The sequence below is a fragment of the Phascolarctos cinereus genome, unplaced genomic scaffold (genome assembly GCF_003287225.1).
Source record: "Phascolarctos cinereus isolate Bilbo 61053 unplaced genomic scaffold, phaCin_HiC Scaffold_726;HRSCAF=1367, whole genome shotgun sequence".
NCBI classification, from domain to species: Eukaryota; Metazoa; Chordata; class Mammalia; order Diprotodontia; family Phascolarctidae; genus Phascolarctos; species Phascolarctos cinereus.
In genome coordinates this window covers 419094837-419166925 of record NW_027556098.1, presented here as the reverse complement: position 1 = coordinate 419166925, position 72089 = coordinate 419094837, and the positions used below count along the sequence as shown (strand labels likewise).

Sequence of the window (72089 nt, the reverse complement as noted above, 5' to 3'; positions counted from 1 at the left end):
TGGCTTACATTCTTATAAATTTAACTTAGTTCTCTATGTTTTTGAGAAATGTGGCCTTTGTCAGAAACCTGTCATGAATTTTTTTCACACTTAGGATTATTGTGTGTTACCCTGCATCCTATTTTCCCATTTGTTTTTCTTTCTCTTTGCACTCACTATGTCAGTGAATTTTGAAAACTCAATACATGACTGGTAATGTATTGGAAAAGATCAGTTTACATCCCATCCAAAAGATAAGTAATGCCATGGAATGTTTTAATTGTCATAAAAAGTGCTCATTTAACCATTCCCCAATTGATAAATGGTCAAAGGATATGAACAGGCAGTTCTCAGATGAAGAAATTAAAGCCATCTATAGTCATATGAAAAAGTGCTCTAAATCATTATTGATTAGAGAAATGTACATTAAAACAACTCTGAGGTACCACATCACACCTATCAGATGGGCCAACATGACAAAACAGGAAAATGATAAATGTTGGAGAAGATGTGGGAAAATTGGAACACTAATACATTGTTGGTGGAGTTGTGAAATGATCCAACTATTTTGGAGAACAATTTGGAACTATGCCCAAAGGGCTACAAAAATGTGCAGACCCTTTGATCCAGCAATAGCACTTCTAGGGCTATATCCCAAAGAGATCAAACAAATGGGAAAAGGACCCACATGTACAAAACTATTCATAGCAGCTCTTTTTGTGGTGGCAAAGAATTGGAAATTGAGAGGATGCCCATCAACTGGGGAATGGCTGAGCAAGTTGTGGTATATGAATGTAATGGAATACTATTGTGCTATAAGAAATGATGAACAGGCTGACTTCAGAAAAACCTGGGAAGACTTATATGGTCTGATGCTGAGTGAAGTGAGCAGAACCAAGAAGACTTTGTATGCAATAGCAGCCACGTTATGCAATGACTAAGAATGTTAAACTGAACCCTCCTCAGCATTACAAGGATCTAAGACATCTCCAGAGGCCTCGGAATGGAAAATGCTGTCCACATCCAAAGAAAGAACTATGGAAGTCGAATCGCTCTCACTTAATTTTACCTTCAGTTGAGTTTTGTTTCATCTTTCTGATGGTTCCTCCTATTGGTTTTAGTTTTTACTTACAACTTCACTAATGTGAAAATATGTTTAATGGGCATGTAAATGTAAAGCCTATGTCAGATTGTGTGCCATCTTGGGGAGGGTGGAGGTGAGGAAGGGGGAGAAAAATTTTCATCTCAAAAGCATATGGAAAAAAAAAAGAAAAGTGAAAAAAAAAGAAAAAAATTAAAAAAAATAAAGAATAGAATAACTTAACTTGCCCATAATCCCAGAGCTACAGAGGGCTAAAGGCGGGCATTCTTGACTCTAGATCCAGTATTCTGTCCATTAAACCATGCCACACATCTCTAGAAATTTCAGGTTACATACATGCATTTAAATATCTTGCATGAAGGGTCTATTTTCAAATCAACAACTCTAAAAATTGTTAAGTTGCAAAGAAGGTGCTGATCTGCCTTGGTAGAGGAAGTTTCCTGTTCTCTAAGTTACAGATCCAGTCTATATCCCCATCCCCATGTCCTGTATGTGACACAGAGTTGGCGTATAATAAAGGCTTGATTTGGTGCAAAAAAAAAATGGACTTCATTTATTTTATGAGGAGTTGGAGCATGTCAAGCTTCTCATAATTAGTAATAAACTTATCTCTGCTTGACTACTTTTTAAAAAAAGTGCTCATTTTACATGCCACAAAAGATATGCATAAGACTCTGCAAGCTAGGCTTCAGCAATATGTAAACCAAAAATTACTAGAAGAGCAGGCTGATTTTCAAAGAGACAGAAGAACTTGAGAGCAAATTACTAACATTCAGTGGATTGCAGAGAAAGCAAACGACTTCCAGAAAAACACCCACTTCAGCTTTTTTTTCTTTCTTTAAGGCAATTGGGGTTAAGTGACTTGCCCAGGGTCACACAGCAAGTACGTGCCAAGTGTTTGGTCTGAGGCTGGATTTGAACTCAGGTCCTCCTGACTTCAGAGCCAGTGATCTATCCACTGTGCCACCTAGCTGCCCCTTCTGCTTTCTTTTCTACAGTAAACTCTTTGACTGTGGATCACAACAAAATGTAGCATCAGTGTAATAGATTTGGTACATAATAATAAATGGCCATAGTAATCTGGTCTTGGATAAACACAAAGATCCAAGTTTGTGAGAAAACTCATTTTTGACCAAAATTAGTGGAAAACACTACAAAGCATTCTGCAGAAACAAGGTACAGATGAACATTGCACACTGTATCCCAAGATAAGGTCAAAATGAGTATGAAATTTAGACTTAAGCAAATTAGATAAGCATGGAAATTTTTCCCTATTGGATGAATGGATAAGGGAAGAATTTATGACCAGACAAGGGTTGGAGAGCAATATAGTTAAAAAATGGAAAATTTTGATTACATGAAATTAAAAAATATTTTACACAAACCAAACCAATACAGCCAATATCAGACAGAACAGAAGAAAATGGGGAAAATTTTACATTATTTCTCAAAAGAGATCCTCACTTCTTGAATATATAAAAAACTAAATAAATTTTAGAAGAATACAAATCATTCCCCAGGTGACAAATATTCAAAGGATAGGAACAAGCAGTTTTCATGAGGAGAAATCAAAACAATAAATAATCATACAAAAAGGCTGTAAATCATTATTGATTAAAAAATGCAAATAAAAGAACTGAGGTACTATTTCACACCTCAGGTTAGGACATATGACAGAAAAGAAAAATAACAAATGTTTCAGAAGATGTGGAAAAATTGATGCAGTAATATACTATTGGAGTTGTGTATGGATCCAACCATTTTGGAAAGCGAATTAAAATAATGCCCAAAGGGTAACAAAATTGTGCATTTGATACCCCAATACCACTACTAGGTCTGTATCCCAAAGAGATCAAATAAAAAAGAAAATGACCTTTAAGTACAAAAATAATTAGAGCAGCTCTTTTTGTAGGGTCAAAGATATGGAAGTTAAGAGGATGCCTATCAATTTGGGAATGACTGAACAAACTGTAGTAGATGAATGTGATAGAATACTATTGAGCCATAAGAAATGATGAGCAGAATAGTTTCAGACAAATCTTTTGAAAGTTATATGAACTGATTCAAAGTGAAGTATATAGAACCAGGAGAACATTTTATACAGTAACAGCAACATTGTACCACGGCAACTGTGAATAACTTAGCTGTATTCCAATCAATACATTGATCCCAGACAATGTCCAAGGATTTAGGATGAAAATCGCTATCCAAATCTATGGAAATAATTGATGGAATCTGAATGCTGATTGAAGCACCTTTTTTCACTTTCTTTTTCTTGCTTTTTTTTCTATCAAAAAGGCAATTAAAGAAAATTTAAAAAGACACTAGCAATGAACATACAAAATATATAAGAATAAACTGGAGTTGGTTTAATTTTCCTAGAAGGTTAAAAATGTTAGAGGGATCTAGGAAAACAGGCACCTTATTGTATTGTTGATGGAACGATGAATTGGTCAAGCCATTCTGGAAAGCCATTTGAACTGACGTCTGGAATGTTGAATTAATGAATGATAGTGAGTAGAGAGAGTTAATGTACATTCAAGGCTTGAAGGCAGATTGTAGATGACTTTGGAGGCAACAATATGATCCTATACTTTAACCCATAAGCACTGAGGAGCTACAGAGAGGAATAAAGTAAAGAACCAAATATTAATATTAAAAATGTTGTGTTGGCATGTCATAGGGAAGAGGGAGGGGGACAAAAATGCTTCTGCTTCTTTGTCTGATGTTGCCTCCATTTCCTCTCAGTCCTTGAAAGATGCAGATCAGAAATGCACTTTTTAGCCTTCTGCTAGCATAATATTGTCATACCAGTATCCACCTCACTGAGTGGAGTTCTCATTTGCTCACCTTGGCCTTGCTGTGGAAATAGGATTTGGGGAACAACTGGATGGGTAGGTGACTGCTGTAAAACCGGGGTCCATTTTGTTCTTTTTTGGAAAGCAACAGCTGGCCTTGGTCTGTTTCTATCCATGGGGACCGATTCCAAATAGGGATGGATTGGACCCAGGTGTTGTCTCCTTTACTGCGGATCAGGCTGACTATCTCTATAACCCAATGGGTTCCTAATGGAGAGAACAGAAAAGATAAAGTATATTAATACAGGTTCTTTTGCATGTGATATCTAAGTGTAGAGCCAGTTTTCCATGGGAGACAGAGAAGAGAGGGGAAGTAGGGAAGAAGAGAGAAATACAATGAATTTGAGTGTCCTCCTGAAGAGAGAACTCGATACTCTGTGAGAGAAGAAGGTTCTTATCTTCCTAATATTGTTATTAGAAAGCCTGTTTGGCAAACTGAAAGCAAGAACAAAGTGGTCTTTCACCTGCCAGAGTCACATATTCAAAACCACAATGGAGAACACCCCAAAACTTATCCAAATTGATGACAGCTATTCACTGCAGATAATTCAGATGGAATTGGACAACTCTGCCAGAAGCAACCTAAACAACATTCCCAATGATTACACAATCTGAGGCCAGAATGTAAAGAACATAAGAGCACTGGCTGTCCTTCCTTTGTTATTGTATATTAAAGGTAGGAGACTCTAAAGGGAAAAATTAATTTGCAAAATGAATCGTTCAGTAGAAGAATAAAATTTGACTCTCTGCATCACAGCCTATATTATAAGGTTAACACACAACTAGTCTCATGAATCTGATTAAAAAGACTTTATGATAAAGAGGATGAGAAGAGGAAAAAAAAGATGTCTTCTATGTACCCCTGAAGCTAAATTCTATAGGAGTAGCATCAGAGAAGCATAGCAGCTGAGAAAGCCATAAATCCAGAGGATACAAAACCCAAGAGAGGAGACATCAGTAAAGTACTTTGGTCAACAAGCAGAAGGGACTAGAGGAACGCAATATGAGAGTTCAAAATGGACCTAGCTGATGTCTTTAACACCTTTTGGGAGGAAATCCAAAACATACTATGGCTTTATATGAGTCTACCTTATTTAAGGGAAACAGCATAGCTAAATCTGAGGATGAACTAGTATCGCATATTAGGAAGGTATACACATATTAAGACATGCAGGAACCAAAGGTGGGACAGGCAGAAGTATAATGGAGGGAATTTGGGAGAAGGCCCAAAGAAGGAGAAACAAAAGCAATTTGTCACTAAAGTCTATACTTTACAGACCCCTGGAAAGAGAGAAGAAATAGATGAGAATGTTGAGAAATAGATCCTGAGACTGGGACAAGTGGGGAATATAGTACTGATGGGGGATTTCAGACATTCAGATATGTTTTGGTTCCTTGCCTCACAAGAGCAGAGTAGTTAACAATTTATGAAACTGCCTTTTGGTCATCTCATCCTTCAAAAGTTGGAAGAAGCAAGAGAGGGAAATTCTCTTCTAGATCCAATTCTCCCTAATGGGGAGGAACTAGTTGCTTTGCTAGAAATGATGGGAGGAGGGAGGTGACTATTCGAGGGTACAGAGATGTTTTTTCTCTATAAGAAAAGGAAATCTGGGCACAGTTGGACAATCCCCTACATTTGGCAGAGCAGATTTCACAGTATTCAGAGGCAAAAGACATAAGATTAAGCCCATGAAGTAAACTGCTTCAAAGGAAATAAGCACAAGAAGGGTGGAAGGTACTCAAGAATTTAATTGTGAAAAAGAAAAGGGGAACAATCCCAACAAAGAGGAAAATGGGATTTTTTGACAAGGTAGGTGTAGTGTCACATGGAATTCACCAATTACTTTAAATTTGTTCTTTTTAAAAGCCATTTTTAAATTCATGATCATTCGCTTTTTTTCCCTCAGACCTCCCCTAACCCCTTCTTTAAAAAAAAAAACAACTACTTTATAACATGTACACAAAATCAGATTAAACAAATTCCCCTAGAGTTCTTGCCCCCAAATGAATATCTTGTTCTTCATCCTGAGTCCATCATCTTTGACAGGAGGTGGGTAGCCAAGTTTATATTTGGTTCTCATGGATCATGGTTAGTTACCGCATTCAATATCTGTTAAGTCTTTCAAAATTGATTAATCTTACTGTGTTTTAATATTGTATAAGGTATTCTCCTGGTTCTGATCACTTCAATCTGTATCAAGTCACACAAGTTTTCCCAAGTTTCACTGAAATTGTCCTGCCTAGTACAGCACCTGGAATGTGGCTGGTTCTTCATGAATGCTTGTTAAATTGAGTGTCATTCTGCTCTCTCTACACTTATTTACTTCTTTCTTAAAATTGATCACTTGGGGAAAAAATTGATCACTTAGGAGAAATAGTCTCCGAAATCCCTTCCAACTCTAACATTCTGCAACCTTGATTAACATTGCAGTGCAGCTATTATGAGTTTTTCTCCGAAAACACCTCCGCGTGGACCCATTCTTGTTTCTTACCTGACTTGGGGTAGGTTACAACAACGACATCAGTATCCTTCACCACAAACTCGTCCCGAGAAACTTTGAGGTTCTTCATAGTAAAACACTTTGGGAACAAGATCCCTTCAAACTTTGTGTATTCTGATGACATGTCTTTGTAGGATCAGGTTTGAAGTTTCTGAACTTTCTTCTTTGTAGTCTCACCTGAATTCTACCTGCTCAGTCTTCTGTCCTCAACTCCTTGTCAAGGGTGGTTCAATCTCTGACAGTACTTGTCTTCATCCAATCTGTACTGGGAGAAAGCATAATGTTTTATAGCAACAGATGCTGGTGATGCAACATTGATATTGTAAGAGGAACAAAAGAACCATGAACTCTGAATTCCTGGGAAATTTCCCAAGACAGGGTTAGAAAAGTTATGCAAATGATTCACAGCAATGTTTCAAGTTCCAAGGACTCCTTCATTTTCTATAGAGATACCTTCATCTTCCAAAATATAGAGAAACCAATAAGTGGACACACTCTCCTGTATTTAATTCTCTCTTAGAGGAATTGCGTGCTAGGGAGGAAATAATGAAATAGAGAGGAGAAATGACCACTTCTGCCTAAAGTAAGGAGATGGAGTCTGGGCTTAGTCCTATATTTAGTCAACAGTTGAGGTCAGTAGATTTTAAGGGGTTCAGAAGAAAGATGGATGGCTCAAAAAGGGAAAAACAGCAGAAGAGGGAGGGGGTTTGCTTAAGAACAAAATTGTGAAGCTCTTCCATGAGAGACAGAATCTTACTTATCATTTTCCCATGGGATGTGGTGGGGGGAGGCAAAGGAAGCCATATTCCACTCTGAACCTAATTGAATGGCTATCCTGTCTTATGCTGCATTTGGCTGTGTATATCAATAAGGCATTCCACATCCATCTCGTTTACCTGCATTCCTCCTGAAATTTTCTTGGAGGTACTAGATTCTTATAAATTAGAACTGACCAAATAGAATTCAATTACTCCACAAGTCAGCAAAAGCTATCAAAATGAAATCAAAAGATTTTGAAATAAAAGGAAATGTAAAAAATCTGATTTAAAAAGAAATTGACCTGTAACAGATCAAGAAGAAAGAATTTGCCATCTATAGTCATATGAAAAAGTGCTCTAAATCATTATTGATTAGAGAAATGCAAATCAAAACAACTCTGAGGTACCACATCACACCTATCAGATGGGCCAACATGACAAAACAGGAAAATGATAAATGTTGGAGAAAATGTGTGAAAATTGGAACACTAATGCATTGTTGGTGGAGTTGTGAAATGATCCAACTATTTTGGAGAACAATTTGGAACTATGCCCAAAGGGCTACAAAAATGTGCATACCCTTTGATCCAGCAATAGCACTTCTAGGGCTATATCCCAAAGAGATCAAACAAATGGGAAAAGGACCCACATGTACAAAACTATTCATAGCAGCTCTTTTTGTGGTGGCAAAGAATTGGAAATTGAGAGGATGCCCATCAACTGGGGAATGGCTGAGCAAGTTGTGGTATATGAATGTAATGGAATACTATTGTGCTATAAGAAATGATGAACAGGCTGACTTCAGAAAAACCTGGAAAGACTTATATGGTCTGATGCTGAGTGAAGTGAGCAGAACCAAGAGGACTTTGTACACAATAACAGCCACATTATGGAATGACTAAGATTGTTAAACCGAACCCTTCTCAGCATTACAAGAATCTAAGACATCTCCAGAGGCCTCGGGATGGAAAATACTATCCTCATCCAAAGAAAGAACTATGGAAGTGGAATCGCTCTCACTTATTTTTACCTTTAGTTGAGTTTTGTTTCATCTTTCTGGTGGTTCCTCCTGTTGGTTTTAATTTTTACTTACAACTTCACTAATGTGAAAATATATTTAATGGCTATGTAAATGTAAACCCTATATCAGATTGTGTGCCGTCTTGGGAAGGGTGGAGGGGAGGAAGGGGGAAAAAATTTTCAGCTCAAAAACATGGGGAAGTAATTGTTGATAAATCAAAATAAATTAATAAAATTAAAAAAAAAAGAAGAAAGAATTTGAGAATCATTGGACTCCTTGAAATTCATGATTTTCATTTCCAAGACTGAGTACTGTTTTTGATGGAATCATAAGTTGAAACTGCTGAGAAATATTAAGGAAAGAGAGCAACATGAGGATTATAGTGTACTGATGATCTTTTGAATGGAACATCAAAAGAAAAAGTCTCAGGAATGTGAAGGTCAAAACATAAAGCTCCCATAATATGAGAAAAAGTATTACAAAAATAGAGAAAGGAGTTCAAGAATCATGATACTAAAATCAAGATTTCAAAAGACCTGGTAGCTTCTATCATAAGTGAGTGAAGATCATGGAATACAATGTTTTAAAAGGCCAAGTGTAGAGGTTTACAACCAAAGATGATTTACTATGCCAAGCTGAGCATAATTGTAAAAACATGACCACAATGAAATTCTTAAGACACAAAAAGAAAAACTTCACATGAGAGGCAGAAGGGGTAGTTCTCTTTCTATTCTGTGTACATTTATCTAAATCCTTCTATTCTTTATTTTTTATGGCCATATCACCTACCATTTCATTCATAGTTTAAATTCTGTTCAGCTCTTCCCCAATTGAATGGCATCAATATGTTTTCTACCAACTTGGACTTTTAAGAAGGCATGTTTTGACTTTATAAATCAGACCAGATACTTAAGGAAGTAAAAGAGAGTAAATCTTTATTAAATACCCACTATGTACTAGGTAGAATATTAAACATTTTATAAATATTTTCTCACTTGAGCCAAATGACAATCCTGTGAGGTAGTTGCTGTTATTTCTGCATTTTAGAGGTGATGCAACCGAGGAAAAGAGAGGTTCAATGACCTTCCTTTACACAGCTAATAAGTATCTGAGGCTAAATTTGAACTCATCTTCCTCAGTCTATGCCCAGGTTTTTAATCACTGTGCCACCTACCTAGCTGAGGTAAGTGAGGACCTGGGATCTGCTGCTCTCTGAATCCATTCATCATCCCTGCGACTTCCCTGACTAAAATAATCCTCCCTGTAGCAGAGGGGAGGGGAACTTAGATCTGGGGAAAGGACATCAAGGTACCTCATATCTCATCAGGGCCAAGATGCTTTGATAACTTGGGACTTGGAGTCCTTAAAGAAAATAGGACTTTGGGGCCCAGAACTCTTTTTCTCAGACATTGTGTGCTGACTTTACCCCAAAGTGTGGAAGTGAGTAGAGTGAGGGGACCCTCCTGACTACCTCTTGAGTATTCACAGCATGGAGAAAGACTGCCTCAGTAGTCATGGGATCTACCTCCAGCAGGGGATCAAGTCCTTGGGAGATCTCGGTTGGAACCCTGGCTCAGAGGTAAAGCTAGTTAGGAATTACATGCCCTGTTTTTTAAAGCAAGCAGTGGGAAACAGAGATTCACAGTTTCGTAATCAATCCTCTATGTTCCACACTGTGTGTGGTGATGCTCATTTTTATCGTTCTTGAGAATAAAAACTACTTCGTGGAAAGTAAACTTCTATCATCAAAATTTGTTTTTTGCAAAGAGTATATATAATATAACAATAATGAAACTGCCATATCTGTTGAGGTCTGTTATTGAACTTCCTTCAGTTCTTCCATTTTTACATACATAATTAAGGCTCTTTTCTTTCTTGTCTTCTGTTTTCTGTGCATCCTTCTCATCACTTACTGACATCCCCATCCCAATAAAAGCCCAACCTGTTAGTAGACTCAGCCAAAAACAATTAGCCAACAACACGTGGGCTGTGACTGTCAATTTAAGTCTCCTGAACCTCTAGCCAATCTTCTCTCTGCCAAGAGGTGGGCAGCATTTCCCCACCCCATTAGTCACCATCCAAGTGAGCTGAGAAGATCTTTGGTTTTATTCCCCTTCAAATAATTATTGTCGTTATTACACATATTGTACTCTTGGTTTTGCTCACTTCACTCTGTATCTCTTCTGACTTTTCTATTTCTCTTTCCATTTTTCACTTTTTTTCATTATTGTTTTGGATTTGAAGAAGGCCTATTTGCAATTAAGAAGACATGCACTAATATGCATTGTAAAGAAATATAAAATGGAATTCAATTATTAACTTGTTTTACCATGGATATGGAAGCATGGAAGAATGTTAATTACTGAATGCAATCAAACACTATGCCACACAGACTTTTCCCTATATCTTTTGTCAGCTATGTTGGCAGGGGTGAAATGCTGGGCCTGCAGTCAGAAAGACCTGAGTTCAAATTCAGCCTCAGATACCAGTAGCATAAGCCTGGGAAAATATTTACCCTCTCTGCCTCAGTTTCCTCAACTATACAATAGGTGTCATAATACCATTTACTACTCATGATTCATGAGAATCAAAGGACATACTATTAGTAAAGCACTTAGCACAGTGCCTGGCACATAGTAGGGTCTATTTTCATCACTTATTCCCTTCCCTCCCAATTTTGGTACAAGCACTGGGGAAAGTATTTGAAATGGATGAGGTAACACTCTTCCAATCACTTAAATGCTTCCTAGGATTTAGAAATAGGGATTTTGTTAATGTGGTTTTAAAAATTTTAATATTTTATTTTATCCAGTTATATGTAAAAACAATTTTAACATTCTTTTTTCATAATTTGAGTTCCAAATTTTCTACCTCCCTCAGTGCCCCTCCCCATGAAGAAGGTAATTTGACATAGGTTATACTTGTGTAGTCATGCAAAACAAATGTTGTATAGGTAAAAAACAGACAAAAAACCCATGAACATAAAAAAGAAAAGAAAAACTAACTTTTTGGAAAAAAAGGGGTGGAGAGGGTATTGGGCACCATCTGTTAGAAGCTAAGACTTTCAAGCAGAGTAGCATGGAGGCCTCAACACAGTAAAAAGAGAGATAATGAGAGCCTTGAGAGAAATCCACATAGGAGCTTTATCTGGGAGGTCTACCTTGTAAATACTGTAAGAAGTAGAGATTGTATAGTCGGCCTACTAGCTTTTATTATACATTATACGTTATATGTAACAAGCACAGTGCTAAGTCCTGGAGATACAAACAGTGGCAAAAAAGAAAGTGTTCATTCTCAAGAATATCACCACAAAATGAATGTAGAGCACCAAAATTAAGGAGGTAAAGGCATCTTGAGAGGACCTCAAAGAAGACTCCAGGGGCTATGATTTGGTCTGAGTAAAGTGTAAACAACTCCAGGTCATCTCCACTGATCAACAGTAGGCTGGGGGAAAGGGGGCAGACAAGGTCACAGGAAATTTCACCTTGGCTTTCACCTCATTTCTGGCCTCAAAGGATTCACATCAGGAACTTTCGTCTTGCAGCTTCAGGACCTTTCACTCCAAACTTTTGTCTCACAGGTTTTCATCTAATGAACAGCAGATAATTGACTTGGAGAAGATGGAAGGAACTCCACCACTACCTGCTGTTTCCAGAAGCTGAGCCTAGTGGTACTTACCAGAAGGGATCCTAGGATGTGGCTATGAAGAAGGAAGAGTGAGCACACACCTGGTGAGTTAAGTACCCCTGGGAACAAGAACATTTTGGGAATCTGATGGTTCAGGCCCTAAATGTGGCTTAGGAGAGGAGGACTCCCTGAGACTGAGCCCCTAGACAGAATTAGGAAAACAACAGTTAAGGAGGACCTGAGGCCTATGGCAATATTGCCCACCATTCGGGACAGAAACTTCATTATAAAAATACTAAGCTGCCAAAAATAAAATAAGTCAAATTAAAAATAAAAATGAGTAAGCAAAGGAAAATGAACCCAACCATAGATGGCTACTTTGATGTCAAAGAAGATTTGGGTTCATATTCAGAGGAAAAGAGTGAAATAAATAAAGCCACTCATACATCAAAGAGTAATGTCAAATGGTCAGAAGCTCAAATAACTCTTAGAAAAACTTGAATAGGAATTAAAATTTAAACAGACAATGAGAAAAAAATAGGAAAAAATAAAAGTAATTCCAGAAAAGTATGAAAAGAAAGCCAATTAATTGGAAAAAGAGATACAAAATCTTTAGGAAGAAAATAACCCCTTGAAAACTAGAATGGGGCAAGTAAAATCAAATGATGTTGAGATAAAGAAATAATAAAACTAGAAAAAATAGAAGAAAATCTGAAAAATCTCATTAGAAAAACAATGGATCTGGAGAACAAATCAAGGAGAGACAATATAAGAATTCTTGGACTTCTTGAAAGTTATGATGAAAAAAAGCAATCTGGAAACAATATTGCAAGAAATGATTAAGGAAAATTGCCATAAAATTCTAAAACAAGAGACTAAAGTAGAAATAGAAAAAATCTACTATTCAATACCTGAAAGAGATCCCAGGAAGAAAACTTATAGAAATGTCATAGCCAAGGTTCAAAATTGAAGGCTAAGGAGAAAATATTGCAAAGAAGAAGAAAAAGAAACCTTACATATCGTGTGGAAACAAGATTACACAATACCTTGCACCTTTTACACTAGAAGATTGTAGGTCTTGAAAGCTTATATTTCAAAGGACAAAGGAACTGAGATTGCATCCAAATATAACTTACCTAGAAAAGTTCAGTATAACCCTGGATAACATGGGGGGTACATTTGATGAACTGAAAGATTTTCAGGTATTTACATGAAAAAGATCAGAACTCATTGGAAAATTCAGTATAAAAGATCAAGAAGAAATATAAGGAAATCATTGAAGACTAATTAAAAGGCCAATTACTAAGGTTGAATGGTTTGCCTATGATATATGAAAATGTTATCAGTATTCTTAAAACTGTCATCATTGCTAAGGTAGTTTGAAAGCATGGTAGTGGCTGATTTGTGTATGATGGGGTGATTCTAAAAGACAAAACTGGGTAGGAAAAGGTAAAAAGGAGCTTTTTTCTCATAAAAAGGGGGCATGAAAGAAAGAAGTAATAGAAAAGTGGATGGAGGTGGAGGGATGGTAATGTTGGAAACTTACTCTCATCTGGGTTGAAGAGGAAATAAAATATACATCTGGAGTAGTTTAGAAGACTTGAAATTCTACAGAGGCAGAAAAAACTAGGGGAATAGGGTGGAGAGGGACTTTTATAAGGGTGTATAGATTAAGATTAGGAGGTTGGGGGAGAAAAGAAGGGAGAGACTTTTAGAGGGGTGGGTAAAATAAGGAATAAGAAGATAAGGGGAAGAAGGTAAGTTTACAGGGATAGGGTAAAAAGAGAAGCTAGGAAGGACAATGAGTAAAAATAAAATGGAGGCATATTCACAAATAGTAACTATGACTTTGAATGTGAATGGGATGAACTCACCTGTAAAATGGAAACAGCAGTAAGGATTAAAAGTCAGAATCCAACAATACATTGTTTATAAGAAACATGTTTAAGAATGAGAGATACACATACAGTTTAAATGGATGGTTGGAGTAGAATTTATTATACTGTAGGTGATGTAAAAAGGCAGGGGTAGCAATTATCATCACAGACAAAGGTATGGCTAAAATAGATTTAATTAAAAGAGATAAATAGGGTAACTACATCCTGATGATAGGTAAGAGTCAGACACAACTGAAAGGACTGAACAACATTTGGACTAGTGTCTGAAATGTTTCCTATGGAGATTTTCTTTCAGACATAGAGGAATGGCTCTCAAGTAAAACTTTTATCAAATTTAATACATTCATCTGCTATCTCTTCACTGGATTTTCATAAGGATTTTTTATTTCTGCAATGACTCTCTCAGTTGCTTTACTTCTTCTCTAAACTGCTGCCACAATCCTAAAATTCTTTCAAATTGGTGTCCAAGGAAATGATTAATTTGAGAGTAGACTCCTCAGTTTGAGGACTGGTTTCCACACCTAAATGAAAGAAAAATGTAGAAACCCTCCCCTACTCCTCCCATGATTTCTTTGGAGACCCAAGAGGCAGATGATCTGATAAGAACCAGAACTTCAATTTCATAAATGCCTATAAAAAACGCCTAGGTCTCCCACTGCATCCAGGGCCATCTCCAGTCATCCTGACCTATGTCTTGCCACTGGACTGAGATGACTCTGGAGAAGACAGTGAGGGTGATGACTTTGCACATCCCTACCTCATTTAAATCCAGTTCATTTGCAAGCAAAGACACCACCTTTCTGATGACATTGGCTCTCTTCCAGAATGAACAGCAACCATTGACAAAGAAGCAGTATCAATTACGAATGTATATGCAAATATGATATCATCTAAATTTTCCAAAAAAAAGTTAAAGGGGCAGGTAGACAGTGCAGTGAATAGAGCTACGAACCTGATGTCAGGAGAACCTGAGTTCAAATCCAGCCTCAGACCAAACACTTGACACTATGTGACCATGGGCAAGTCACTTAACCAGAATCGCCCCCCTCAAAAAAAGTTAAATGAATTCCATGTAGAGATAGATAGTAGTACTGTAGTACTATAATAGTAGGGGGCTTTAGTCTTCCCCTCTCAGAACTACATAAATCTAACCAAAAAATAAGTGTGAAGCAGTTAAGGAAGTGAATAGAATTTCAGATAAGCTAGATGTGATATAAATCTGGAGAGAATTGAATGTAAATAGAAAGGAATTGAATGTAAATAGAAAGGAATACATCTTTTTTCTCAGCAGTGCATGGTACATTTGCAAAGATCTACCATATGTTAGTATGTGAAATACTATAGTTAAAAGGAAAAGCAGAAATATTAAAATAATCATTTTCAGATTATAATGCAATAAAATTATATTATTAAGGGGCCAAGTAAACATAGATTTAAAACTAGTTGGAGGGGCAGCAAGGTGGCACAGTGGATAGAGGACCCACCCTGAAGTCAGGAGTACCTGAGTTCAAATCCAGCCTCTGACCAAACACTTGACACTTACTAGCTGTGTGACCCTATGCAAGTCACTTAATCCCAATTGCCTAAAGAAAAAAAAAGCTAAATGGAGATTAAACAACCTAACCTTCAAAAGTGAATGGGTTAAAGAACAAATCAGAGAAACAATCAATGATTTCATTAAAGAGGATGACAATAATGAGACACCATATCAAAACATACGAAATACAGGAAAAGCAGTGGTTAGAGGAAAAAGTATATCGCTAAATACTTACATCAGTAAAACAGAGAAAGAGCAGACTAATGAATTGGGTATGAAATTAAAAAAAAAAACAAACTAGAAAATGAACAAATAGAAAATACCCAACCAAACACTAAAGTTGAAATTCTAAAAATCAAAGGTTAGGTTTTCAAAATGAGAGTACAAAAACCATGGAATTAATGAATAAAACTAGGGGTTGTTGTATGCAAAACTCTATATAAAATAGAGCTACAATTGGTTAATTTTATTGTAAAAAGAGAGAATGAAACTTAATCAATAACATCAAAAACATAAAGGGTAAATGTACCACTAAAAATACACCACTAAAAAAAATACACCACTGAAGATAAAATTAAAGTAATTACAAGGTGTTATTTTGACTAATTATATGCCAACACATTTAACAATTTAAGTGAAATGGGAAAATAGTTTTAAAAAATTGCCTTGTTTAGCAAAAGAGAAACTTGACTATCTAAACAGGTCTATTTAAGAAAAAAGAAATTTAATAGGCCATAAATTAGATTCTGAAGAGAAAGTTACCAGAACTACATGGATTTACAAGTGAACTCTACCAAACATTTAAAGACCCACTAATTACAATATTAAATAAGTTAGTTGAAATAATAAATAAAGAAAAGATTCTGCCAGAATCCTTTTATGATAAAAAAATATGACTCTGATACCTGACACCTAAAAACAGAAAAAGAAAATTGTGGACCAATTTCATTAATGAATGTAGATGCAAAAATCCTAAAGAAAATACTAGTCAAAATTACAACAATATATCACAAAGTTTATACATTATTATCAAGTGGGATTTATACCAGATGTGCAGGGATGGTTTAACTAAGGAAAACTATTAACATAATTGATAACATCAAAATAAAAGTAAAAATGTGATATATCAATAGCTGCGGAAAAAGCTTTTGATAAAGTTCAATACTCATTTTTATAAAAACACTCGAAAATGTTTATATGAATGGATTCTTCCTTAAATTGATAAAAGTATTTCTCTAAAACCATCAGCAAGCATTACTCATAATGGGGTAAGCTAGAAGCCTTCCCAGTCAGATCAGATGTGAAACAAGGATACCCACTGTCACCAATATTATTCACTACTGTATTGGAAATCCTAGCAATAGCAATAAGAGAAGAAAAAGAAACAAAAGGAATCTGAATAGGGAACGAGGCCATAAAACTATCTGATTTTGCAGGTGATATAATGATATACTTGGAAAATCCCAAAGACTCAAAAGTTAGTTAAAACAGTGAATAATTTTAGCAAAGTAGCAGGATATAAAGTAAATCCACAAAAATCTTCAGCATTCTATATGTTACAAACAAAACTCTGCAAGAAGAGTTAGTAAAAATACCCAATTGATAATAACTCGAAACAGTAAAAATCCTCAGAAGTACACCTGCCAAAGCAAACCCAGTATCTATATAAACAAAATGATGAAAAAACTTTTCATGCAAATAGAATCAGATTTAAATAATTGGAGAAATACAAATTGTTCAAAGGCAGTCAGGGTCAGTATAATGAAAAATGATAATTTTTACACAAACTTACATATATTCAATGATATGCCAAATAAATTACCATTTTTTTGTTAATTAGAAAAATAATAACAAAATACATGTGGACAAATAATAAGTCAAGAATGTGAAAGGAAACAATAAAAAATGTAAAGGAAAGGGTTTAGCATTACAAGATCTTAAACTATATTATAAAGCAGTACTTCTCAAACATTATCTATTACTAGCTGAGAAATAGAAAGGAATAAACAAGAAATACAATTTATAGCAGAAAATAAATGTAATAACCTTGTGTTTGACAAGTGTAAAGACTTAAGATTTTGGTGTAAGAAATCATCATTTGGCAAAAATTGTTGGGAAAATTTTAAAACAATATGGCAGAAACTGGGTATTGACCAATATCTTACACTGTTTTTGAAGATAAGTTCAAAATGGATAATGGCCTATACATAGAGATTTTACAAAAAAAATTAGAAAATTGTAGAACATATTACTTATCAGACTTATGGATAGGTGAACAATTTATGAATAAACAAGAGATAGAGTGCAAATTTAGGTGTAAAATGGATAATTTTGATTACATTGCATTAAAACAGTTTTTTTTCCAGATAAAATCAATGTAGCCAACATCTGAAGGAAAGCAGAATGTTGGGAAAAATTTTCATAGACAGTTTATCAGATATGGGTCTCATATCTCAAATATATAAAGAACTTTGCCAAATTTACAAGAATACAAGTCATTCCCCAATTAATAAATTGTCAAAGGACATGAACAGGAAATTTTCTAAAGATGAAATCAAAATTTATAGTCATATGAAAGAATGCTCAGAATCATTATTGATTAGATAAATGCAAATTAAAACAATCTTGAGATATCATTTTACACTACCAGATGACCAAAGGGGATAGTGACAAAAGTTGGCAGGGATGTGGAAAAACTGGGACACTAATGCATTGTTAGTGGAAATTTGAACTGATTCTACCATTGTGGAGAGCTACCTGGAATTGTGCCCAATTAAACTACCCATACCCTTTGGCCCAACAATACCACTACTTGATCTCTTTCTAAAGATAATTAGAGAAAAAGGAAAAGAACCAAATGCTGTTTTTAAAAAATTTTATTAATTTATTTTGTTTTATCAACAATCACTTCCATATGCTTTTGAGTTGAAAATTTTTCTCCCCCTTCCTCACCTCCACCCTCCCCAAGACGGCACACAATTTGATATAGGATTTACATTTACATGCCCATTAAACATATTTTCACATTAGTGAAGTTGAAAGTAAAAATTAAAACCAATGGGAGGAACCATCAGAAAGATGAAACAAAACTCAACAGAAGGTAAAAATAAGTGAGAGCGATTCGACTTCCATAGTTATTTCTGTGGATGTGGACAGCATTTTCCATCCCGAGGCCTCTGGAGCTGTCTTAGATCCTCTTGCTGAGAAGGGTTCAATTTAACAATATTAGTCATTGAATAACATTGCTGTTATTGCGCACAAAGTCTTCTTGGTTCTGCTCACTTCACTCAGCATCAGACCATATAAGTCTTTCCAGGTTTTCCTGAAGTCAGCCTGTTCATCATTTCTTATAGCACAATAGTATTCCATTACATTCATATACCACAACTTGCTCAGCCATTCCCCAATTGATGGGCATCCTCTCAATTTCCAATTCTTTGCCACCACAAAAAGAGCTGCTATGAATAGTTTTGTACATGTGGGTCCTTTTCCCATTTGTTTGATCTCTTTGGGATATAGCCCTAGAAGTGCTATTGCTGGATCAAAGGGTATGCACATTTTTGTAGCCCTTTGGGCATAGTTCCAAATTGTTCTCCAAAATGGTTGGATCATTTCACAACTCCACCAACAATGTATTAGTGTTCCAATTTTCCCACATCTCTCCAACATTTATCATTTTCCTGTTTTGTCATGTTGGCCAATCTGATAGGTGTGATGTGGTACCTCAGAGTTGTTTTGATTTGCATTTCTCTAATCAATAATTTAGAGCATTTTTTCATATGACTATAGATGGCTTTAATTTCTTCATCTGAGAACTGTCTGTTCATATCCTTTGACCATTTATCAATTGGGGAATGGCTTGTGTTCTTATAAATTTGTCTTAATTCTCTATATATTTTAGAAATGAGGCCTTTATCAGAGAGACTGGTTGTAAAAATTCTTTCCCAATTTTCTACCTTCCTTCTAATCTTAGTTGCATTGGCTTTGTTTGTGCAAAAACTTTTCAATTTAATGTAATCAAAATTATCCAGTTTGCTTTTTGTAATGTTCTCTATCTCCTGTTTGGTCATGAATTCTTCTGTTCTCCATAGATCTGATAGGTAAACTATTCCTTGTTCTCCCAGTTTACTTATGGTATCAGCCTTTATATCTAAGTCCTGAACCCATTTTGACTTTATTTTGGTATATGGTGTGAGATTTGGGTCTATGCCTAGTTTCTGCCATACTCTTTTCCAGTTTTCCCAGCAGTTTTTTTTCAAAGAGTGGGTTCTTATCCAGAAGCTGGGGTCTTTGGGTTTATCAAATAATAGATTACTATAGTCATTGACTACTGTGTCTTGCATATTTAACCTATTCCACTGATCCACCTCCCTATTTCTTAGCCAGTACCAAGCAGTTTTGATGATTGCTGCTTTATAATACAATTTAAGATCTGGAATTGCTAGGCCACCTTCCCCTGCATTTCTTTTCATTAGTTCCTTTGATATTCTGGGCCTTTTGTTTTTCCAAATGAATCTTGTTATTATTTTTTCTAACTCTATAAAATAATTTTTGGTAGTTTGATTGGTATGGCACTGAATAAGTAAATTAGGTAGGATTGTCATTTTTATTATATTAGCTCGGCCTACCCATGAGCAACTGATGTTTTTCCAATTATTTAGATCTGATTTTATTTGTGTGAAAAGTGTTTTGTAATTGTGTTCATAGAGTTCCTGGGTTTGTTTTGGGAGGTAGACTCCTAAATATTTTATAATGTCTACAGTAAGTTTAAATGGGATTTCTCTTTCTATCTCTTGCTGTTGGGCTTTGTTGGTAATATATAGAAATGCTGATGATTTATGTGGGTTTATTTTATAGCCTGCAACTTTGCTAAAGTTGTTTATTATTTCAAGTAGTTTTTTACTTGATTCTCTAGCATTCTCTAAGTATATCATCATGTCATCTGCAAAGAGTGATAGCTTTGTTTCTTCTTTGCCTATTCTAATGCCTTCAATTTCTTTTTCTTCTCTTATTGCTAAAGCTAAGGTTTCCAGTACAATATTGAATAACAGTGGTGATAATGGACATCCTTGTTTCACCCCGATCTTATTGGAAATGCTTCTAGCCTGTCCCCATTACATATAATGCTTGCTGAAGGTTTTAGATAATGCTATTTATTATTTTAAGGAAGACTCCATTTATACCTATGCTTTCTAGTGTTTTTAATAGGAATGGGTGTTGTATTTTATCAAAAGCTTTTTCTGCATCTATTGAGATGATCATGTGGTTTCTGTTGGTTTTGGTGTTGATATGCTCAATGATGCTGATAGTTTTCCTAATATTGAACCAACCCTGCATTCCTGGTATAAATCCTACCTGGTCATAGTGTATTATTCTTGTGATAAGTTGCTGCAATGTACTTGCTAGTATTTTGTTTAAAATTTTTGCATCTATATTCATTAGAGAAATTGGTCTATAATTTTCTTTCTCTATTTTGACTCTTCCTGGTTTAGGTATCAACACCATATTTGTATCATAAAAAGAATTTGGTAAGACTCCTTCTTCACCTATTTTCCCAAATAGTCTATATAGTATTGGAATTAATTGTTCTTTAAATGTTTGATAGAATTTGCATGTAAATCCATCTGGCCCCGGAGATTTTTTCCTAGGGAGTTCATCAATGGCTTGTTCAATTTCTTTTTCTGAGATGGGGTTATTTAAGTATTTTACTTCCTCTTGGTTAATCTGGGCAATTTATATTTTTGTAAATATGTATCCATTTCACTAAGATTGTCAAATTTGTTGGCATATAGTTGGGCAAAATAATTCCTAATTATTGTTTTAATTTCCTCTTCCTTGGTGGTAGCTTCACCTTTTCATTCTTGATACTAGTAATTTGGTTTTCTTCTTTCTTTTTTTAATTAAATTAACCAAAGGTTTATCTATTTATTGGTTTTTTCATAAAACAGCTCTTAGTTTTATTTATTTATTTTTTATTTATTTATTTATTTTATTTGTTTTTTTTTTATTTATATTCAATAGTTTTCTTAATTTCAATTTTTAATTTTTCCTTTGGTTTTCAATATTTCTAATTTGGTGTTTAGTTGAGGATTTTTAATTGTTCTTTTTCTAGTTTTTTTAGTTGTATGCCCAATTCATTAATCTCTCTTTTTCTATTTTATTTATGTAAGCATTTAGAGATATAAAACTTCCCCTAAGAACTGCTTTCGCTGCATCCATATAGTTTTGGTATGTTGTCTCATTATTGTCATTCTCTTGAATGAAATTATTGATTGTTTCTATGATTTGTTGTTTGACCCAATCATTTTTTAGGATTAGATTATTTAGTTTCCAATTATTTTTTAGTCTATCTTTCCATGGCCCTTTATTACATATAATTTTTATTGTCATGATCTGAAAAGGATGCATTTAATATTTCTGCCTTTCTGCATTGGATTGTGAGGTTTTTATGCCCTAGTACATGGTCAATTTTTGTGTATGTGCCATGTACTGCCGAGAAAAAAGTATATTCCTTTCTATCCCCATTCAGTTTTCTCCAGAGGTCTATCATACCTAACTTTTCTAATGTTCTATTCACCTCCTTAACTTCTTTCTTGTTTATTTTGTGGTTAGACTTATCTAGTGCAGAGAGGGGGAGGTTCAGGTCCCCCACTAGTATAGTTTTGCTGTCTATTTCTTCCTGTAACTCCCTGAACTTCTCCTGTAAGAATTTGGATGCTATACCATTTGGTGCATATATGTTTAGTAATGATATTACTTCATTGTCTATGGTGCCTTTTAGCAGGATGTAGTTTCCTTCCTTATCTCTTTTGATTAGATCTATTTTTGCTTTTGCTTTGTCTGAGATCAGGATTGCTACCCCTGCTTTTTTACTTCAGCTGACGCATATATTCTGCTATTTACCTTTACCCTGTATGTGTCACTCTTTTTCAAATGTGTTTCCTGTAAACAACATATTGTAGGATTATGGTTTTTAATCCATTTTGCAATCATTTCCATTCTACGGGAGAGTTCATCCCATTCACATTCACAGTTATGATTACTATCTGTGTCTTTTTCTCCATCCTTTCCCCCATTTATGCTTTTCTTTCTCCTTTTTCCTTTCCCCCTTCACTAGTGTTTTGCTTTTGACCACCTCCTTCAGTCCCTCCCCCTTTTATTATCCCTTTCCCTTTTCTTCCCCTTTAGTCTTACTGCTTCTTCCCTCCCTTCTTTCCCCCTCCTTTTCTTTCCCCCTCCCTTTTCTTTCCCCTTTTCCCTCCTACTGCCTATAGGGCAAGTTAGATTTCTATACCTAACTGATTATATTATGCCCTTCTTGAGCCTAATCTGATGAGAATAAGGTTGAAATAATGCTCCCCCCTTCTTTCCTCTGCTGTAATAGGATTTTGTGTCTTTTCCTGTAATGTAATTTACCCTTGTCTGCCTCTTCCTTTCTCAGCACATTTTCTAAGACCACATTGATCCATTTATTTGGATCTATTTAACCCACTTGATTAGATTTTTTTATTTATCATTACATAAAAGTCAACTAATATCCACCCTCTTTATGTATACTCCTTTAACAGGTGTAATAACAATACAGTTCTCAAGGGTTGCAAGTCTCATATTCCCTTGTAGGGGTTTAAACAGCCCCCCCCATTAACAACATATTGTATCTTTCTGTCCCATTTACCTTAAGTCCTTCTTGAGTCCTGTACTTGAAGATCAAATTTTTGTTGAGCTCTGGTCTTTTTATCAGGAAAGTCTCCTATTTCATTGAATATCCACCACCTCCCTTGAAAAATGATGCTCATTTCTGCTGGGTAATTGATCCTTGGCTGCATTCCCACCTCCTTTGCCTTACGGAATATCATGTTCCATGCCCTGCGTCTTTTAATGTAGAAGCTGCAAGGTCCTGTGTAATCCTGACTGTGGTTCCATGATATTTAAATTTTCTTTCTGGCTGCTTGCAGCACCTTCTCTTTCATCTGGTAATTTTGGAATTTTGCTATTATATTCCTTGGCATTGTCAATTTGTGATCTCTTTCAGGTGGTGATCAGTGGATTCTTTCTATGGTTATTTTCCCTTCTTATTCTAGGACTTCTGGGCAGTTTTCCTTCATGATTTCCTGAAAGATACTGTCCAGGCTCTTTTTTTCATCACAATTTTCAGGTATTCCAATAATTTTTAAATTGTCTCTCGTGAGTCGATTTTCCAGGTCGTTGTTTTACTGATGAGGTATTTTACATTTTCATCATTTTTTTCATTTTTTGTTTCTGTTTGACTGATTCTTGCTCTCTCATAGAGACATTAGTTTCTACTTGTCCAATTCTAGTTTTTAACAGATTGTTTTCTCCTGTTAGTTTTTGTACTTCCTTCTTCAATTGGCCAATTGTGTTTTTTAGGGACTTGTTTTCTTCAGTGTATTTTTTTTCCAATTGGCCAATTGTATTTTTGAAGGACTCTTCTACCTCTCTCATTTGACTATTAAAATCCTTCTTGAGCTCTTCTAAGAAGGCTTTTTGGGCTTCAGACCAGTTCATATTCCCTTTTGTTGTTGCAGATGTGGGTTTGTTGACAATGTTGTCCTCTTCAGAATTTCTGTCTTGATCTTCACTCTTCTCATAATATGAATCTATGGTACGTTTCTTTTTACTCATGGTGTTTCTTTATTCCCTGGCCTTTAAAGAGATTGAGCTCTCCTGCTGGGGAACAGAGGGTGGGAGCCTAGGTCTTGGTCACTGGCTTTGTGTGCTGGGGCCTCTTATGCTGGCAATTGGAGGCTGTAGGTTTCTGGCAGCTTACCTCGTGTTGGGCTGGAATCAGCAAGGCTGGAACTTTCAGGCAATTCTAGGTTGCCTGCTTTTCCTTTCCTTTAGCTTTCTTCAGCTCCTTTTAGATGGGTGCTGCAGGGTGTTTATCTGCCTGGGGCCCCCTGCAGTGTTGTCTCCCTTTCTGCTAATGCACTGGAAGATTCCTTTGTGGTAGAGTGCCGAGGCACCTGGTGGTTTTCTGAGCTGGTTTCCACCGGTTTCCCCCACCCTCACTGAGGCACTTGGAGGTCCAGGTGTTGGTGTTTGCCTGCTCTACCACCTGGGCTTCAGGATTTCTTCACAATTGGAGGCTGCAGGGCTCAGACAGCTCACCTGGTGTTGGGTTGGAATCAGCAAGGCCGGGGCTTTAGGAAGCCTTTAGGTTGTTTTCTTCACCTCCTTTCAGATGAATGCAGGGTACTTATCTGCCTGGGGCCCCTTGTAGTTCTGCCTCCCTTATTTTTGCTGAGGCACTGGGAGACCCATTTGCTGGGCTGCTGCAGTGTTGCTCCCTGTCTTTCTTCTAGTTCAGGTGTTCCAGGGTTTTTTTTCTGGGGTGAAATTTTCTGGGTTTTCAGAGGTTAATAGGGGAGAATGAGAGCAACTACCTTTTCACTTCGCCATCTTGGCTTCCAGAAGCGGAACTCCGGAAATGCCTTTTAATTCCATAGCTTAAAAATAAAATTATTTTTTAAGGTTTAAAAAATAATTAATCAAAGTAATTAAAAACCTTCCATTTTTTAAAATTGAGGAGCATCCATTCTTTTTCTTCCTGAACCCTTCCTTAATTCCCACTGAAAAAAAAAAGTAGTATAAAAAACCCCTTATAAATACATATATAATCACATGAAACAAATTCCTACACAGTTTGTGCTTCCAAACGAATATTTCATTTATCATCGTGAGTCTGTTTTCTCTGACAGAAGATGGATAGCCAAATTTATAATTTGTTCTCTGGGCTCATGGTTAGTGACTGAATTCAAAATTGTTTTTAAGTCTTTCAAAGTTGTTTGATTTCACAGTGTTTAAATATTGCATAACTTATTCTCCTCATTTGGCTTACTTCACTCTGTTTCAGATCATACAAGTCTTCCTAAGTTTTGCTGAAATTGTCCTACCTAGTACAGTACCTGGAATATGTCCAGTGCTTCATGAATGTTTGTTAAATTGAATGTCTTCTCTGTTCCCTCTCCTTTCACTTACTGCCACCTTAAAATGGGTGACTTGGGGGAAAAACTGACCAATTAGGTTATATGGTTTCCAAGACCTCTTCCAACTCTGACATTCTGTCAATAAGATTGATGGTGCAGGGCAGCCATTGGGGGCATATTTGTACATATAGGATTTGTAGATGTAGGAAATGAGCCTATGAAGAAGTGATTAAAAAATAATACAAAGGGGATAATCTGTTGGAGGAGAAGCAATGGAAAGGGATTCCTTTGACAAGGAGACATGTTAGCCTTGTTAAGGAGTAATGGCACTTCATCATGTGAGAAAAAGGTGAAGGAGGAGATAGTGACAAAAATCATCAGAGTGATAGGAGATAAATAAGAGGGGGAAAGAGGGAGGTCACAGTGAATGGTTTTAATTGTTTCTGTAAAATATGAGGCAAGATTCTCAGCTGAGAGAGTGAGGGAAGGGGAAGCTAAGGGAGCTGGAGGAAGGATGAAACATTTTCAAAGAGTCTCTGTGGAGAGTGGAACAAAAGATTTGACAGCTTTTACATAACATGAGAGGGGATCATGGAATACAATATTCCAAAAGACAAATAAAAAGGCTTTCAACCAAGAATCATTTCCTCTACTGAAGTGAGTAAAATTCTCCAAAAAATGGATCTTTAATGAAATAAAGAACTTTCATGCACTTCTGATGAAAAGACCAAAGCTAGGTAAGACCTTTGAAATAAATATACAGGAGAACAGAGAAACATAGGAAAGTACATTCATTTGAACATTTGAAAGGAGATGTTTGAAGATGTAGGGAGAAGTGTCTCCCCAGAACCATAACAATATCAAAGGGTATACAGAATTAAGCGTGATAAACGAGCAGCTAAATGGTGCAGTGGATAGAGTGCTGGCCCGGAATCAGGAAGATTCTTTTTTTCTGAGTTTAAATCTGGCCACAGACACTTATGAGCTGTGTGACCCTGGGCAAGTCATTCAACCCTGTTTGCTTCAGTTTCTTCATTCTTCTCTTACCTGGGCCTTCTATTTCATTTCTGCTCAACCATTCAGTTCATATTATAGGCATTACATAAGGGTATTCACGTTTTTGCCTCATCTCCTCCTATTGTCCTTGGATTTCCTAAGAGGAAAATACAAAACATATTCCGCAACATTTGTTGCTCCGAGTGTAGTAACTTTTGGCTTTTTGGGCTTATGAAATTTTCTGAACACAAGGGCAAACACTAATATTTGTTGAATTACATTACTATTTGATTATGTAAGAAGTTCATGGACACCTTCTAAAAGTTAACAGCTGCATGATGTTGTAGGAAGGGCACAGGATTTGTACTAGAGGATCTGGATTCAAACATTAGCTCTGCTTCTGGCTACATGTACCACCTTATGTAAATCACTTCTACTCTCTTTGGTCTCCTTTTCTCCCTCTCAAAAAAAAAGGGGTTGTATTAGATGAGTTGAAAGGTCTCTTGCAGTGACGATTCTTATGACCATGTGATACATTGAAATGTTGGGTGCAATAACCCCATAATTTTCATTACAAGGTCAGAGCTGACAGTCTATAGAAAGTAAGCATTAGCAAATCATACAGAGAGAGATAGAGAAACGGAGAGGTGGGAAAGCTATCAAAAGATGGAAAAAGGTCAAAATAAAGAAAGGTTGATCATCTTCCAAATAGAACAAAAATTAAAAAATAAAAGTAAAAGGAATATCAAAGTCAAAATATGGAGTTCCCATATTGTAAGAAAAAGACTGCCAATGTCCAGAAGGAAGTTCATGTACCAAAGAACAACAGCCAGGATCACAAAAGAGCTGGCAGCTTCTATAAGAAGAAGGGGAGATCATGAGATACCATATTCCAAAATATCTAGGTTTTGAATCAAGAGTAATGTACTCAGATGATTCTGGGAAGATGGAGGAGTAGGTCAGAAAATTTCAAGGTCTCAAGATATTCCTCCACAAAAGAGAGAACATAACACCTCTGGGTGAACATAGAGCAATGAAAATAATTAAGAGTAAGGGCAGAATAGGGATCTTCCCTGGACAATCAAAGATCTGAAGAAAAATCCCAGGATGAGATTTCCTTCCAGTGAAAGGTTAACTCCTCCAGGCTAGAGTCCTCTTCAGCAATGCAGCAAGCCTTGGAGCTAGCTGGCTTGGGAAGTCCACCTCAGCCCCAGTCACAGGAACTTTTATCCCTTGGACAGTGAGGGGAGTTGGGCTTCTGACCTGGGGAAGATCATGGAACCTCTCCTGACAAGGAACCCAGCTGTGATATGGAGAGTGGCCCAGGGGAGAAGGAACCAGCACATGCCCGGTGAGTGCAGTAGCAGTGGAGCAGGGATGCCACTGGAGGTGGACACTTACAAGAACCTGGAGGTCTTTGTGTGAGTTCAACAACAACAAAAACACAAGCCCCAAAACCATGTTGCTTGAAGTCAACATTTCTCTACCACCTGTGTTTTTTTGGAGAGAGGAAATTGGGATGAGAGATGTGAGAGATCTCAACACACTAAAACAATGGACCAAATAAATTAAGAGTCAATAGGTGTAATACTGATGATGATGATGATGATGATAAGTCTTTTCTTGTGTTAAAACAAACCAAACTGTTCAAGTACCAGATGGAAGAGATATGACCATAAAATACTACCTGGGAAATGGCCAAGAGGGTTTTAGTGAAATGCAGCTCAGTGTTGTATTTCTGATAGTACCTCCCCCACTACCAACCTCACGCCTGCCATTTTGATATTCTTAGGCTGCAGGAATAGAAGTAAGGTGTTTAGTACTGGGAGATTATAGTAACTCTGCTTCCAGTGTGAACCACATTTCTGCACATCACATTTTAGGAAAGGCACTGATCATATTGGAGTCCCTCCACATGAAGACTAACCAGTTGGTGAAGAACCTAGAAATCATGCCATATGAAGACCAATGGAAACAACTCAGAATTTTTAGCCAGATCAGAAAAAAAACTTAGGAGGACAGGATACCTGTGGAATAGGACTTAGGCTTGTAATGCTTGGCTTCAGAGAACAGAACTAAAACTACTGGCTAGAAGTTACAGTCAGATTTTGGATGGAAAGAAGGAAAATTTTTATGGATCTGCACTGTCCAAAAGAGAATTTGTCATTGGGCAAGGCCGATGACTTTAACTTCTCTGTTTTCTAGTTCCCTTGTCTGTTGAAAAGAGAGGAGAGACAGAGACAGAGAGACACAGAGAGACAGAGAGAGGAGAGAAAGAAGAAAAACAGGAAGAGAGAGGTGTAAGGGGTAGATTAGAGCCAAATGATCGCTAAGGGTATTTTGAGCTCTAAATCCTGTGATCCTAAGTGAAAGGAATATGCTTCATCAAAGCATCAGAAGGTACTTTCTTCATTTCTTGAGGTCTTCATAGACCCTAGAGAGCCACTTGTTGTGGCCCTCTGGTTCATTCTGGAGACAGATCCCTTCAATTCTAAGATTCTTTTATTTTACAATGCAATGTAGACAGGAAGCAGGCAGGTGGTTAAGTCAATATTAAGAAAATGGAATTTAGAAAAATAAAAAGAAATAAATACACAGGTGAACAGAGAAACATGGAAAAGTACATTCATTTGAACATTTGAAAGGAGATGTTGGAAGATGTAGGAAGGAGAAAGAAGTGTCTCTCCAGAACCTTAACAATGTCAAAGGGCATAGACAGTTAAGTGAAAGACATGGGCAGCTAAGTGGTGCAGTGGATAGAGTGCTGGCCTGGAATCAGGAAGATTCATTGGTTCTATCTGACCACAGACACTTATGAGCTGTGTTACCCTGGGCAAACCATTTAGCCCTCTTTGCTTCAGTTTCCTCATGTGTAAAATGAACTGGAGGAAAAAGTGGCAAGCCATTTCCATATCATTGGGAAGAAAACCCCAAAAAGGGGTCACAAAGAGTCAGACACAAGTGAAAGATGACTGAACTGAAAACCATGTATCAGGCACAGTTCTAAGTGAATCCAAAGAAAAGCATAAGACAGTAGTTGCACACAAGGGGCTCACAGTCTAATGGAGGTAAAAAAAACCCCATAAATTACCAGTTCTACATGTTTAGATGTGAAACTTTCAGTAACTAACTCAAGGAATATTTCTCTAACAATAGCACCTGTCCCAAAGTGGAACAAGAAACATCATTCAGAAAAGTCTTGATTCACGATATGCAGTTAGCTTGGCTCACCTTTAAAATGAGACTGGAAGACAGGAAAGTTTCAATCTTTTGATCTTCTCTTCTACCTTAGGGTCCTTAGGGCCTCCCAGAACCTTTCTTATCATTCTGTGACCTCTCTTTTCTACGTAGCCCTTTCCAGGTTTTCCTGAAAACATCCTGCTCATCATTTCTTATAACACAATAATATTCCATCACAATACTATACTACAACTTTATCAGCCATTGATTGGCATCCCGACAATTTCCAATTCTTTGCCACCACAAAAAGAACTGCTCTAGATATTTTTGTACATCTGGGTTCTTTTCCCATTTGTATGATCTTTTTGGTATATAGACCTAGAACTGGTATTGCTGGGTCAAAGAGTATGCACCGTTTTATAACCCCTTGGGCACAGTTCCAAACCGTTCTCCAGAATGGTTGGATCAGTTCACAACTCCAACAAGAATGCATAAGTGTTCCAATTTTCACACACTTTCTCTAGCATTTATCATTTTCCTGTTTTTTCGTGTTAGCCAATCTTATAGGTGTGATGTGGTACCTCAGAGTTGTTTTGATTTGCATTTCTCTAATCAATAGTGATTTAGAGCATTTTTTCATATGACTTCAAATAACTTTAATTTCTTCATTTGAAAACTGCATGTTCCTATCCTTTGGCCATTTATCAGTTGGGGAACGACTTGTATTCTTATGAATTTGACTCAATTCTCCCCATATTTTAGAAATGAGACCTTTATCAGGGACACTGGTTGTAAAAATTCTTTTCCAGCTTTCTGCTTCCCTTCTAATCTTGGTTGCATTGGCTTTGTCTGTGCAAAACCTTTTTATTTTAATGTAATGGAAATTATCCACTTTTCATTTCACAGTGTTCTCAGTCTCTTATTTGGTGATAAATTCTTCCCTTCTCCATAGATCTGACATGTAAACTATGACTTCCTTTCCTAATCTAATTATGATGTCACCTTTTACATCTAAATCAGGTACCCATTTTGACCTTATCTTCATATACAGTGTGAGATGTTGGTTTATACCTAGTTTCTGCCATACCATTACCCAGTTTTGCCAGAAGATTTAGTCAAATAGTGTAAACCAGTACCAGATAATTCTGATGATTACCTCTGTATAATAGAGTTTGAGATCTAGTAGGGTTAGACTATCTTCTTTCCAATTTGTGTTCATTGATTCACTTGATATCATTGAGCTTTTGCTCTTCCAGATGAATAATGTTTTTTTCTAACTCTATAAAATAATTTTTGTAGTTTAATTGTAATGGCATTGACTAAACTCATTAATTTTGGTAGAATAGTCATTTCAATATATTTGCTTGGTTTACTTCTGAGCAATTAATATTTTTTCTGATTGTATACATCTGACTTTATTTGTATGAAAAGTATTTTATGGTTGTGTTCCTATAGTTCCTGGGTTTGCATGGGCAGGTACACTCCCAAGTATTTTATACTGTCTACAATTATTTTGAATGGAATTTCTCTTTCTGTCTCATGTTGCTTGACTTATCTGGTAATATATAGAAATGCTGATGATTTGTATGGGTTTAATGAAAAAAATTGAATGGAAAGAGAGCATTTGAAAAAAATTTAAAAAAGAAATGAGAGTCATGGGAGAAAGAGAATTAATAACATTACACAAAAGATACAAAACCTTGCCCAAGCAACAAATTCCCTAAAACAGAGAATGGATCAAGTAGAAGACAATGACTCCATCAGGCAACAAGAAATATTGAAACAAAATCAAAAGGCTGAAAAAAGAACAAAATAGGAAGTATTTCAAAGAAATAATAGTTATAGAATAGGGAGAAAAAACCTCAAGAATCATTTTACTATCTGAATGTCAGGACCAAAAAAATGAACCTAGACACATCATTTCAAGAAATATTAAAAGAAAATAGCACAAAGCCCTTACAAGCAGAGAGCAAAGTGCAATTGTAAAGAATCCAGCCATCACCTTCTGAAACAAATCCCTAAATGGAAAGACCCAGAAACATCAGAGCCAAAACCCATAGCTTCCAGGTGCAAGAAAACATACTGCAAGAAACAAAATTAATTTCATCTGCAAATGAGCCAGCATCAGATCACACCTGATTTGGCAGCCACCACTATACAAGTGTGGAGAACTTTTAATGTAATATTCCAGAAGGCAAAGGATGTGGGCTTAGAGTCAAGAATAACTCACCTAGCAAAACTTAGTGTAATGCTACAGGAGGGAAATGGACATTTAACAAAATAGGACTTCCAAGCCAAAGGCCAGAATTGTAGTGAAACACTGAAGATCAAAGAGGGTTGTGAAGAGAAACATAAAAAGGTAAAGAAGATGCAAAATGATAAAAGTCTATGTAAATTGTACTTCTTATATTCCATTATGGGGAGATGACACCTGTAATAACACCTCTGAGGCCTACCATCATCAATGGTAAAAAAAAAAAAGTCTCATCAGACAGGTCCTAATATTGATTCTGTTTTGTCTTGATGATGTTAAGAGAAAAATGGAAAAAAGAAGGGAAGAGGAGGAATATATTAGGGGCTTGGGAAGGGTAAGAACATCAGAGAAGATTATTTCAATAATCAAGGTACCAATGAAGACATCCAAATAAATTAGGTGGAAGGCATGGGAGTAGTTGACACTTGGACCTTCAGCTCATTTAAACTGGCGTAAAGAAGGAAACGCATGCACAGTGTAATGACCAACCAGGTTTCCAGAGGACTAATGATGAAACATGCTCCACACCTTCTCACCAGGAGTTGAAGTACTCAGAGTTCAAAATAAAAAAAACTAATTTTTTGGATGTGGTGAGCATGAAAATACTTGTTTTGACTGACTCTACATGTTTGTAATGGATCTTCTTTTGCTTGTGTTCTCAATTTGGTAGTGTTGCTGGGAAAGTGAAAATCTTTTAAAAGGGCAAACACTGATATTTGTGATTTGTGTAACTATTGGCTTTCAAAGGTCATGAACACTTTCAAAAATTGGTATCAGCATGATATTGTGGAGACAGCAGGGGACTTGGAGTTAGAGCACAGGGTTTGAACCTTAGCTCTGCTTCTGGTTACATATGTCACTTTATACAAGTCACATCTACTCTTCCTGAACTCACTTTCTCTAGCTAGAAAATGAAGGGTTTGAGTTTCTCAAAATATTCAATTGTATGGCTCCATGATGCAAAAAATGCTCTGCTGTTTGGACCTACCTTACAGTTTCCATTGCTCGTCCAGAATTGACAGTGGGAGACAAACAAGAGCCCATGAGAAGAGTTAGGCTATAGATAAGAATCGTGTCTCATATTTTACAAAAATACTAACAAACTGAAGCCATTCAACATGATATCCCTCATCTTCCCAGGTCTCATTTATTATCCTTCCTGTCTTCTGTCTCTCTCTCTTCCTTCACATTTCCTAAACATACCCTTTTCTCTGTTTTAACATTGCTCCCACTTTGCTTGAGGCCCTCATCACATCATCCTGGGACTGTGCAATTAAATGAACCAATCAAACTATCCCACCCAAAGTTACTGACAAAATGGTTGGCCCTGGTATATTAACCAGGTGGTTGATTTAGTAGAAAAAATCAAAGGCATTCTAAGAAAATATGAAAAGGCCTTTATCAATGTAGAGTCTCAGATGAGCCATTGTGTGAACTGAAACTGCCTCCCTATGGGCTGTTGTTGTTTGTCCTTTGCTCTTGAAGGGACTGTGACATCAGGAAGGTGATGCTATGATTTACAAATGAATTGGATTTAAGTGAGGGAGGGCTGTGCAAAGTCACCAGCCTCACTTTCTCCTCTGGAGCCATCTGGGTCCAGGGGCAATAGCAGCTAGGAATAAATAGGAGAGTGTGTCCAAGACTTAGGAGTATCATTTGTAATAACTGTTCTTACTACAACTCCTTGATAACTCCGCCTTTCTCAAAGCTAACTTCATCTTAATGACTAAATGATATCAACTGATGATCATGAAGGGAATCACAAGCACACAGGGCAGGGCTGGTGAACTATATTAGATAGGATGAGTCTTGTTAGAGAGGCAGGCTCGAGGGGATGTTCCACAGGACCTGTGGAGCTGATCTTTTCACTGAGGGTGGAAATAGGAATAGTGGCTCCAGAGCAACATGTTGCATACAAATATAGAAACTATATCCAAATGTAATAGAAGGCAATTTTGGAAGGGATTTCACTAATTCCTAGGTGGGAATTAACAGAGGCTTCATGAAGAAAATGGCACCTCAGATGAGACTTGAAGTTCTGGGATTCCGAAAGTCAGAGTTGGGGAAGGGTAGGATGGATAGCAGAAGAGGTGACCTGGGAAAAGTAAGATGGAGAACATTGTGTTGGCTGCCATCTATTGGTAGCTGAGAGCTTCAGGCAGAGTAGCATGGATGCCTCAACGCAGTTAGAAGAAACACATTGATAACCTTGACAGAAATCCAAATAAGGGCTTTACCTTGGAGCGCCACTGTGCCTGTGAATGGTGTAAGAAGTTGAAGGTGTACAGTCAATTCCCCTGCTACTAATGCTTTCCATTTTAAGAATTACCTTTCATCCACTCTGTACCTATCATATACATTTATGGTTTTCATGTTTCCTATTCAACTAGAGTGTCCACTAGATGATTATAGTGACATTTTTCAACCCTGATTTTTATCCTCAGTTTTAGCCCAGTGCCTGGCATAAAGTAAGCTCTTCATAGATGTTTGCTTCCTGACTGATCTTCTATTTCATAATCCGTTAAAAATGAGAATAATAATCACAACATTACCTACCTCACAGACTTGCTGTGAGAATGAAATCACATAATGTAAGTAAAATGCTTTATGTACCTTACAGCACCAGGTAATGATCTCTTACCCTTGAACTTATTTGAATCTCTAGATCACAAGAAGTTAAATCACATATAAAATCCAAGCCTTTCAGATGTGAGGGACACGTGCCATCCCTTAAAAAGAGCCTGAGACTTCAATGGACCAATTGCACTTGGAGAGGCCAGCGCAGACAATGAACTCACGTCTAGGGCATTCACACCTTTCTGCTAATTGTATAGTTTTCCTTGATATTGTAATGGAACATGGTGTCTAATCTTTTTTTTTTTATTTTTCATCAAGGGTTTCAGGTAGTCCAATACTTCCTAAATATTCTCTCCTCTATTTTCCATGTCAGTTGTCTTTTGAATGAGCTATTTTACATTTTCTTCTAATTTTCATTGTTTTGATTTTGTTTTATTCCTTCTCAAAGTCTCATGGAGTCATTAGCTTTCATTCTCCCAATTCTAATTTTAAGGAATATTTTCTTAACTGAACTTTTTTACCTCCTAAGGCAGTCATTTAAGATGGAAATTGATGACTAATGTGGGACATAAAAAGTTCTAAGACTCTTTGGAAAGGAACAAAAAGCCAGAGAAGCTAGATTTCCCTTACAGTGAAAGCAGGTTTTTCACATCAGCAGGAAGCAGCAGGAGAATTATACCAGTATCCTCACTCTCTTCACTCTTTCACCTTCATTGATAGATTGAATTCTTTATAGTGTTTCCCTTTTCCTTATCCTGCAGGATGTCTTGTATGACCTCATTCTACTTATTCTGAATTCTTTCTCTCCCCCCTTTTTCTTGACCTGTCCATTGTCTCGATTCTGTCACAACCCTCACTTTCATTTCTCTTCTCCTTGCCATCTCCCTCGAGAATTACTAGTCCTCACTTTTCCTTCCTTCATCCTACTTTCTCTCCACTCTCCTCTATCACTTAACACCTCTACTAGCTGTGTTCACTTTGACCCTCTCTTTTCTCTGCCCACCTCTCACTTGCCTCATTCTTCCCCAACTCCTCCCTTTCCTCAGCCTCTCTACTCCTCTCTGAATGCTCATTTCTATTTCTAAATGTAGTCCTTTCAGCATCTCCTCCATGTTCATGCGCATCCCAGTCTTGTCATCTCTTTGAAGTCTTTAATCTCTTCATTCCTCTTCTTTCCTTGCTGCATACACTATGCTTAGTTCATCCAACCCCCTCCTTATTCTTACTCCCCTTCTCCATCACCTTTTGTCTCTTCTCCTATACTTTCCTTTCTTTTGAGTAACCCTGCTCCTCTCCATTCTTTCATGATTCTTTATATTCTTACTTACTTTTTAAACCCTAATCTTTCTCCTCTCTCCTCTTCCTAGCCATTAATATTATAATCCTTTTGACTTTCCTCAGGCATGCTCCCATTCTTACTCTTCAACCCTCCACCCTCTGCTTCTCATTCTATTCTTACTCTCTTTATCCACCTCAAATTCTCCCCACTTATCCCATCATCCTCTCTTACTATCAGAGTCTTGCTCCCCTTCCTATCTTTTTACACCATTCTACTGATGATCACACTTCTCTCATCTCAGCCAGTAATCGCCATTCTCCACTACTTTCCTTACCTTCTTCTATGTGGCCCCTCTCACAACTTCTTTTTTCCTGTGAAAAGCCCAGCTGAGAGTCTTCACACATTACTCATCTTGGAGCATGAAGGGGAGAAGATAAGGGGTTGGGGTAGCTAATCCATTCATGTGATTCTGTTGTGAAACTGGGCATTTTTGCAAAGAAAAATGGATTCTTGGAGCAGAGGATCATTACCATTTCCTTCAAACACCTGAAGGCTGTTATGTGGAAGAGGAATCAGCTGTGATGACTCCTGTAAAGGTTTATTCCTGTTCCAATAGCATGTGATTTTGTCAGTTTGACTCCTGCAGTGGGATATACAGGAGAATCTCAAATACAGAACTTGGCAGGAAGTAGTTTAACAAAAGTGTTCTTCTATGAAGGGCATACATGGGCTACTAGGCAGTGCAGTGAATGTAGCACTTTGTCTGGAGTCAGGAAGACCTGAGTTCAAATGTGTGTACCAACACTTACTATCTATGTGACCCCAGGCAAGTCACTTAACCGTATTGCCCTCAGTGTCCTCATCTGTAAAATTAGCTAGAAAAAGGAATGGCAAACTATTAGTATCTTTGCCAAGAAAACCCCAAATGACATTACAAAAAGTCAGTCACAACTCAACTCACTCAACAGCAACATCAACAACATACATACATGCATGTCACCAGGTGTCAAGTACCCAGAGCGCAGGCAATGAGAAGAGGTAGAAATAATCAAGACCTGCAGTGTGGACCTCCCGAAATTGATTCTAGTTTAATCATGGTCTTCACTCATCTTGCCAGCTACTCCTTTTGATGAGGGGCAAGTTGAGTTGCAGTGGGGCATCTCTAAAGAATTTCAAAGAGTCAGGCTGACTTCAAGCCAGTTAGAAAGATTTCTTATGGTTTTGAGGTTTCACAGTCTGGTGAATGGCCAAGTTCATTAGAGGAATTAGCAACTCCAGTAAGGCAAGACAGACAATTTTATAGCGTATATGATGCTGATAATACAATCAATATTTACATAGAACATAGGAATGTAAGTAACATGAAAAGGGGAGGAGGTGTTTGTTAAGGGATTAGGTAATGGGGAAGGGGTCCCAGCCTCTATGAGACTGTGCATGCAGTTACTGACAATGTATATAAGAAACCCCAAATGGGGGAGCATGTATGTATGAAAATGATATTAAAATAAGACTCTCTACATCATAAGTTCATTATAGGTCAATTCTTTACTATTACTGCTCAGGTGCTATCTTAGGGTAGGCCCCTTTTATGGTTTGGTGGTCAAGCATCCTGCACTACATCCCAACAGTGCTGCTTTCTGATTGGCTAGGTATTGTGATCTTGTCTGGTCAAGATGGATGATGTGGTCTAGGTTGAGTCCATGGACACACCTGGTTCTGTGGGAAATATGTAAATTGGATCTGAGGGAAGGGGCTAGCTAGATGATTGAGTCTAGGGGCAATTGCTAGCTGGGAGCACAGGCTTGCTATTCAATGAGATCCATGATTGATTTGGGGGACCCGTGTTGTGTTTAAAGGCAGATTGTGGTATCAAATCCGGACATGACTGCTATTCAGTGGGGCTCATAAGGAAGTTAGAATATTGGGGCTGAGGGTAGCTCTATTAGCACTCCATCACTTTAATGTACTCTATGATTTGAGACAGGGGAAGGACCAGGGGAGTGGAAAGAAAATCATTGTGTTTGCCTTAGGTCTGGGAGTTATTTTTAAGCAAGCTAAAGGGGAGCCTTAATATTGGTGTTATAATAGAAATAGCCAAGTATCTCTTAGCCATGGCTACTTTGACCCAGTGAATCTAAGGTTTAGATACAGGATTAGGTAAAATTGCCCAGCCACCTGTCCTGTGTAGAATCAAAGGTAACATCAAGTTGTCAGCCCCTCCTCACTGCTCCCAGGGGAACAGCCTTTGGTCCAGCTCTGCCATCCTCTCCTGGAAAAGTTTGTCAAAGGCTTCACTTTGAGCTACTGTGAAGTGGTTTTTCCAGTCTCCAGCAATTCCTGCCAGACATGGAGGGAAGAAGTCAGGTGATGGTTTGGGAAAGGCTCATTCCACTCCTAAAGGGGGCCATGTCCAGTCACCCTGACCTACATCTTGCCACTTGATCCAAATGGCTCCAGAGGAGAAAGTGAGGCTGGTGACTATGCAATGCCCTGCCTCACTTAAGTCCCATTCACTTGCAAGTCGTGATATCACCTTCCTGGTGTCATGGTCCTCTTGAAGACCAAAGGATTAACAAGGACATCCATTCTTAGAGAGCCTTGTCTCTTTCCTCATTAAAGGGAAAGAGTCAATGGGTGGGAACTTGCAGGATTGGCGTTTATTATGGAAGCCATTTTTAAGTGGCTAAGGAGCATAGCCACTGGTCATTCCATTGATTGATTGATTAAATCTCCACTAATGTAAGTGAAGAGCCTCTGTGACCTATTCTTCTTTCCTAACACAGCTGCAGAAAGGTTTGTTCTTTTGGGCAGGAGGAGTAACAACATGCCCCATAAGTCTTGTAAGAATTCCTGGAAGAGCTCAAAAAGGATTTTAAAAATCATATGAGAGAAGTTGAGGAAAAACTGGGAAACGAAATGAGTGATGCAAAAATAAATTATGAAAAGAGATTCAACAGTTTGGTAAAAGAGGAAAACCACACTGAAGAGAAGTCCTGAAAAAGCAGAATTGGCCAAATGAAAAAAGAGATATAACAATCCACTGAAAAAAATAATTCCTTAAAAATTCAAAGAGAACAAATGGAATATAATGTCTCCATAAGACTTCAAGAAAGAAACAAAAAGTGAAAAGAATAAAAAAAAACACTAGAAAGGTACACCATAACAGCCATGTTGTGTGATGACTAATACTGATAAAGTTAAGCCTTCCCAGCAATACAAGGATCTAAGCCATCTCCAGAGGCCTCGTGATGGAAAATGCTATCCACGTCCGAAGAAAGAACTATGAAATTTGAAGTGCTATTTTTTTTCCTCTTCTGCTGAGTTTTGTTTCCTCTTTCTCATGGTTCCTCCTACTGGTTTTAATTTTTAGTTACAACACCACTAATGTGAAAATATGTTTAACAGGAATGTAAATGTATAGCCTACATCAGATTGTGTACTGTCTTGGGAAGGGTGGGGAGGAAAGGGGAGAAAAATTTTAAACTCAAAAATACATGGAAGTGATTATTCATGAATCAAAATAAAATTGAAAAAACTAGCAAAAAGATGAAATTTCTCATTGGAGAAACAACTTATCTAGAAAACAGATGAAGGAGAGATAATTGAATTATTGCACTACCTGAAAGCTAATAAAAATAATAACAAAATATTTCTTGAAGAAAAAAAAATCCAGAATATGAAATGAATCTGAAAAAAGAAATGTGAAGGAATGTGGCCTAGCCACACCAGATATCAAAGTGTATTACTAAGTAGAAATCATGAGAACAGTCTGGTTGTGGCTAAGAAATAGATTGGTTGATCAGTGGAATACATTAGGTACACAATTCACAGTAGTCAATGAGCATGGTATTTCAGTGTTAGATAAACTCAAAGATCCTAGTTTTTGTAACAAAAACTTATTATTTAAAATTAACTGGTGAAAAGAAACTAGAAAGCAGTTTGGCAGAAGCTAGGTGTATACCAACATTTTGCACCAAATACCAAAATAAGGTCAAAATGGGTATGTGATTTAGACAGGAAGGTGATATCATAAGGCAATTACAAAAAGATGGAAAAGTTTACCTCTCATACCTATGGAGAAGGAAAGAATTTATGAGCAAACAAGAGACAGACAGCATGACAGGATGCAATATGGATGAATTTGATGACATTAAGTGAAAACAAGGTTTTGCAGAAATAAAACCAATACAGCCAAGAACAGAAGGAAAGCATGAAATTGGGGCACAATTTTATAGGAAGTTTCTCTGGTAATAGCCTCATTTCTCAAATGTATAGGCAACTGAGTCAAATTAATGTGAATATCCATTATTCTCCAGTTGATACATGTTCAAAGAATATAAACAGGCAGTTTTCAGAAGAAGAAATCAAAGTTATCTATATTGATATTAAAAATGCACTAAGTCACTATTGATTAGAGAAGTTCAAATTAAAGTAACTCTGGGGTATCCCCCAAGAGGTATTAGATTAAAAAAAAAGAAGAAGGAAAATCACAGCTATTGAAGGGGATGTAGAAAATTGAGAAACTATTTCGTTGTTGATTATGAATTGATCCAACCATTCCAGAAAGCAATTTGGGACTACTATGAAAGGGCTATAAAACTCTGTATACCCTTTGACCCAAAAATGCACTATAGGTCTGTGTCCCAAAGAGATTGAAGGAAGAGCAAAAGGTACTATATATACACAAATATTGATAGTTGCTTTTTGTTGTGCCAAAGTATTGGAAATGGAGAGGATGTCCATTAGTCGGGGAATGGCTCAACAAGTTGTGGTAAATGAATCTGATGGAATATTATTGTGCTATAAGCTATGATGTTCAGGGTGGTAGAAGAAAAGCCTGGGAGACTCAGATGAACTGGTTCAAAGTGAAATGAGCAGGATCAGGAGAATATTGCACCAAGTAACAGCAGTATTATATGATGATCAATAGGTTTGAGGAAGGTCTCTCAGGAAAAGAGAAAGGAAGCCTCACTGGGCATCTGTTCTAATCAGGGTACTTCCAGTACATCCAGATAGTCTGCTATAGTGTTCTGGCCCAGAGAGAGAGAGAGAGAGAGAGAGAGAGAGAGAGAGAGAGAGAGAGAAAGAAAGAGAGAGGGAGAGGAATGCCTCACTTTCAGCTAAAATAGTTACGTCCTGCATGTAAACTGTCAAAATGCCAGTTAACAGCACTGAGAACTCTCTAGAGATGGAGTGCTATGGGGAGTTGTCTTCAGGAAGTTATCTCCATCCTCTAAAGGGGGAACCCTTTGACTCTTGGCTGGGATGTGCAACTGAAGTAATAGAGGAGTAGAAAGAACCAAGGGACAGAATTGGAAGTTTGCTGGCAAATTTCCTCAGTAATCTTGTTTATGACCTCACCTACATTCTGAAAATTCAATATTCTGACATCCGTGGTGGAATGCTTATGTAGGAAGGATATGCAATTTTGAGGGAGAGGCTGGGGTCAAATGAGCAGAAATCATTTATTCAATTCCTTAAAACCCTCCTAGATATTGAGATGATGCAGTATTTGGAACACGTTCTGTTAAACAGAGGGCCAGTCAAAGAAAGACTGGCTGCTTGCTCCAAGTGGCAAGGTGGTTGGAGAATGACAAGAATCTATTGAGACACTTGTGTTTGGTTACAAGGCAAGGAAAGACTCTCAGTTATCATCTCTGGTGATGATTTAGTGAAAAAGTTCAAGACCAGAATGATGAATGGAAAGAGGTCAACTAACAAATGCAGACTTTAGGAAATTTCCTCACATGTGCAAAACCAAATTGAGACACTGTCCTTGATCCATTAGATACCATCCCAGGAGTTCAGGACAAACCTGAAAGAAGATGGCACACGTTGAGTCTTCAGGGACTAAGAATTATGTGACTAGAGGCCATTTCATTTTCAGCATCCAAGTAGATTAAATACTGGGGCAGCAGTGACACATGGGATGCTTACCACAGAATTTTGGGGAGAATAGTTCCCCCAAAAAAGATCTTCCTTAAAAGAGTAAATATATGATAGGTTCCTGTATTACCCTTCCTCCCATACGTGGGTGGATTATTGTATTCTCTGATACTTGCTCTGGATATAAGAAACATCTTGATCACTTTTTCTCTCATCCTTCACTATTAGACCCAGACATTCTTGTCTGGCTTGCTGGGGTCAGCAAAACTCTGGAAAGACACCCACCAGCTTTGCTTCTTTATCTCTAGGCTCCTACTCACCCTTTCTTAACACGCTTCCTTGGCTGAGATCTATAAACTCATCAGACACAACTGAATAGTTGGACATTTTGTTGGCTTTCATGGCAGACAAGGAAGCATTCTTTATCACTAAGTTGATTTCTTCCTCCGTCAACTTTGTTCCCAGGAAGTGACAAATCTTCTCCACATTTCCCCAAAGATCCTGTGGAAAGGCCTCTCAATATAAGAGAAAGAACTGATGGAAAATCCAACAATTAACAGGGAAGACTCAAAATGAGGAGGATTTGGGGGATAAGAAGACAATGAGAGGGGTGAGAACAGGGAAAAGGGAAGAGGAGGAAGAGCCCAGGAAATATAAAGGAATAGGAGAGGAAGAAGAATAGGAATTGAATTAAAAGTAAAGGGGGAAAGGAAGAAGAGGACATAGGGCTGTTGCAATGGAAGGATGACAAGAAGGAAAGGAGGATGAAGAGGAGCTGAAGGGGAAGTGGAATGAAGAGATAAGAAGAGTTGGAGGAACGAAGAAAAGGAAGTAATGAAGCACCTATTGTATTCAACACTAGGAATAAAATGAAAAAAAAAGCAGTCTTTAATATTAACAAATGTATATGGTGAGGGCACCAGTATGCAAATTATATACAAAATTTTAAAAAAAGTAATTTTCAAGAGGACACGTTAGCAGCTGTGGAGAGCAGGAAGTGTCTGCTTTATGAGAGAGACTTGTGCATGATAGTAGGAGAAAAGGAAGAAACAAGATTACACAACTTTTTCTAGGAGCCTGACTGAGAAAGAGATCTATAGGAAGATATTTGAGGATGTTAGAAGAAAATCTGAGTTCGGGATTTGTCCTCAATAATGAAGCAAACTCAGGAAGAAAAAATAAAAATGATTTGTTAAGTACATCAAGGGGAGAACCTTCAGTGCTTCTGGGCACTGAACTTCAAAACCACCAACTGCCACCTCTTGCATGTCAGACCAGTTTAAAAATAAGGTAAAGATATTTCTGATAGGCATACTTATTCTTAAAATAGATTGAGATAGCTTAATCATAGCTTCTTCCTTATTGTCACTTCAGAGGGAAATGAGATTAGAGATAAAGCAATGGGATGAAAGGGTAACTCACTGCCACTTTGGAAGTTCTGGCAGGCACATGCTCCTAAAGGCAAGCAAGAGAGCAAACAAAGAGGTCACTCAGACTGACCCAGCATAAATTTCAATAATTGCATGGTAGGATGAAGTCATTTGCTTTTGCTAGTGGAGAATCTATGGCAGTTTTTGTAGGAAGTACTGCTGTTTGGTCAAATGGTCCAGTTGTTTCTGACTCTTCATGACCCCATTTGGGATTTTCTTAACAAAGATACTGGAGTGGTTTGGCATTTCCTTCTCCATCTTATTTTACAGGTGACAAAACTGAGACAAGGTTAAAAGACTGATTAAGTGTAAGAAGCAAAGAATGAATCAGTAGGTAGGGAGATTTAAGATGAGAGCTGCTATCTTATGAAGAGGATGAGACCAAGGGCACAAGCGAGGTAGTACATGGTAAGAAGAAATGCCACCTCTTGTGAGAATAAAGTGAAGGGGGGAAGATATCAAGGGATTTTTGAGTTATAGGGGAAGGGAAAAGGGACAGTTCATGGCAAATGGCTTGTCTTTTTCCAGTAAAGTATAAGGCCATGCCTCTTGCTGAGAGAGTGAGGGATTAATGGTGTGGGAAGAATGAGGAGAGAAGTCACTGTGAGGAGTGCCATAAAGGATCAGTTATTGAAGAATAAAAGAATTGTGATGCTGTGGCGAAAGCAGTGAAAGACTACTTGAGATTAGGCAAATGACAGGAATGAAATTGTGTTTGGCAACATATACATGATAACAGGACAAAGGCATGGAATGTGAGAGTGGAAGACAATCTAATGTCAACTGGTTATGATAAATTCAAGATATGGAAGAGGAGAAATACAAACTAGATGAAAAGTGAAGCCCTGAGCGAGTTCTTATAGGTGGAAAGAGTTAAGGTCACAGAAAAGGAAGAGGATAGTTTTAGGAGTGAGGCATGGGGAGAGATGTCAAGGTAAGAGATTATGGTTGAATAAAAGGACTTCAGAAAGGAAGAAAGAAGGGGGAAAGGAAGGAGAGGGAATCAGAATTTCAAAAGAAAAGAGGAAAAAGAAGATGGGGAAAACATAGAAAATATGAAAGAGGAGTAGTTCCAGAAAGACAGGAAAGTATGTCCAAGAGGAGAAGAAAGGTTTTTACCGATGAGACATGCTGGGAATATTGGGTAAACCTACCTGCAACAATGACTAAAAGCTTAGGGAGAGCGAATTGGCAATTTCTCACCCCAAGAGGAGAAGCTACCAAGAACTAATAAATGTACTTTTTAGGCATGTTGGTCAGCACCAGGAAGGCCTATCTTCAAGAGAAGTCCTAAATGAATTGGTTCTACTAAATCTGAAAACAATTGACTTAGTCTTTTCCTTGATTAAAAAAAGTTTATTGTTAATAAGAAAGCTATCAAAATGTACCTAGGTGATCAAATCTCTTTAAAACTCACTCTGGTACAAAATTTAAAAAATTAACTATAATATTTCTGCTTCTCATTAGTCTGCATGTTAATTGCTACTTTTTAAAGTACTTTATATTTATGTACTTATAGTCAAAAGGAAAAATATTTTACCTCCTTTCTTCCAATTCATTGGACCTATAGAAAACCCAAATTGTACCTACAGTACCTACCAAAAGTGTCTCTGCTCTTCTGTTTTACAAGTCAAAGGTACATCAGGGAAGTGAGACAGACACAAAAGACAGGATAGATGTTAAAAGAAGAGTGCAGGGTCTAAGGAGTGTGGACAGACCAACTGAAGGGAACAGTAGAAGTAAAAAGATAAGAAGGGTAAGGGAAATTAAAGATAAGGGGAAGGAAAGATGAAGATGAGGAGAAAGAAAGGGAAGATTGAGCATTTACTTGCAGAAGTTCCTCATAGGTCAAAATTAGGAAGTTTTCTTTCTCTCTCAAGGATAGCCAGCCACAGGTGTGGTCAAACCAGGATCCAAATGGCACTGCAAGGAGAATAAAAGAGAGGCCCTTTGACCATACATGTTCCTTCATTTACACATTCAATAATACCTCATTCAATCACAAAATATTGACTCAGGGTCTACTCACACACAAGATTTTGCTTGAGGCTGGCACTGATAAGGTATTTGTGACAAAAGAAAAAGATGAGAACATATCTCTAGAGTTGAAAAGGACCTCTAAAGGCATACAGTCTAGCCATGTTATATAGAATAGGAAACTGAGAGACAGGTAGGTAAATGATTTGTCCAAGTTTTCAGAGGTAATAAATTGCATATACATGACTACAGTAGACATTTTGTGTGTCATGTTAAATTTGGGAAAATGCAAAAAAAAAAAAAAAGAAGACACTAGCCTCATAGATGTGGGTTGGAAATGGGGGAAGGACTGAGTGATGAGATATGTAACTACAACAAAAAAAATTCAAGAATTTCCACAAGAGAGCCACCGAATTAGTAATTTGGAAGGTCACATTAACTAAGTCATCAATTTTACTTCAGCATCACTGAAAATTTCCTGGAAGAGGTGACTTTTGATGTCTAGAAGAGGCCTTAGAACTTGAAGTTTGCCATTTTTTTAGGAGAAAGGTCACTGGATTGAAGAGTCATGAGACATGGGACTGGTTCCCCAGTTCTGCTACACTGAAGTGTCTTGGGAAGGCAACAAACATAGAAAAGCTATCTAATGGCTCTTTTTAAAACTTAATTAATTTATTTTTAATTTTCAACATTCACTTCCACAAGATTTTGAGTTCCAAATTTTCTTCCCATCTCATCCCTCCCCCCACTCCAAGATGTCATGCATTCTGAATACCCCTTCTCCTAATCTTCACTCTCTTTTATCTCCCCCCTCTTCTCTCATCCCCTTCCCCTTCAATTTTCCTGTAGGCCAGGATAGATTTCTATACCTCATTTCCTGTATATCTTATTTCCCAGTTGCATGTGAAAACAATTTTTTTCAGTTTTGTTTTTAAAACTTTAGGTTCCAAATTTTCTCCCTTCCTCCTTCCCCACTTATCTTCATTGGGAAGACAAGCAACTCAATACAGGTTATACATGTGTAGTTATGCAAAACACTTCCATAATAGCCATGTTGTAAAAAACTAAGTCTATTTCCCTCAATCCTATCCCGCTCCCTATTTCTTCTATTCTCTCTTTTCCCCATGTCCTTCCTTAGAACTGTTTGCTTCTGATTACTCCCTGCCCCAAACTATCTTCCTCTATATCATCCTCCTGCTCACTTGCCACCTTTGCCCCCTATTTTCCTGTTGTGTAAGATAGATTTCCATACCCAACTGAGTGTGTATGTTATTCTCTCTTTAAGTCAAATCCGATGACAATAAGATTCACTCATTCCCTCTGACCTTCCCCATTTACCCTCCACTGTAAAAGACTTTTCTTGTTGTTTTATGCGAGATAATTTACCCCATTCTACCTCCCCCTTTCTCCTTCTCTCCATATAATCTTCTCTCACCCCTTAATTTTCTTCCCCAGATAGCACTCCTTCATTTTCAACTCATCCTGTGACCTCTATCTCTATATTATCTATGCATACAAACATACATACATACACATATTTTCTTTCCCTCCAACTACTCTAATACTGACAAAGGACTCATGAGTTACAATTATCATTTTTCCAGGCAGAACGTAGACAGTTCAACCTTACTAAGGCTCTTATGATTTCTTTTTCCTGTTTACCTCTTCATGTTTTCTTGGGTCTTGTATCTGAAAGTCAAAGCTTCTGTTCAGCTCTGGTCTTTTCATCAAGAATTCTTGAAAATCCTCTCTTTCACTGAATATTCATTTTTTGCCCTGACATGCTCAGTTTTACTGGGTAGGTGATTCTTGGTTGTAATAGCCCTGTGATCTCTTCATGTAGAAGCTGCTAAATCCTGTGTTTCCTGATTGTGTTTCCACAATACTTTAATTGTTTCTTGTTGGCTGCTTGCAATATTTTTTCCTTGACCTGGGAACTCTGTATTTTGGCTACAGTGTTCCTAGGAGTTTTCCTTTGGGGATTTCTTTCAGTAGGTGATCAGTAGATTCTTTCAATTTCAATTTTGCCATCTGGTTCTAAAATATGAGGGTAGTTTTCCTTCACAATTTCTTGAAAGATGATATCCAGGCTTTGTTTTCTTTGATGGCTTTCAGATAATCCAATAATTTTAAATCATCTCTCCTAGATCTATTTTTCCAGGTCAGTTCTTTTTCCAATGAGATACTTCACATTGTTTTCTATTTTTTCATTCTTTTGGATTTGTTTTACAGTGTCTTGATTTATCATAAAGTTACTAGCTTCCAATTGCTCCATTCTAATTTTTAAGGAAGTACTTTCTTCAGTAAGCTTTCGGACTTCCTTTTCCATTTGGCCAATTTTGCTGTTTAAGGCATTCTTCTCCTCAATGGCTTTTTGGACCTCTTTTGCCATTTAAGTTGGGCTATTTTTTAAGATATTATTTTCTGCAGTTTTCTTTGGGGGGGTCTCCTTTAACAAGCTGTTGGCTTGTTTTTCATGATTTTCTTGCATCACTCAGTTTTTCCTCTATTTCTCTTACTTGCTTCTCAAAATCCTTTTTGAGTTCTTCCATGGCCTGGATCCTGTTCATATTTTTCTTGGAGGCTTTGGATATAGGAGCTCTGACTTTGTTTTCTTCCAGTTGTATGTTTGGTCTTTGTCACCAAAGTAAGATTCTGTGGTCTGACCGTTTTTTTGCTGCTGGCTCATGATCCCAGACAAGTACTTGAGTTATAAACTGTTTATTAAGGTAGGTGCCTGCTTCCGGTGTGAAGAATGTACTGTCTGAAGCTTCTGGGGTTTTGTGCAGCTGTTTTCAGACCTGTAAATTTTCAGTTCTTCCAAGGTGATATGATAAGGGGCGAGGTGTTTACTCCTTTCCTGGCCTGGGCTTTGGTCTATGAGTGACCACAACCACTCTTTTCAGCCTTGGAACTGTGAGGAGGATTTAGTCTTCACCACCGCTACAAACTCCACCATGCCAGTGCTCCTGTTCTCCACAAGACCACCCAGAACTGTGACCCAGATCCAAGCACAGGCAAAGCAAGAGAATCCTGCAACAGCAAAGAGATGCCTGCAATCCCCCTCTGATCAGCCACTCTATTCCTTCTCAGTCTGCTGGCCAGAAACTCCAGGGGTAGCCACTGCCCTAAGGCCATACTTGGGGATTGGGGCTGGGACTGCACATCTCTCTCACCACACAGACAGTCTTTTCCCAATGACCTTCTAAGTTGTCTTTGGCATTCATGGGTTGAGAAGTCTGGAAACCATGACAGCTGCCTGTGATTCAGTCCACTGGGGCCTGCTGCAGGCTCTCTGGGGCCTGTGTGCCCATGCCAAAGTTTGTTCCTCTCCTATTTGGCACAATATACCTTTCTGATCAACCATCCAGATTGTCTTGCCCTGGAAATATGGTTCGCCATGTATTTTTGTGGGTTCTACTGCTTTAGAATTTGCTTAGTGCCATTTTTACAGGTATTTGGAGGGGTTTGGGGGAGAGCTCAAGCAACTTACTGCTTTTACTCTGCCATCTTGGCTCTGCTTCCTCCAAACTCCAAATGGCACATTTTAAAGCAGAAGTTGATCAGGTGGAGTTTTTCACAACACATCATCCTACCCAACACCACCACATTCAACTGCAAGGACTCCTTTTGATTTCCTCTAGAATCAAATATAAATCCTCTGTTTAACCTCATAACTTGGCACCTTCCTACCTTCCTAGTTTCTTTACTGCTTACTTCCACCCACAGATTCTGTGACTCAATGACACTGCTCTCCTTGCTGTTCCTCAGACTAGACCCTCCATTGCCCTATTCCATGCATTTTTAGACTCTGTCCCCAAGGCTTGAAATTCTCTCCCCCCTTAGCCCTGCCTTGTGGATTTCATGGCTTCCATCAGGTCCCAGGTACAATCCCACTTTCTACAAGAAGCCTTTCCTGGTCTTCCTTAAGGGGACAGTGCCTTTTGTCTGTTGATCATCTCCCATTTAGCTCATCTATAGTTTGTTTGTATATAGGTCTTTGTATCTTATCTCCCCCATTAGATTGTAAGATTCTTGAAAACAAGGATTATTCTTTTTTTTTTTTGCCTTTCTTAGTATTTCCAGTGCTTAGTACAGTGCCTGGGACACAGCAAGCACTTAAAAATGCTTGTCAAATTTGGAATATCTCTTCCTATCTGTGTACCATGGTTTCCCCATATGAAAAATGAGTGAGTTGTACATGAAGGTCCCTCCCAACTCTGATATTCTGTGGTTCTAAGTCCCTCCTCTTCTGTGGACTGTACTTTTCTTTTAGGTAAAGTTAAGTGAATTGACTTTTTGAATTCCTGGAAACCTTTCAGCTTCAAATGATATGGACTATGATTTTTCAGCCAAGGATGTGGCTGATGTATGTTCTAGACCAGTCATCTCCAATATGGGGCTCCATAGCCCTAGTGATCCCTGGCATAAAAATCTTTAGATACAATGAATGGGAAGAAATGTCAGACTACCTCTGGCTGGGGGAATGCATCAGGGGCACACATGAGGTAGAGTGTGATGGGGAAATAAATGCGATCCATACAGAGGAGACTGTCACAACTTAAAAAGGGAGAAATGAGCCTCTGTGTCTATTGACTCATCTACAAAATGGGGCTAGTATTGGAGTTGCCTCCTTCATGTGTTGTCTTCACAATATCCCTCCAGAAGTAGAAGTGGCTTTTATTGCAAAGATAAAGAGATTCTAGCTCTCAGTCTGCTCACCAGTTCCTTGAGTGAACTTCTCAAACATCTGGGAAAAACTTTCTGCAGTGTGGAAAAATTTAGCCACTTTTGAGAAATAATAAAGAGAAACAACCACGTCTTTGGGGTTCCGCATGATGTAAATTATCTGAAATAGAAATCAAGATTATTATAGGCTGCCCAGGCCACTGGACCTTCCCATACCACCCCAATTTTTTTTTTTTAAAAAGCCAATTTGTTTTTTTTTTAACTGCTTACTTAACACCTTCTTTCTGGTCACTACTGGTCTCTTCCACTAGGAACTCTACAGTCTCTGTCTCCACTTCTCATACATATATTCCTACCCTAAGTCCTTATGCAGTGGCCTACATTTAATTATTTCTCTAGTACCAAATTGTCCTTCTCCTAATGAGGTGGCCAATGACCTCATCTTGCCCATCTACTGGTCTTTCTTCCTTATCCACGTATTTTTTACTGCGACCCTTCTATAGCACCTTTTCTCCTCCTGGCTTCCTGGTTCTACCAATCTTAACTTAGTTCTCTATATATTTGAGAAATGAGGCCTGTGTCAGAAACTTGGCATGAATTTTTTTCACACTTAGGATTATTGTGTATTACCCTCCATCCTATTTTCCCATTTGTGTATCTTTCTCTTCGCACTCAATATGTCAGTAAATTTGGAAAACTCATGAGTGGCTAATGTATTGCAAAAGATCAGTTTACAACCCAGTTCAAAAGATGAGTAATGCCAAAGAATGTTCTAATTATCAAAAAAAAGTGCTCATTTTACATGCCAGGAAAGGTACACTTGAGATTCTGCAAGCGAGGCTTCAGCAATACATAAACCAAAAATTACTAGAAGAGCAGGCTGGTTTTCAAAGAGACACAGGAACTTGAGAGCAAATTACTAACATTCAATGGATTATAGAGAAAGCAAAAGAGTTCAAGAAAACACCCACTTCTGCTTTCTTTCCTACAGTAAACTCTTTGACTGTGTGGATCACAACAAAATGTAGCATCAGTGTAATAGATTTGGTACATAATAATAAATGGCCATAGTAATCTGGTCTTGGATAAACACAAAGATGCAAGTTTCTGGGACAAAAATCACTTTTTGACCAAAATTAGTGGAAAAAAACTAGAAAGCATTCTGCAGAAACAAGGTACAGATGAACACTGCACACTGTATACCAAGATAAGGTCAAAATAGGTGTGAAATTTAGACATAAGCAAATTAGATAAATATGGAAATTTTTGCTTATCAGATGAATGGATAAGTGAAGAATTTGTGACCAAACAAGGATTACAGAGCCATACAGAATATAAAATTGAAAATTTTGATTATATGAAATTTAAAAATGTTTTACACAAACCAAACCAATACAGCGAATATCAGACAGAGCAGAGGAAAATGGAGAAAATTTTATATTCTTTCTCCAAATAGATCCTCACTTCTTGAATGTATAAAAAACCAAATAAAATTTGTAAGAATACAAATCATTCTCTGGGTGACAAATGTTCAAAGGATGGGAACAAGCAGTTTTCATAAGGAGAAATCAAAACAATAAATAATCATACAAAAAGGCTGTAACTCATTACTGATTATAAAAATACAAATAAAAGAACTGGCATTCCATTTTACAGGTCAGATGAGCAAATGTAACAGAAAAGAAAAATAACAAATGTTTGGAGGATGTGGAAAAATTGATGCAGTAATATACTATTGGAGTTGTGTATGGATCCAACCATTTTGGAAAGCGAATTAAAATAATGCCCAAAGGGTAACAAAATTGTGCATTTGATACCCCAATACCACTACTAGGTCTGTATCCCAAAGAGATCAAATAAAAAAGAAAATGACCTTTAAGTACAAAAATAATTAGAGCAGCTCTTTTTGTAGGGTCAAAGATATGGAAGTTAAGAGGATGCCTATCAATTTGGGAATGACTGAACAAACTGTAGTAGATGAATGTGATAGAATACTATTGAGCCATAGGAAATGATGAGCAGAATAGTTTCAGACAAATCTTTTGAAAGTTATATGAACTGATTCAAAGTGAAGTATATAGAAGCCAGGAGAACATTTTATACAGTAACAGCAACATTGTACCACGGCAACTGTGAATAACTTAGCTGTATTCCAATCAATACATTGATCCCAGACAATGTCCAAGGATTTAGGATGAAAATCGCTATCCAAATCTATGGAAATAATTGATGGAATCTGAATGCTGATTGAAGCACCTTTTTTCACTTTCTTTTTCTTGCTTTTTTTTCTATCAAAAAGGCAATTAAAGAAAATTTAAAAAGACACTAGCAATAAACATACAAGATATATAAGAATAAACTGGAGTTGGTTTAATGTTCCTAGAAGGTTAAAAATGTTAGAGGATCTAGGAAAACAGGCACCTTATTGTATTGTTGATGGAACGATGAATTGGTCAAGCCATTCTGGAAAGCCATTCAAAATGATGTCTGGAATGTTGAATTAATGAATGATAGTGAGTAGAGAGAGTTAATGTATATTCAAGGCTTGAAGGCAGATTGTAGATGACTTTGGAGGCAACAATATGATCCTATACTTTAACCCATAAGCACTGAGGAGCTACAGAGAGGAATAAAGTAAAGAACCAAATATTAATATTAAAAATGTTGTGTTGGAATGTCATAGAGAAGAGGGAGGGGGACGAAAATGCTTCTCCTTCTTTGTCTGATGTTGCCTCCATTTCCTCTCAGTCCTTGAAAGATGCAGATCAGAAATGCACTTTTTAGCCTTCTGCTAGCATAATATTGTCATACCAGTATCCACCTCACTGAGTGGAGTTCTCATTTGCTCACCTTGGCCTTGCTGTGGAAATAGGATTTGGGGAACAACTGGATGGGTAGGTGACTGCTGTAAAACCGGGGTCCATTTTGTTCTTTTTTGGAAAGCAACAGCTGGCCTTGGTCTGTTTCTATCCATGGGGACCGATTCCAAATAGGGATGGATTGGACCCAGGTGTTGTCTCCTTTACTGCGGATCAGGCTGACTATCTCTATAACCCAATGGGTTCCTAATGGAGAGAACAGAAAAGATAAAGTATATTAATACAGGTTCTTTTGCATGTGATATCTAAGTGTAGAGCCAGTTTTCCATGGGAGACAGAGAAGAGAAGGAAGTAGGGAAGAAGAGAGAAACACAATGAATTTGAGTGTCCTCCTGAAGAGAGAACTCGATACTCTGTGAGAGAAGAAGGTTCTTATCTTCCTAATATTGTTATTAGAAAGCCTGTTTGGCAAACTGAAAGCAAGAACAAAGTGGTCTTTCACCTGCCAGAGTCACATATTCAAAACCACAATGGAGAACACCCCAAAACTTATCCAAATTGATGACAGCTATTCACTGCAGATAATTCAGATGGAATTGGACAACTCTGCCAGAAGCAACCTAAACAACATTCCCAATGATTACACAATCTGAGGCCAGAATGTAAAGAACATAAGAGCACTTGGCTGTCCTTCCTTTGTTATTGTATATTAAAGGAAAGAGACTCTAAAGGGAAAAATTAATTTGCAAAATGAATCGTTCAGTAGAAGAATAAAATTTAACTCTCTGCATCACAGCCTATAATATAAGGTTAACACACAACTAGTCTCATGAATCTGATTAAAAAGACTTTATGATAAAGAGGATGAGAAGGGGAAAAAAAAAGATGTCTTCTATGTACCCCTGAAGCTAAATTCTATAGGAGTAGCATCAGAGAAGCATAGCAGCTGAGAAAGCCATAAATCCAGAGGATACAAAACCCAAGAGAGGAGACATCAGTAAAGTACTTTGGTCAACAAGCAGAAGGGACTAGAGGCCACAATATGAGAGTTCAAAATGGACCTAGCTGATGTCTTTAACACCTTTTGGGAGAAAATCCAAATCATACTATGGCTTTATATGAGTCTACCTTATTTAAGGGAAACAGCATAGGTAAATCTGAGGATGAACCAGTATCGCATATTAGGAAGGTATACACATATTAAGACATGCAGGAACCAAAGGTGGGACAGGCAGAAGTATAATGGAGGGAATTTGGGAGAAGGCCCAAAGAAGGAGAAACAAAAGCAATTTGTCACTAAAGTCTATACTTTACAGACCCCTGGAAAGAGAGAAGAAATAGATGAGAATGTTGAGAAATAGATCCTGAGACTGGGACAAGGGGAGGATATAGTACTGATGGGGGATTTCAGATATTCAGATATGTTTTGGTTCTTTGCCTCACAAGAGCAGAGTAGTTAACAACTTATGAAACTGCCTTTTGGTCATTTCATCCTTCAAAAGTTGGAAGAAGCAAGAGAGGGAAATTCTCTTCTAGATCCAATTCTCCCTAATGGGGAAGAACTAGTTGCTTCGGTAGAAATGATAGGAATCTTGGGAGGAGGAAAGTGACTATTTGAGAGTTCAGAGATGTTTTTTCTCTATAAGAAAAGGAAATCTGGGCACAATTGGACAAGTCCCCTACATTTGGCAGAGCAGATTTTACAGTATTCAGAGGCAAAAGACATAAGATTAAGCCCATGAAGTAAACTGCTTCAAAGGAAATAAGCACAAGAAGGGTGGAAGGTGCTCAAGAATGTAATTGTGAAAAAGAAAAGGGGAACAATCCCAACGAAGAGGAAAATGGGATTTTTTGATGAGGTAGGTGTAGTTTCACATGGAGTTCACCAATTAATTTAAATTTGATCTTTTAGAAAGCCATTTTAAAATTCATAATCACTTGCTTTTTTTCTCAGACCTCCCCTAACTCCTTCTGAAAAAAAAAAGAAAACTACTTTATAACATGTACACATAATCACATTAAAGAAATTCCCCCACAGTTCTTGCCCCCAAATGAATACCTCATTCTTCATCCTGAGTCCATCATCTCTAACAGGAGGTGGGTAGCCAGGTTTATATTTGGTTTTCATGGATCATGATTGGTCAACACATTCAATATTTGTTAAGTCTTTCAAAGTTGATTAATCTTACAGTGTTTTGATATTGTATAATCTATTCTCCTGGTTCTGCTCACCTCAAACTGTATCAAGTCACACAACTTTTCCCAAGTTTCACTAAAATTGTCCTACCTAGTACAACACCTGGAATATGGCTGGTTCTTTATGAATGCTTGTTAAGTTGACTGCCATTCTGCTCTCTCTACATTTATTTATTTCTCTCCTAAAATTGATCACTCGGGGAAAAAACTGATCACTTCGGAGAAATAGTCTCCCAAATCCCTTCCAACTCTAACATTCTGCAACCTTGATTAACATTGCAGGGCAGCTATTATGTATTTTTCTCCCAAAACACCTCCACGTGGACCCATCCTTGTTTCTTACCTGACTTGGGGTAGGTTACAAGAATGACATCAGTATCCTTCACCATAAACTCTTCCTGACAAAATTTGAGGTTCTTTACACTGTAAAATGGGTAGAACAAGATTCCTTCAAACTCTGTGTATTCTGATGACATGTCTTTGTAGGATCAGGTTTGAAGTTTCCAAACTTTCTTCTTTGTAGTCTCACCTGAATTCTACCCACTGAGACTTTTCTCCTCAAGTCCTTATCAAGAGTGGTTCAATCTCTGACAACCCTTGTCTTCACCCGACCAGTACTGGAAGAAAGCATAATGTCTTCTACTAATACATGTTGGTGACCCAAAACTAATATTGTAAGAGGAGTAAAAGAACCATGAACTTCAATTCCTGGGAATTTTTCCAAGACAGGGTTGGACAAAGTTAGGCAAATGATTCACAGCAACATTTCATGTGTTGCAACCCTGGCTCAGAGGTAAAGCTAGTTAGGAATTACACGCCCTGTTTTTTAAAGCAAGCAGTGGGAAACAGAGATTCACAGTTTCATAATCAATCCTCTATGTTCCACACTGTGTGTGGTGATGCTCATTTTTATCGTTCTTGAGAATAAAAACTACTTGTGGAAAGTAAACTTCTATCATGAAAATTTGTTTTTTGCAAAGAGTATATATAATATAACAATAATGAAACTGCCATATCTGTTGAGGTCTGTTATTGAACTTCCTTCAGTTCTTCCATTTTTACATACATAATTAAGGCTCTTTTCTTTCTTGTCTTCTGTTTTCTGTGCATCCTTCTCATCACTTACTGACATCCCCATCCCAATAAAAGCCCAACCTGTTAGTAGATTCAGCCAAAAACAATTAGCCAACAACACGTGGGCTGTGACTGTCAATTTAAGTCTCCTGAACCTCTAGCCAATCTTCTCTCTGCCAAGAGGTGGGCAGCATTTCCCCACCCCATTAGTCACCACATCCAAGTGAGCTGAGAAGATCTTTGGTTTTATTCCCCTTCAAATAATTATTGTCGTTATTACACATATTGTACTCTTGGTTTTGCTCACTTCACTCTGTATCTCTTCTGACTTTTCTATTTCTCTTTCCATTTTTCACTTTTTTTCATTATTGTTTTGGATTTGAAGAAGGCCTATTTGCAATTAAGAAGACATGCACTAATATGCATTGTAAAGAAATATAAAATGGAATTCAATTATTAACTTGTTTTACCATGGATATGGAAGCATGGAAGAATGTTAATTACTGAATGCAATCAAACACTATGCCACACAGACTTTTCCCTATACCTTTTGTCAGCTATGTTGGCAGGGGTGAAATGCTGGGCCTGCAGTCAGAAAGACCTGAGTTCAAATTCAGCCTCAGATACCAGTAGCATAAGCCTGGGAAAATATTTACCCTCTCTGCCTCAGTTTCCTCAACTATACAATAGGTGTCATAATACCATTTACTACTCATGATTCATGAGAATCAAAGGACATACTATTAGTAAAGCACTTAGCACAGTGCCTGGCACATAGTAGGGTCTATTTTCATCACTTATTCCTTCCCTCCCAATTTTGGTACAAGGCACTGGGGAAAGTATTTGAAATGGATGAGGTAACACTCTTCCAATCACTTAAATGCTTCCTAGGATTTAGAAATAGGGAATTTTTAAAAAGAAATGTGGTTTTTTAATTTTAATATTTTATTTTGTCTAGTTACATGTAAAACAATTTTAACATTCTTTTTTCATAATTTGAGTTCCAAATTTTCTAACCCCCTCACTACCCCCTCCCCATCAAGAAGGTTATCAATTTGACATAGGTTATACTTGTGCAGTCATGCAAAACATATGTTATGAAAGAGAAAATAGACAAAAAAATCCCCAAGAAACATAAAAAAGAAGAGAAAAACCAACTTTTTGGGAAAAAAGTGGAAGAGAGGGTATTGGGAACTATCTCCTAGAAGCTAAGACTTTCAAGCAGCGTAGCATGAAGGCCTCAACACAGTAAAAAGAGAGACAATGAGAGCCTTGAAAGAAATCCACATAGGGGCTTTATCTGGGAGGTCTACCTTATAAATACTGTAAGAAGTCGAGATTGTATAGTCAGTCAACCAGCATTTCTTATACATTATACATGACATGTAACAAGCACTGTGCTAAGCCCTGAATTTACAAAGAAAGGCAAAAAAGAAAGTGTCCATCCTCAAGAAACTCATAGTCTAAAGAGAGAGACAACATATATATGGCCAAACAAAATACATATGGCCAGTCTGTCCCTCAAACCCATCACTTCACCTCTCATCTCCATACCTTTCCTTCACACCTAGAATGTTGTGCTTTCCTCGCCTCCACCTCTTACTTTCCTTGGTATCCTACATCACTCATTTCAACTCTCATCTTTAAAACATGTTTTGCTTTCTTGGTGGCTCCAATGCTGTGAAAGCAAGAGAAAGTGCTGTTAACAGACTTCCGCTTCCCGGAGCCAAGATGGCAGAGTGAAAAGGTAGTCACTCTCACTCTCTCCTATCAACCTCTGAAAACCCAGAAAATATCACCCCAGAAAAAAAAAACCCTGGATCACCTGAGTAGCCCAGCAAACGGGTCTCCCAGTGCCTCAGCAAAAACAAGGGGCCCCAGGCAGATAAGTACCCGGTGGCATTCATCTGAAAGCAGGTGAAGAAAACAACCTAAAGGCTTCCTAAAGCCCCGGCCTTGCTGATTCCAGCCCAACACCAGGTGAGCTGTAGGAGCCCTGAAGCCCCCAAATGTGAAGAGATCCTGAAGCCCAGGTGGTAGAGCAGGCAAACACCAACACCTGGACCTCTGAGTGCCTCACTGAGGGCGGGGGGAACCGGCGGAAACCAGCTCAGAAAACCACCAGGAGTCTGGGCAATCCACCACAAAGGAATCTCCCAGTGCTTTAGCAGAAACAAGGGAGACAACACTGTAGGGGGCTCCAGGCAGATAAACATCCTGCAGCAGCCATCTAAAAGGAGCAGAAGAAAGCTAAAGGAAAGGAAAAGCAGGCAACCTAGAATTGCCTGAAAGTTCCAGCCTTGCTGATTCCAGCCCAACATGGTAAGCTGCCAGAAACCTACAGCCTCAATTCCCAGCATAAGAGGCCCCAGAACGCAAAGCCAGTGACCAAGACCTAGGCTCCCAACACAAGAAGCTTGGGTCAGTACCTCTGTTCCCCAGCAGGAGAGCTCAATCTCTTTAAAGGCCAGGGAATAAAGAAACACCATGAGTAAAAAGAAACGTACCATAGATTCATATTATGAGAAGAGTGAAGATCAAGACAGAAATTCTGAAGAGGACAACATTGTCAACAAACCCACATCTGCAACAACAAAAGGGAATATGAACTGGTCTGAAGCCCAAAAAGCCTTCTTAGAAGAGCTGAAGAAGGATTTTAATAGTCAAATGAGAGAGGTAGAAGAGTCCTTCAAAAATACAATTGGCCAGTTGGAAAAAAAATACACTGAAGAAAACAAGTCTCTAAAAAACACAATTGACCAATTGAAGAAGGAAGGACAAAAACTAACAGAAGAGTACACTGAAGAAAACAAGTCCTAAAAAACACAATTGGCCAGTTGAAGAAGGAAGTACAAAATCTAACAGAAGAGTATGCTGAAGGAAACAAGTCCCTAAAAAAGACAATTGGCCAGTTGAAGAAGGAAGTACAAAAACTAACAGAAGAAAACAATCTTTTAAAAACTAGAATTGGAGAAATGGAAACTAATGTCTCTATGAGAGAGCGAACAGAAAAAAAAAAAGAAAAAATCGATGAAAATGTAAAATACCTCCTCAGTAAAACAACCGACCTGGAAAATCGACTCAGGAGAGACAATTTAAAAATTATTGGACTACCTGAAAATCATGATTAGAAAAAAAGAGCCTGGACAGTTATCTTTCAGGAAATCATAAAGGAAAACTGCCTGGAAGTCCTAGAACCAGAAGGGAAAATAACCAGAGAAAGAATCCACGATCACCACCTGAAAGAGATCCCAAATTGAAAACAAGAAATATAATAGCAAAATTCCAAAATTACCAGATGAAAGAGAAGGTGCTGCAAGCAGCCAGAAAGAAAGAATTTAAATATCATGGAACCACAGTCAGGATTACACAGGACCTTGCAGCTTCTACATTAAAAGACCGCAGGGCATGGAACATGATATTCCGTAAGGCAAAGGAGCTTGGAATGCAGCCAAGGATCAATTACCCAGCAAAAATGAGCATCATTTTTCAAGGGAGGAGGTGGATATTCAACAAATAGGAGACTTCCAAACTTTCCTGATAAAAAGACCAGAGCTCAACAAAAAATTTGATCTTCAAGTACAGGACTCAAGAAGGACTTAAAAAGGTAAATGGGACAGAAGGATACAATATGTTGTTAATAAGGGGGGGCTGTTTAAACCCCTACAAGGGAATATGAGACTTGCAACCCTTGAGAACTGTATTGTTATTACACCTTGTTAAAGGAGTATACATAAAGAGGGTGGATATTAGTTGACTTTGATGTAATGATAAAAAAAATCTAATCAAGTGGGTTAAATGGATCCAAATAAGTGGATCAATCTGATCTTAGAAAATGTACTGAGAAAGGAGGAGGCAGACAAGGGTAAATTACATTACAGGAAAAGACACAAAATCCTATTACAGCAGAGGGAAAGAAGGGGGGGGAGCATTGTTTGAACCTTACTCTCATCAGATTTGGCTCAAGAAGGGCATAATATAATCAGTTAGGTATAGAAATCTAACTTGCCCTATAGGCAGTAGGAGGGAAAAGGGGAAAGAAAAGGGGGGGAAAGAAGGGAGGGAAAAGCAGTAAGTAAAGGGGAAGAAAAGGGAAAGGGATAATAAAAGGGGGAAGGGACTGAAGGAGGGGTGGTCAAAAGCAAAACACTAGTGGGGGAGAAAGGAAAAAGGAGAAAGAAAAGCATAAAGGGGGAAAGGATGGAGAAAAAGACACAGATAGTAATCATAACTGTGAATGTGAATGGGATGAACTCTCCCATAAAACGAAAATGGATTGCAGAATGGATTAAAAACCATAATCCTACAATATGTTGTTTACAGGAAACACATTTGAAAAAGAGTGACACATACAGGGTAAAGGTAAAAGGCTGGAGCAGAATATATTATGCGTCAGCTGAAGAAAAAAAGCAGGGTAGCAATCCTGATCTCAGACAAAGCAAAAGCAAAAATAGATCTAATCAAAAGAGATAAGGAAGGAAACTACATCCTGCTAAAAGGCACCATAGACAATGAAGTAATATCATTACTAAATATATATGCACCAATATATAGCATCCAAATTCTTACAGGAGAAGTTCAGGGAGTTACAGGAAGAAATAGACAGCAAAACTATACTAGTGGGGGACCTGAACCTCCCCCCTTGGCACTAGATAAGTCTAACCACAAAATAAACAAGAAAGAAGTTAAGGAGGTGAATAGAACATTAGAAAAGTTAGGTATGATAGACCTCTGGAGAAAACTGAATGGGGATAGAAAGGAATATACTTTTTTCTCTCAGTACATGGCACATACACAAAAATTGACCATGTACTAGGGCATAAAAACCTCACAATCCAATGCAGAAAGGCAGAAATATTAAATGCATCCTTTTCAGATCATGATGCAATAAAAATTATATGTAATAAAGGGCCATGGAAAGATAGACTGAAAAATAATTGGAAACTAAATAATCTAATCCTAAAAAATGATTGGGTCAAACAACAAATCATAGAAACAATCAATAATTTCATTCAAGAGAATGACAATAATGAGACAACATACCAAAACCTATGGGATGCAGAAAGCAGTTCTTAGGGGAAGTTTTATATCTCTAAATGCTTACATAAATAAAATAGAAAAAGAGGAGATTAATGAATTGGGCATACAACTAAAAAAACTAGAAAAAGAACAAATTAAAAATCCTCAACTAAACACCAAATTAGAAATATTGAAAACCAAAGGAAAAATTAATAAAATTGAAATTAAGAAAACTATTGAACTAATAAATAAAACTAAGAGCTGGTTTTATGAAAAAACCAATAAAATAGATAAGCCTTTGGTTAATTTAATTAAAAAAAGAAAGAAGAAAACCAAATTACTAGTATCAAGAATGAAAAGGGGAAGCTACCACCAAGGAAGAGGAAATTAAAACAATAATTAGGAATTATTTTGCCCAACTATATGCCAACAAATTTGACAATCTTAGTGAAATGGATACATATTTACAAAAATATAAATTGCCCAGATTAACGAAGAGGAAGTAAAATACTTAAATAACCCCATCTCAGAAAAAGAAATTGAACAAGCCATTGATGAACTCCCTAGGAAAAAATCTCCAGGGCCAGATGGATTTACATGTGAATTCTATCAAACATTTAAAGAACAATTAATTCCAATACTATATAGACTATTTGGGAAAATAGGTGAAGAAGGAGTCTTACCAAATTCTTTTTATGATACAAATATGGTGTTGATACCTAAACCAGGAAGAGTCAAAATAGAGAAAGAAAATTATAGACCAATTTCTCTAATGAATATAGATGCAAAAATTTTAAACAAAATATTAGCAAGTAGATTACAGCAACTTATCACAAGAATAATACACTATGACCAGGTAGGATTTATACCAGGAATGCAGGGTTGGTTCAATATTAGGAAAACTATCAGCATCATTGAGCATATCAACACAAAACCAACAGAAACCACATGATCATCTCAATAGATGCAGAAAAAGCTTTTGATAAAATACAACACCCATTCCTATTAAAAACACTAGAAAGCATAGGTATAAATGGAGTCTTCCTTAAAATAAAAATAGCATTATCTAAAACCTTCAGCAAGCATTATATGTAATGGGGACACTAGAAGCATTTCCAATAAGATGGGGTGAAACAAGGATGTCCATTATCACCACTGTTATTCAATATTGTACTGGAAACTTAGCTTTAGCAATAAGAGAAGAAAAAGAAATTGAAGGCATTAGAATAGGCAAAGAAGAAACAAAGCTATCACTCTTTGCAGATGACATGATGATATACTTAGAGAATCCTAGAGAATCAAGTAAAAAACTACTTGAAATAATAAACAACTTTAGCAAAGTTGCAGGCTAAAAATAAACCCACATAAATCATCAGCATTTCTATATATTACCAACAAAGCCCAACAGCAAGAGATAGAAAGAGAAATTCCATTTAAACTTACTGTAGACATTAAAAATATTTAGGAGTCTACCTCCCGAAACAAACCCAGGAAGTCTATGAACACAATTACAAAACACTTTTCACACAAATAAAATCAGATGTAAATAATTGGAAAAACATCATGGGTAGGCCGAGCTATTATAACAAAAATGACAATCCTACCTAAGCTAATTTACTTATTCAGTGCCATACCAATCAAACTACCAAAAATTATTTTATAGAGTTAGAAAAAATAATAACAAGATTCATTTGGAAAAACAAAAGGTCCAGAATATCAAAGGAACTAATGAAAAGAAATGCAGGGGAAGGTGGCCTAGCAATTCCAGATCTTAAATTGTATTATAAAGCAGCAATCATCAAAACTGCTTGGTACTGGCTAAGAAATAGGGAGGTGGATCAGTGGAATAGGTTAAATATGCAAGACACAGTAGTCAATGACTATAGTAATCTATTATTTGATAAACCCAAAGACCCCAGCTTCTGGGATAAGAACCCACTCTTTGAAAAAAACTGCTGGGAAAACTGGAAAAGAGTATAGGCATAGACCCAAATCTCACACCATATACCAAAATAAAGTCAAAATGGGTTCATGACTTAGATATAAAGGCTGATACCATAAGTAAACTGGGAGAACAAGGAATAGTTTACCTATCAGATCTATGGAGAACAGAAGAATTCATGACCAAACAGGAGATAGAGAACATTAAAAAGCAAAATGGATAATTTTGATTACATTAAATTGAAAAGTTTTTGCACAAACAAAGCCAATGCAACTAAGATTAGAAGGAAGGTAGAAAATTGGGAAAGAATTTTTACAACCAGTCTCTCTGATAAAAGCCTCATTTCTAAAATATATAGAGAATTAAGAGAGATATATAAGAACACAAGCCATTCCCCAATTGATAAATGGTCAAAGGATATGAACAGACAGTTCTCAGATGAAGAAATTAAAGCCATCTATAGTCATATGAAAAAATGCTCTAAATCGTTATTGATTAGAGAAATGCAAATCAAAACAACTCTGAGGTACCACATCACACCTATCAGATTGGCCAACATGACAAAACAGGAAAATGATAAATGTTGGAGAAGATGTGGGAAAATTGGAACACTAATACATTGTTGGTGGAGTTGTGAAATGATCCAACCATTTTGGAGAACAATTTGGAACTATGCTCAAAGGGCTACAAAGATGTGCATACCCTTTGATCCAGCAATAGCACTTCTAGGGCTATATCCCAAAGAGATCAAACAAATGGGAAAAGGACCCACATGTACAAGAATTTCATAGCAGCTCTTTTTGTGGTGGCAAAGAATTGGAAATTGAGAGGATGCCTATCAATTGGGGAATGGCTGAGCAAGTTGTGGTATATGAATGTAACATAATACTATTGTGCTATAAGAAATGATGAACAGGCTGACTTCAGAAAAACCTGGAAAGACTTATATGGTCTGATGCTGAGTGAAGTGAGCAGAACCAAGAGGACTTTGTACACAATAACAGCCATGTTATGCAATGACTAAATTGTTAAACTGAACCCTTCTCAGCATTACAAGGATCTAAGACATCTCCAGAGGCCTCGGATGGAAAATGCTGTCCACATCCAAAGAAAGAACTATGGAAGTCGAATGCTATCACTTTTTTTACCTTCTGTTGAGTTTTGTTTCATCTTTCTGATGGTTCCTCCTATTGGTTTTAATTTTTACTTACAACTTCACTAATGTGAAAATATGTTTAATAGGTATGTAAATGTAAAGCCTATATCAGATTGTGCCATCTTGGGGAGGTGGGGGAGGAAGGGGAAAAATTTTCAACTCAAAAGCATATGGAAGTGATTGTTGATAAATCAAAATAAATTAATAAAAGAAAAAAAGAAAAGAAATATGGCATTGTAATAATCAAGAAGACAGTCCATAAACATCAACTGGTTGAAGATGTGAAAGAATGCTACTGCTATTGCTACCACACCAATATCACTAAGTATTACTACTCACTCTGCTAGTGAGCCTAGGAGAGACTCTGTGCCCTGTGAAAAGCACAACAAATCAGCAGATTGATCCAGCCAGTGAAGACACCATGCCCTCCAGGGAGTTAACTCAGCAAAGCAATGGAATGACTCCTGCATCACTTATGACATGCCTCACAGAAAACTTTAAGAAGATCCTTTGGGGAATGAGATGATACTGATGCCCTGAAAACCAGGATTGTCAGTTGTTTTGATGACACCTGCCTTCACATGTGAGCTTGGCTAGCATTGTACACTAAGCTCATATCTATTCTCCATCTGTGATTGCCAAGGTGTACAACAGAATTTTGGGGGAAATTCTTTGAAACTATTGTTATTTTTATGTCATTTGAGTAATGTCCTTTGTTAAAGAACTGAGTGTCCTGGATGATTATTAAGGGGAATCAGATCAGTGGGGACTCATGACAATAGGAGGATAGCCACCCATAGGTTTACCCCTAAAACTCAGTGAGTAGTATCAACAAAACTTCTGGAGAGTTAATCTCTCAATCCCAGTGCAAAATGGGAAAATAAATCCAGAGGTGGTGCTATATCCAAATAAATGTCAGCTGTTGCTATGAAAATTATAGCAATGAAAACAATTATTGTCTTAAAAGCCAGTTGCTTTTTATACCCTAAAAATGGTCAATTTTTGTGTAGGTGCCACTGAAAAAAGGCATATTCCTTTCTATAGCCATTCAGTTTTCTCCAGAGGTCTATCATACACACTCTTTTAAAATTGTATTCATCTACTTACCATCTTTATTACTTATTTTTTTTAGTTAGATTTATCTAGTTCTGAGTGGGGAAGGTTGAAGTACTACACTAGTGTAGTTATACTACTTCCTCCTGTAACTGTGTACCTTTACCTTTAAGAATTTTGGTGAAGGGGAAATTCTGGGCAGATGGTGGAGTAGGTTAGAAATTTCTAGGCTCTCCATATTTCTTTTTTTTAAAAAAATATTTGAAACATACTTTTTTTGCTCTTTCCACAATGTTTTATATTCAAAAGCTCCAGGGTGAAAAATAAAAATATCATTAAGTAATTTTTACATTAATAGCTATAGCTGACAATCCATGAAAATTTTTGTAGCAGAGCAGGGTCCTGTTTGAAAGCACTACTCTGAAGAGCTCAATTCCTATATAACTTTATTTAAATTCAAGACATCCCCTTTTTCTGTTAGAATTACAAATGGAGTTTGTTGGTATAAAAACATCTAAAATAGAATTTCTAAATAAGGCATGGTCTAGGGTAATAGTATTAAGATCCAACTTTGAATTTTTTAAAAACAAATTATGTGGAGAGAAGTACTATATTTATAGAAAATTATCTACATATGTGTACCTAGAAGTACAAATTGAAAGTTAAGACCAGAAAGACTTAACAGTTAAACATATTTTAGATGAATATCTCAAAAGCAGTTCTCTTTCAGAGCTTTCCCCCCTTTATCTTCTTAGAAATGAAGTATGTCTAAGATCCTCCTTCATCCTTAATCTTGGGAGCCAGGTAATATTTTAAGTGGCCCATATCTGCAATCTTATACTCTACAGGTGGTACATCTGCAGACATACGGAGTGTTACTGTAGGAGAAAGTGGAGTGGCTTTGGTTAAAGAAATTCAGGCATCGAAGTGCAAAGGTCAACTGAACTGGCTCATTCATCTTTATTGTAACAGCTTCCTCCTCATTGTCAACATTACTTGTCTGTGATAGTTTTACATTTCCACTTCCCAGTTCTCCACTGGCAGAAAATTTTACACCATCTTTTGCACAGAAAATTACAACAGCATCTCCAATATGACTGAGATCCCAATAAATTTGGGCAAATTCACCAGAAGGCATTTTCACTACACAGCTATATTCTTGTTCTGGAATTCCAAGTTGTTCAACATCTAAATTCATTAATTTCATCTCATTGTCTGAAACTTTTTCCTGATTTGGTGCCTCAAATATCAATGCAAGCGCATCTGCATTGTCTTTGGCCTTTAGGGTAATAATATCTTCATTTCTGGTACATTTTAAGATTTTGGACATACTGGTGAGATTAACGCCCATGGCCAGATTGCAGTGTGAGAGGTAGGTATCGAAGCCCTCCGAGCAGAGGGAGGGTGAGCTGCACCAGGGAGATGTGGGACGAGTCCATGCTATTCAGGTTCACCCTGCCCGAGCTGATGTCCCAGCAGGCCTCATTGATGAAGTCCTTCAGAGCCTCCAGCACCTTCTTGAGGATAGAGCCCTGCACTAGCCTTGCCTCGAACATGGTGGCAAACAGAGATACCAGAGCATAAATGAGGAAAAACAAAGCTGGCGTAGGGCCGAAGGGAAGGAGAGCTGGGCTCACCCACTGAAGCGAGGTCTTCAGCCCGAGAGAAGCACGCACAACAGCCGCCTCCAACCAAAATCGGCTCTCCATATTTCTTCCACAAAAAGACAGAATATCACCACAAAATGAACGTAGAGCACCAAAATAAAGTAGGTAAAGACATTTTGAGAGGACCTCAAAGAAGACTCCAGGGTCTGAGATTTGGTCAAAGTGAAGTGTAAACAACTCCAGGTCATCTCCACTGAATCAACAGTAGGCTGGGGTGAGGGGGGCAGACTAGGTCGCAGGAAATTTCACCTTGTTTTTCACCTCATTTCTGGCCTCAAAGGATTCATGTCAGGAACTTTTGTCTTGCAGCTTCAGGACCTTTCACTCCAAACTTTTGCCTCACAGGTTTTCATCCAAGGAACAGCAGATGATTGACTGGGAGAAGATGGAAGGAACTCCACCACTACCTGCTGTTTCCAGAAGCTGAGCCTAGTGGTACTGACCAGAAGGGATCCTAGGATGTGGCTATGAAGAAGGAAGAGTGAGCACACACCTGGTGAGTAAAGTACCCCTGGGAACAAGAACATTTTTGGAATCTGATGGTTCAGGCCCTAAATGTGGCTTAGGAGAGGAGGACTCCCTCAGACTGAGCCCCAAGACAGAATTAGGAAAACAACAGTAAGGAGGACCTGAGGCCTATGGCAATATCACCCACAACTCAGGACTGAAACTTGATAATAAAAATATTAAATTGCTAAAAATAAAGTAAGTCAAATTAAAAATTAAAATGAGTAAGCAAAGGAAAATGAACCCAACCATAGATGGCCACTTTGATGTCAAAGAAGATTTGGGTTCATATTCAGAAGAAGATAGTGAAGTAAATAAAGCCACTCCTACCCCAAAGAGTAATATCAAATGGTCACAAGCCCAAATAACTCTTAGAAGAACTTAAATAGGAATTAAAAAATAAAAGAGATAATGAGGGAAAAAAATAGGAAAAAAAAAGTTCCAGAAAATTATGAAAAGAAAGCTAATCAATTAGAAAAAGAGATACAAAACCTTTAGGAAGAAAATAACTCCTTGAAAACTAGAAAGGGGTAAGTAAAATCAAATGATGTTAAGACAAAGAAATAATAAAACTAGAAAAAAAGAAGAAAATCTGAAAAATCTAGTTAGAAAAACAACGGATCTGGAGGAGATCAAGGAGAGACAATATAAGAATTCTTGGACTTCTTGAAAGTTATGATGAAAAAAACAATCTGGAAACAATATTACAAAAAATTATTAAGGAAAATTGCCCTGAAGTTCTAGAACAAGAGGTTAAAGTAGCAATAGAAAAAAAATCTACTATTCATCACCTGAAAGAGATCCCAGGAAGAAAACTTATAGGAATGTCATAGCCAAGGTTCAAAATTGAAGGTTAAGGAGAAAATATTGCAAGCAACAAGAAAAAGAAACCTTATATACTGTGGGGAAACAGGATTTCACAATACCTTGCACCTTTTACACTAGAAGATTGTAGGTTTTGGAAGATTATGTTTCAAAAGGCAAAGGAACTGAGATTGCATCCAAATATAACTACCTAGCAAAGTTCAGTATAACCTTGAATAAAAACAGTGGGTCATTTGATGAACTGAAAGATTTTCAAGTATTTGTAGCAGAAAGACCAGAATTCAATGGAAAATTCAATATAAAAGATCAAGAAGAAATATAAGGAAATCACTGAAGACTAATTATAAGGCACTGATAAAGGTCAGTTTGCCTTTGATATATGAAAATATCAGTATTCTTAAAACTGTCATCATTGCTAAGGTAGTTTGAAATCATATGGATGATTTGTGTATGATGGAGTGATTCTAAAAGAAAAAAACTGGGTACAAAAAGGTTAAAAGGAGCTTTTTTTCTCATAAAAAAGGAAAGAACTAATAAAGAAGTGGGTGGGGGTGGAGGGCTGATAATGTTGGAGTGATAAGAGATAAATAAAAGGGAAAAAAGGGGAGTTCACAGTGAATGGTTTCAATCAGTTCTGTAAAATGTGAGGCAAGAATCTCACCTGAGAGAGTGAAGGCAGGGGAAGCCAAAGAAGCTGGAGGAAGGATGAAAAGTTTTCAAACAGTCTCTGTGGAGAGTGGAACAAAAGACTTGATAGCTTCTACATAAAATGAGAGGGGATCATGGCATACAATATTCTAAAAAGTTAAAATATATAGACTTTCAACCAAGAATCATTTCTGCTACCAAAGTGAGTAAAATCCTCTGAAAAAAATGTATTTCTAATGAAATAAAGACCTTTCATGCACTTCTGATGAAAAGACCAGAGCTAGGTAAGACCTTTGAAATAAATGTACAGGAGAACAGAGAAACATAGAGAAGTCCATTCATTTGAACATTTGAAAGGAGATGTTTGAAGATGTAGGGAGAAGTATCTCTCCAGAACCTTAACAATATCAAAGGGTATACAGAATTAAGTGAGATAAATGGGCAACTAAATGGTGCAGTGGATAGAGTGCTGGACTGGAATCAGGACAATTCATTTTTTCTGAATTTAAATCTGGCCACAGACACTTATGAGCTGTGTGACCCTGGGCAAGTCATTCAACCCTGTTTGCTTCAGTTTCTTCATTCTTCTCTTACCTGGGCCTTCTATTTCATTTCCGCTCAACCATTCAGTTCATATTATAGGCATTACATAAGGGTATTCACATTTTTGACTCATCTCCTCCTACTGTCCTTGGATTTCCTAAGAGGAAAATACAAAACATATTCCGCAACATTTATTGCTCCAAGTGTAGTAACTCTTGGCTTTTTGGACTGTTGAAACTTTCTGAACACAAGGGCAAATGCTAATATTTGTTGAATTACGTTACTATTTGATTATGTAAGAGGTTCATGGACACCTTCTAAAAGTTAACAGCTGCATGATGTTGTAGGAAGGGCACAGGATTTGTATTAGAGGATCTGGATTCAAACATTAGCTCTGCTTCTGGCTACATGTACCACCTTATGTAAATCACTTCTACTCTCTTTGTTCTCCATTTCTCTTTCTCAAAAATAAAGGGGTTATATTAGATCATCTTTAAGGTCTCTTGCAGTGACGATTCTTATGACCATGTGATACACTGAAATGCTGGGTGCAATAACCCCACGATTTTCATTACATGGTCAGAGTTGACAGTCTATAGAAAGTAAGCATTAGCAAATCATACAGAGAGAGATAGAGAAATAGAGAGGTGGGAAAGCCATCAAAAGATGGAAAAAGGTCAAAATAAAGAAAGGCTGATCATCTCCTAAATGGAACAAAAATTAAAAAATAAAAGTACCAGGAATGTGAAAGCCAAAATATGGAGCTCCCATATTGTAAGAAAAAGACTGCCAATGTCCAGAAGGAAGTTCATGTACCAAAGAACAACAGCCAGGATCACAAAAGACCTGGCAGCTTCTATAAGAAGAAGAGGAGATCATGAGATACCATATTCCAAAATATCTAGGTTTTGAATCAAGAGTAATGTACTCAGATGATTCTGGGAAGATGGAGGAGTAGGTCAGAAAATTTCAAGTTCTCAAGATATTCCTCCACAAAAGAGATAAAATAACACCTCTGGGTGAACATAGAGCAATGAAAATAAATAAGAGTAAGGGCAGAATAGGGATCTTCCCTGGACAATCAAAGATCTGAAGAAAAATCCCAGGATGAGATTTCCTCCCAGTGAAGAGTAAACACTCCAGGCTAGAATCCTCTTCCCCAATGCAGCAAACCCTGGAGCTACTTGGCTTGGGAGGCTACCTCAGCCCCAGTTACAGGAACTTTTACCCCTGGGATAGTGAGGGGAGTTAGGCTTCTGACTTGGGGAAGATCATGGAACCTCTCCTGACAAGGAACCCAGCTGTGATATGGAGAGTGGCCCAGGGGAGAAGGAACCAGCACAAGTCCAGTGAGCAGTGGGGCAGGGATGCCACTTGGGGTGGACACTTATAGGAGGCTGGAGTTCTTGGTTTAAGCTCAAGGTTGAAAGGGAGAACTGAAGAGGGTCACAGGCCAGAGGCACCATCCCCCATGCCCCAGGACAAGAGGTGCTCATAAAAACTGAACTATTGCAAAAAAAAAAAAACATAGACAAAAGAGAAAGAATCCAACCATAGAAAATGTAGACCCCTCTCCAAACCATTTTGAACCCCAATGCCTGAGAAAGGCCTACAACCTGGATTGGCCAATCAGGAGAGACATTTTGGCCCACTCTGGGCTTAATCTACCATAATGCTTTGCATGTTCTGGACATGCATTGAGTTGCTCTCTGAGTGAACTCAGAATGCCCCTTCCTATGTCAGTAACTACAAGACCCGATGAGCTGACCAGAATTCTTCTGTTTATGGCCACCAAGGACAGGATGCCTGGGAACAGACACTGTCTTGAATAGTGAGACTTTTCTTATCTTAGTATTTTATGGACATATGCTATGTTGTGTCATGTTAGTGGTAAAGGAAACATAGATATCCTGGATCTATAATTTCAGTTGACACTTTACATTCTTCTATCTTCTTGTATTTACAACCTATTCACTTAAGAAATTATTTTCTCATATCATGGTTACACATTTGGAGACCATAATTTTGGCTGATACAGGCATCCTGAGCCAGGAAGGGAGGGAAGGGTGAAAGGGAAGTGGTCTGAACATATAAAAATCCTCTTTGTCCATTTTTGGATTCAACTTCTCATAATGAGCTCCCATGCGTATGCCTATATACATGTTCACAAGCTTTGAGAGAAATAAACACTCATATTCACATTAATTTTGTTTGTCTTTCTAAGAACAAACTCAGTAATGGTTGACAAGAGCTATTATGGGAATAGAGAAGACCAGGATTCATCTTCAGAGGAGGATACTGAAACAAAGAAACTGTCTTCTTCTTTTTTTTTTTTGCTTTTTGTTGAGGCATTCAGGGTTAAGTGACTTGCCCAGGGTCACACAGCTAGTAAGTGTTAAGTGTCTGAAGCTGGATTTGAACTCAGGTCCTCCTGACTCCTAGGCCAGAGCTTTATTCACTGTGCCACCTAGCTGCCCCAAGAAACCCTATTCTACCCTAAAGAGTAATGTCAAACAGTCCCCTTTCCCCAAAAAAATTCATAGAAGAACTTAAAAAAGACTTTAAAAATCAAATGAAAGAGACTGAGGAAAAACTAAAGAGAAAAATAAGAATAATCAAAAAAACAAGATTATGAAAATAAAGTCAACCAATTAGAAAAGGAGATCCAGAACCTTAAGGAAGGAAATGAGTCCTTGAAATTCAGAATTGGGCAAGAGGAAGCCAGCAAAGTTATAAGAGATTAAGAAATTTTAAAAATATATAAAGAATTAAAAAGTAGAAGACAATATGAAACATCTCATAAGAAAAACAACTGGGGCAGCTAGGGGGCATGGTGGATAGAGCACAGGTCCTGGATTCAGGAGGACCTGATTTCAAATCCAGCCTCAGATGCATAACACTTACTAGCTGTGTGACCCTGGGCCAAAGAACAAAACAAAACAACCCAACTGATCTGGAGAACAGATCAAGAAGAGAAAACATAAGAATAATCAGACTACCTTAAAGCTATGATCAAAAAAAGAATATATAATAATACAAGAAATAATTAAAGAAAATTGTCCTGAAGCATTAGAATAGGAGGGGAAAGTAGAAATAGAAAAAGTCCACTGATCACTACCTGAAAGAGATCCTATGAGGAAAACT

General features: G+C 37.4%; 2 protein-coding genes and 1 pseudogene across 4 annotated transcripts in view; all 3 read right to left on the bottom strand.

The window, feature by feature from the left end:
• The window catches only part of LOC110220161 (sulfotransferase 2A1-like), a 21635-nt gene extending 14917 nt beyond the window's left edge, over positions 1-6718 (bottom strand). For both annotated transcript variants that reach the window (XM_021004076.2, XM_078145969.1), the window contains exons 1-2: positions 6432-6718; positions 3932-4146 (exon numbers count right to left, since the gene is read on the bottom strand). In XM_021004076.2, the coding sequence (XP_020859735.1) occupies positions 3932-4146; positions 6432-6564 (348 nt within the window). In that variant the 5' untranslated portion in view covers positions 6565-6718. The remainder of the gene's footprint in view (positions 1-3931; positions 4147-6431) is intronic.
• Positions 6719-36792: 30074 nt separating this feature from the next.
• Positions 36793-55173, bottom strand: LOC110220147 (sulfotransferase 2A1-like). 2 transcript variants are annotated; one of them, XM_078145968.1, is made up of 6 exons: positions 54855-55172; positions 52347-52561; positions 49530-49656; positions 44659-44753; positions 41721-41901; positions 36793-37851 (listed from the first exon to the last, which is right to left on the bottom strand). In XM_078145968.1, the coding sequence occupies exons 1-6, from the start codon at positions 54985-54987 to the stop codon at positions 37736-37738; spliced, it is 867 nt and encodes a 288-aa protein (XP_078002094.1). In that variant the 5' UTR covers positions 54988-55172; the 3' UTR covers positions 36793-37735. The 2 variants fall into 2 exon arrangements, with proteins under 2 accessions (XP_078002094.1, XP_020859723.1); XM_021004064.2 differs by lacking the exon at positions 36793-37851 and adding an exon at positions 40961-41329 and having other exon boundaries at positions 54855-55173.
• Positions 55174-65499: 10326 nt separating this feature from the next.
• LOC110220083 (proliferating cell nuclear antigen pseudogene) lies at positions 65500-66848 on the bottom strand (annotated as a pseudogene).
• Positions 66849-72089: the final 5241 nt, after the last annotated feature.

Coding starts and splice junctions, on each gene's coding strand:
- LOC110220147 (XM_078145968.1), bottom strand. CDS start 54,987: ATGTCATCAGAATACACAGAGTTTGAAGGAATCTTGTTCTACCCATTT. Junction 52,562..54,854: donor TGTAACCTACCCCAAGTCAG/GTAAGAAACAAG, acceptor TCTCTCCATTAG/GAACCCATTGGGTTATAGAG. Junction 37,852..41,720: donor AGGAAGCGTGTTAAGAAAGG/GTGAGTAGGAGC, acceptor CATGTCTGGCAG/GAATTGCTGGAGACTGGAAA.